General features: G+C 38.3%; 2 long non-coding RNA genes across 4 annotated transcripts; both read right to left on the bottom strand.

Moving 5' to 3' along the window:
* Positions 1–14,910: 14,910 nt before the first annotated feature.
* Positions 14,911–44,382, bottom strand: LOC119231602 (uncharacterized). The gene is made up of 4 exons (XR_005121915.2): positions 44,358–44,382; positions 37,713–37,885; positions 30,153–30,244; positions 14,911–14,946 (listed from the first exon to the last, which is right to left on the bottom strand). It is a non-coding gene; the product is annotated as an uncharacterized LOC119231602 (long non-coding RNA).
* Positions 44,383–64,708: 20,326 nt separating this feature from the next.
* LOC119231584 (uncharacterized) lies at positions 64,709–68,112 on the bottom strand. Of its 3 annotated transcripts, none has more exons than XR_005121913.2 (3): positions 68,081–68,112; positions 66,743–66,873; positions 64,709–65,254 (listed from the first exon to the last, which is right to left on the bottom strand). It is a non-coding gene; the product is annotated as an uncharacterized LOC119231584 (long non-coding RNA). The 3 variants fall into 3 exon arrangements; XR_005121911.2 differs by having other exon boundaries at positions 67,975–68,106; XR_005121912.2 differs by lacking the exon at positions 68,081–68,112 and adding an exon at positions 67,022–67,096.
* Positions 68,113–72,089: the final 3,977 nt, after the last annotated feature.

The raw sequence follows: 72,089 nt of genomic DNA, 5'->3' as shown, positions 1-72,089 counted from the left end.
GCCCAAACCTGGTTTATCAAACCCATGTGATAGTAAAGTGCTGATGGTAAGTTGACAGGCTTTTCATTTCTCACTGTTTCACATTCAGCAATATTCCAAGGTTGTGAAACTAGAACCCCACAGGGCAAGCTGTGGGGGCATGGCTCTCTTTCCCCTATTGCCTAACCAGTGGTGCATGCCAGCTTGGTTTGCCCCATACCACCTCAGCACAGGTCACCTGTGGACAACCCCTCCCCCAGCCCCAGTGCTTCCTGGCTGCAGGCTGGCACAGGCCAATCTGAAAGAGGCAGCAGAGGTGACTGGTGTTTCTCTACCTGTAGCTCCCAGAGCAACCCACTGGTGTTCTGGCAGTGGAGGCAAGCCCCAAGTCCCATGGTTCCTGGCCCAGGGTCACTTAGAGGAATATTGGGCTATGCTGGGGAAGCTCTGGCACTGTGGCTTCCTAGAGCCACAGGCAGAGAGGCCAGCAAGAAGTACCAGGCCAACAAGGTGGGATCCCAGGAGCAGCCTGCCCTGCAGCAGCTGCCATGCAGCAGGAGCAGCCTGCCCTGCAGCAGCTGAGACCCATGTTCTGTCACTGCTACAGGCCCCCTGAATTATTAGACATAGCCCTGCTGAGGGGAGCCAGGTGCATTGTGCCTCCAGTTCCACTGAGCCTTCTCTGGCCCAAGAAACTTCCCAGTACAGTTTGGGTCTGGGTAGGGGGCTGGGAATCTAGTGCAGGATCATAAATAGACCAATCACGTTCAAGTTGTCTAGCTGTCAGTCAAGGGCTTAAGCCCATTATGGGTGTTGAAAATAGGGGCAAGCAAGCCTCCTGTGGTGGTGCAGACAGTTGAGCACAGCGCTGTGAAACTGTCCACAGTGTCTGCAGCACCGGTTTGATCCCGGCCGGCCGGCGAGGGTCCCACATGGCACTGCAGACCTCTACTGTCTCGCCCGCTGCTCCCCTCAGCAGTGTATTTCCTCAGTCTGCCTGTTCTGTCCCCCGCTCTGTCTGGTGAATTCTCTCACCCTCTTACACATATAGCCTGTACCCTGTTTCTTGTATATAAATAAATAAATCTTAAAAAAAAAAGAAAAGAAAATAGGGGCAAGTCAATCAATGTTGAACCAGCACCCACCAAACAATTAAGACTGAAAACAGTCCAATCAAGCTTGTAGGGTGGGGACCCTGAAGATGACATCAGCAGAGTGAACGGTCAGCTTGATTCATTCAGTAGACAGCCTTTGAAGAAGAAGCATCAAGCAGACAACCTTTGTGGGACACCAAGACCTCCACAGATATCCACATCTCCATAAATCTTTGCAGGGACCCAGCTGTTGATACTGCTCTGGCCTTGCCTCCACCTAAAAATAGTACTGGCCTGGTCTCAATGTCTCTCTAGAAGAGTTGTTTGCTTCTGGTGTGGGCCAATAGCTCACAAAGAGCTCTAAACTCTTGTCTCTGATACCACCGCCTGGTGACTGGTACTAACCAGCACTATTGGCCAATGTAGACCAGAACCACTGACCAGTGGCTGGCACTCTGTGTCCAGTTACCTTTGAGAGCTGTCCACTGCTTCTGATTATCCAAGCACTATCTCCTGGTGCTGTTGAGCATAGCACTGTTCAGTCTGGCATCCAGTCCAGTGCTTTCCAGTCTGGCCTTCAGACTGTTGTACCTGTGCCACCATGAGTTGGATCCTGGCCCACTGCTTACCAGTGTGACACCAATTCCAGGTTCTCATCAAAGAGATAGTGCCATCTTGCATAAATGGTCTTTTGTTCGGATTACCAGTCATTGTGGACACTATCTTGAGTGAAACAGTGGTCCCTTGTGACCTTAGAAACACTTATATTTCTCTCATCTCTTGTTTGTTAAATAAATCCCATTGTAGTTGCAACCTGGATCTGAGTGCTTTTGCAATTGTGAGCACACAGGTGAGAACACATAGAGTAACCTACTCCCCACCTTGGCACTGTCCTTTCCAATGTTTTAATACTTGTTTTAGTTGCAGGCATGATTGAACTTTACCTGCTTGGATGACACAATCCAAGAAGCAATAGATGATTTGAAGGCAGGTCCCCTGCCTTCATGGACCCTGAGGCCCCCTAGAGGAACTCGTTGGAGACACAGCAAAAAGTGACATAACTACAGGTCAAGGGACATAGCAGAGTTTTTTGGATGGTTCCCAGTCTAAAAATGCTGCAAATGACCCATGGGAGGGCTTTTACTGGCATTGATATGGAAAGCATGCAGGAGAGGCCAGTGGTCTGTTCTGGCCTACATTTAGGCATCCAAAGGGTCAGCCAGGTCAGTTTGAACAAAAGGACATGGCATGTTTGAGGTAGTATCTCTCAGTGTGGAGCTCATTTGGCTTAGGCACAGGATCCTGCTCTCACAGCAAAAACTATGGCTCTAGACATCAGTGGTAGAGTGAGGAGTACCCACTTCCCACTCTCTGGTGGGCAGTTGTGACTGTTTATACTCAGGACCTATATTTCCTTTTTATGAAAAGTGGATCAGTATTGTCTACTCTATGACAGTTTTTTAAAGATTAAGTGAAATATGCTGGTGAATTTTGGGGAACTCACTGTGTGCTGAGCCCTCAATAAACATGTTCTAACATCAGGATTATTAATATATAAAATCAATTCCCAATAGAGGCAGACAAACCATGCCACTTTCATCCTGCTACCTTATCAAATATTGGCTCAGATAACAGTGACCATGTTCTGCTCAAAATCACATCCAGCAGGGTGGCGTATTTCATATTGCCAACCCCCAGCTTCACCCCAGCCAAGATGGAAAGTCAGTGTCCTAACATCTGTGGAGACACAGCATCTGAGGAGACACAGATGGCAGGGGCAGGAAAAATGGCCTGGTCTGGCTGATGCAGGAGCAAAGCTGCTGTCAGCCATTTTTAACTTTCTTTTATCCATTTTCTCCATTTATTTTATTCTCCAAGATTATAGCCATTTTTAACTTTCTTTTATCCATTTTCTCCATTTATTTCATTCTCCAAGATTATACCCCATCTCGTGGTTCCCAACCCATGACCACTAGTCCAGGGGCAGAGTGGAGTGAAGAGGTGCATGCAAGGAAAAGACAGGGGTCTTCAAAGAGTCTTTACAAGAAAATTTTGTGAAACGATTGATATTTCCCTATGAAATTTGTATATTGTGCTAATCTATTCCTCATCTGTTTTTTGTTTTGTTTTGTTTTTTAATAGAGGCATGTTTTATTTATTTATTTGTTTGTTTGTTTATACATGCACTGGGTACAGTCAAGCGCGGGAGGGTGAGAGAATACACCAGAGCCAAAGTGGGGAACAGAACAGGCAGACTGATTAAATACACTGCTGAGGGGAGCAGCAGGCGGCAGGAGAGGTCTGCGCGCCATGTGGGACCCTCCTCCCATGGCCGGGGAGCAGCCGGGGATCGAACTGGCACCACAGAGGCCGCAGGCAGCTTCGCAACCCAGCGCTCAACCGCTGCGCCACCAGGGAGGCCCTATTCCTCATCTGTTTTAATATAAAATTATATCTCATTTTCCTTCAAAAAGGAAAATGGGGTGATGCATAGTGTTTTCTCTGTGAATGGCTGTGCCCATCTATAGCTGCAAGTGAAAATGGATGGAGCAAGTTATGGAGAGATGGTTTTACTGTAAAATGCCCCTGTGAGAGGTAAATTGTGCAGTGTACAGTGGCTGTGATCAACACCCCCTTGGGGACTCTTGTTTTCTGAAGTGTGGGTATTGAGGCTGAATATGGATGTTCTATTCCCAAAGTGAGAGCAACCCCAACCAAGTGCCTTTGAAAAGCAACACACATGGTAGACTTGGACTATTGTAGCTCAGAGCAGGGCCTTAGAAGGAGAAGTGCTGTCCACCTGCTGCAGGAGCTCCAGGGAGCCGGAGCTCAATGGCAGCAAAGTCAAGGTATGTTTTTTGCCGTTGCAGCAGTTCCACAATTCCTTGGCTTACACTGCAAGGTTTTTAAACCTGGGAAAGTTTCAATGCCCTTGTCCATAATGTGAGAAATGCAAATCACCTATGGATTTATTCTGAGAAGTCTATAGTTTTTTGTTGTTGTTGTTTGTTTGTTTTTTTTAGTATCTAGTGTGTCATAAGTGCCCACTGAATGCTTTTGTATTTACAATTGCTAAAGAAAACAACTAATCACCAAACAATTAATTTAATTCCTCTGGAAGAAACTAACCAGAATAACTGGAAGACAAGAGGCCAAGAAATAAATTGTACATTGTGAGGAGCTTTGAGTATTTTTCATTTTTGTTTTTGTTTTTATGAAAAAAATAATGTTAAATTTTATAGGATGGGGCAAAATGGAGACATTTTTATGTTGCTTATCATCTGTCATTTGGAATATGTGCTCTGTAAGGTAACCTAGTAAGTTTGGGTAGGTAATTTAATTGGTTATAATTCTGAATGTTCAATGGAATAAGACTATGTATTGTGGACAGAATCAAAGCTGTGAAAAAAGGCTTAGCATAGGTGAATTGTTGATATAATTGATAATTATATCCATATATATTATATATAATCCAGCATATGTAGACAAAGACATACAGCTATAGGTGTGCGTATGTGTGCGCATGTATGTGAACACAGGCAGTGTTAGGAATTAGACAAGCTGCTTGATAGGAAAGTTCAGTAGGAATGGGTCTAAGACTCTGCAAAGACTTCCTACCTCTGAAAGGAAAATGACAACATCCCTGTTTGGTAATAGTCCTTGCACAGTAGACCTCGCACAGTAGACTGAATGTAATACAAAATGTGCGTGCTGCATGACTTTGGATAATCCAAGTGTCTCCTCAACTGGAAGGGCTGAGGGACACTGCCAAGGGTGAAGGATGGAAAATGGGGAAACAGAAGGTAAAGCTCATCATGTCTCTCAGCCTCTCCAACCCAAGCTCACTTCTCCCCCATTGCATATGACAGATAGTTAAAGACAAGTTGAAGGCAGACACAGAGTTCCAGGAGGCCAGGAAGCACCTCATAGACCATCTGTCAGCCTGCAGGGGTACAAGAATTGGGAACTCACACAGCAGGGCTTAGAAGAGTAGTGTACAAACTTCTATAATAGTGTGGGTTCAGTTCCAGCTAGTAATAGCTGAGTATTGTCCCCATTCAATGTATATACTTGGGGTCTATATGTATGGTTAGCATTAGCTCTGAGAGTTCTCAATGTGGCTATCCCTAAAAATTATGTTAACAATTTACTCCATCCTTTTGCTCTAAATGAAGATTTCTTAGCCTAGGTACTACCAACACTGAGGCCCTTCTTTTATTGTGGAGGCTTTTCTGACATTATAGGATTTTGTCAGGAATCATGTGCAGATTAAAATAATACATTGAGGAAATTTCTACCTACAGTAATAATGATGGACAAATATTCTTACCAAAAGCAACTAGAAAAATGCATGATTTAAAAAAATCTGCATGAAAAATTCATGTTGCTAAGGCAGCAAGGACTTCAGGTCTGGATGGTAGCAGAAAAAAAGCATAGGAAGGATGAGATTGGTAGTCTCAAGGACTAAGAAGCTAAGCCCTAGGGCTCCAAAGAGACTTGAATTTAGGGACTCGAGCTTGGGGAACTATACTAAACAGCCAGGTTTTCCACTGAAACCCTTCCTTGCCCCAACAGGGTTACTTCTGGGACCAGAGGGTAAATGTCCTAATGAGCTGAGCCCAGCTCCTTCAATTAGTTTTATCCCTAGATTAAGAGAAAGGAGATATGGTCATATGGTCGCATGTCAGCTATCAAAAAGAAGTAGGAAAGTAACTTCTGGAGGAAGGTAATACCATTAGGAAACTGAAATTTATTTCTACAGATTCCATACAAAATGTCTAATATTCAATCTAAAAAAAATAGTATTCCTGGAAAGAAGTCAGAATAATTAAAAAAACAAAGAGAAAAACAAACCAAATGCCCACAAAAGACTCAAATATTATCATTATAATGCCCTTCAAAACAACTTGCACTCTTGGACAACAAGCAAACTTTTAACAGAGAACTAAAATCTATTAAAAAATAATATCTTGGGCCTCCCCAGTGGCGCATGGGTTGAGCACAGCGCTGTGGAGCTGTCCGCTGCCTCTGCAGTGGGATTCAATTCCTGGCCAGCTGGGGAGAAACCCACATGGCACATCAGACATCTTCTGCCTCACCTGCTGCTCCCCTCAGCAGTATATTTCAGTCAGTTTGCCTGTTCTGTTCCCCACTCTGTCTCTGGTGAATCCTCTCACCCTCTACACATCTGTCCTGTACCCCAGTTCTTGTATGCATAAATAAATAAATATATACAAAAATAAATAAAATAATCAAGAATTAAATAGAGAGTATTTCCACATGTCCTTCAAATACAAAAGTGAATTTACTGAGTAAAAATATTAAGGAAATGTTTCTCTCATGCACTCTTTTTCAGTGAAATGATAATAAAACAAAAATTGGGAGACTGCAGAACCAAGGTTACATGATTCCATCACAAGAAATTAGAGAAGAGAATTCCTAGGCAAACATTGGTGATGGACATAGAGCTCTACCTGCCCATATTGGAGCAAGAGGGGGATGCTCTCCTTGGAGTTTACCAGAAAACTCACCCCAGATGAAGTCAATGTTAGCACAGTTGGAGCAGGAGAAACAGGGAGCAAATGTCACAAGTTTCAGTAAGAGGTATCAAACCATATGAAATGGGAAATACTGTAAGAAAAAAAAGGAAATTTCATTATAATGTATAAACCAGCTTGACATTCAACAATATTTATCTAGTCATAATGTTTTATGATGCAATTTTTATGATTCTGTTTGTTCAGAACACAGTTGTTGAATACCTAAATGAATTTATGAATTAATAAATTATGGACATACAATAAATGTGTGTGAATGGATATACTCTTTGAGTTACACATTTCCAAAACAATGTAATTGCTTTCAGTTGACCACTAACTCAATAATAGTAATTTCTTTTATAAATGCACTGTATAGTTCACAATTCTTATATATTTTTAAAAGATTTAATTATTTATTTATACAAGAACTGGGGTATAGGCCAGAGGTGCGGGAAGGTGATAGAATTCACCAGAGACAGAGAAGGCAGCAGAACAGACAGACCAAAAACATTGCTGAGGGGAGCAGTGGTTGAGACAGGAGAGGTCTGTTGTGCCATGTGGGTATCTTGCTAGACTTCAATTGAACCCGCACTGCAGAGGCTGCAGATAGCTTCACAGTGCTGTGCTTAACCCGCTGTGCCACCAGGGAGGCCCACAATTCTTATATTTTTAACTAAGTTCTTTACTATTCATTACTATTCAAGTCTTGATTGAGGAAATCAGAAAACTTCAGATATGAACAAATTTTGGAAATTTTTTGTGCAAGTCCTTCATTTTCTAGATGAGAAATCAGAAACCAGAAAACAGTGACTTGTTAACATCACCCAGAAACTGTGTGACCAAGGGGTGAGGACTCCAATGTGAGCTACTGGGAAGGTGGACCCTGTGACCCCACACTTACCATACATCTGGAGCTTTTCAATCAGCTTGTCTACATCAATGTGTAACAATGTTGACTGTATTTATAGTTATGCATTAACATTGAAAACAAAAAAATGAAAAAAAAATGGACTTTTGGACAAAATTTTCTAACAAAACTATGTAGTGACTCTTTATATTGCCTATTTCACAGTGCCATTATATAAAAAGGATCACTGCCACAAAGAAGTGAAGAATGCTTTCAATGTTTTCTCAAACCCTCCTTTTAATCCTTTATTATTCAAACCCTTATCTTTCGAAAGACCTTTCACATCAATATCTGTGTCATTCTTCTTTCATTACTGATGTTCTAACTCTGCCTTATTTGTTAATGGTTTTACTTTGGAGAGTTCTTCAAGATTATTTTCATCAAATTAATGAAATGCCATGTCTCTATTTTGTAGCTGGTCTGCATTTACTTGCATTGTACTGACACATACTAATAAAATCATACTTTCCACAAGATATGAAAGCTAATATTGTAGAGTCAACACCAGGACAATGAGAGGGTAACTATGTGGAGGCAAATTTAGGATTTGTCAACTTACTAAATTATATTTAATTATTTAAATTTTTTTCTAACATAACATTATAAGTTGAGAACTTCTGGTAAGGAATTCAAAAATAACTTTTCCCTTGTGCTTTTATTATTTCAGTTCTTATATTCATTTATTTATATGTGATGACATTATCAATTCTGATGTAAGGATACTAGGACCTCATTATAAAACCATGGTATTCACTATTATAAAAGTATTATTTAGGGCCTCCCCTGGTGGCACAGGTGGTTGAGCACAGTGCGGTGAAGCTGTCCTCAGCCTCTGTAGCACCAGTTCCATCCCAGCCAGCTGGCAAGGGTCCCACATGGCACAGCAGAACTCTCCTGTCTTGCCCACTGCTCCCCTCAGCAGTATATTTCATCAGTCTGCCTGTTCTGTTCCCCACTCTGTCTCTGGTGAATCCTCTCACCCTCCCGTGAATCTGTTCTTGTATAAATAAATCTTAAATAATAATAATAATAAATTTTAAAAAGTTTTATTTACCTTTTTTATTGGACATTGGATATCTATGAAACATTGTATTGGATGTTTCATATATATTAGTCATTTGATCTCAACAATGTCTCCAGGACATGTTACTTTTAAATGGCAAAAGGAAGTCAGAGGCCATTATCAGCAAAAGTACTAGCAACTCCCTCTAGAAGATCTAGGTGTCACCTTCTGCCAACCTCAGTACACCACAAACTCTCCCTGAACTTCATGTAAATGCTACAAAACAGACACAATTCACCACATTTTATTCTCTAAGATTAAAAGTTCAAGTGATTTAATGTTTGACTTAAATTTCTGACATGACTACTTTGTAAACAGTCCTTAGGTAACAGTTTCTTACCAAGAAAATCCCTGATTCTTGAGGCGAAAGTAGGCATTCTCCATTCCCTACTCATATACTTTGTAGAATCTCAATTTGACACATGCAATATATAACATGTGATTGTGATTGTGATGGGGTTCTTATCAAAGCATAAACTATTTATATCTATCCCATTATATAGGAAAAGTCTTTTTCGTATATTTAAAAATCAGTCCAGTCATAGCGAGATCTAAACTGAAATTCCCAACCCCCATTTCCTTTCTGTGTTATACTGCCTTATTACAACTTAAAAACATAGTTCACTTCAATATTTTCCTATCTTTTTCTGTCAACTTTATAGTCTAGCAAGACTAACACAAGGAAAAATAGATGAATTAAAAAAAACTCATAATAATGGAAATTAAAACAGTAATTTAAAAAATCTTCCAATAAAAACCCAGTATTTGATGGCTTTACAAATGAATTTTATCTAAATCTTTGGAGAATAATTAACACACACCCTGATCAAATTCTTTCAAAAAATACAAGAAGAACTCTCCCTAATACACTTTATGATGCCGACATTTTCTTAATACTGAAACCAGACAAAGGCAGTACAAGAAAATTATAGACCTTTATCCCTAATGAACACCAATGGAAAAATTCTCTACAAAATACTAGGAAATTGAATTCAACAGTATATCACAAGATTTATAGACCGTGATCAAGTGGGATTTATCCCAGGGATAAAAGGGGGATTAATATATGTAAATCAATTAATGCAATAAATATTAACAAAATAAACATTAAAATCATATATGTAGATATAATGAAAATATTTTATAAGATTCACCAACCATTTAAAAATTCTAAACAAGGTGGGAATAGAAAAAACTTATCTCAATATAATAAAGGTAATATATCATAAATCAATAGTCAATATAATAATTAATGCTGAAAGAGCTTCCTTAAGATGGGAATAAGTCAGGGATGCTTATTGTCACCACTTCTGTTTAACTTAGACGTTTTAGACAGACCTATCAGACAGAATCATGGAAGCAGTCTAAATGGCCCTCAACAGATAAATGGATCAAGAAGATATGGTATAGCCACACCATAGAATATCTAGCCTGCTTCACTACATAAGAGAAGATGAAATGTAATCATTCTCAGCAAAATGGGAAGCATTTGAGAGTACTAGACAAAGCAAGCTAAGTCAGAATAATAATAAACAACTGAACATTTACCTAGCAGACTATTCAACCACATAAATACTTCCAAAAACAGTGGATATCAACAAGCATCTTCAGGGCTCTGAGTAAAAGACAGGGGAGGCAAAGGGCCAAGGTGATATATAGTATGGGGTAGGGAAAAAAATAAAGAGTACTCAAGCATTCTTGTTATATCCAACAAGAAGTTTATAGGAACTTAACACATTTAGCTTAGTGGTGGATTGTCTAACAAGAAAGCATAAAGGCACAGAGACAAGAAAAAGGCATGAAAAGATAAATATAATATTTTTGGGTGGTAATATTTTCCTTAGCATTCTTCATTCTTCTTATCTATATGTGTATGCATTTATGTATGTGTGTATGAATGTATGTTTGTATATATATTTATATATAACCTGTAGGCATAAAATAAAAGAAATATAAGAAAAGAAACAAAGAAATATTCCATTTACACTATAAATAATATTTTTGACACAAATACAGAGCTTGGAAGGATTTGTTCAAAAAAGTAAAATAAATTATCCAAGACTACCCTTGAGTGAACTATAGGCTGGCTTGCAGCTTGGAAATCTACTGAAATTAAGAAAATGATGAATGAAAAAAAGAAAAAATACAACAAGAACAGATAAAATATGAAAAAGTTCCAAAGAGAAACTAAACAGATTAAGAATGCAATAACTGAAATAAAAAAATACAACAGCAGGGCTTACCAGTAGACTCACAAGACTGAGAAATAAATAAATGAGATAGAAGATAAGATAGTGGAAATTATCCTCAAATACCAGCAGAATGAAAAAAGCATTAAGAAAACTGAAGTCCATCTAAGAGACTTATGAGACAGTATCAAAAGGAACAAGATTTTTATCATAAGGATTCCAAAAGAGAAAAAGAGAAAAAGAGGCAGAAATCCTATTTGAGAACACAATAATAGACAATTTTCATCAAACTGGAGAAGGAAATACACACAGATACATGAAGCTCAAAGAGTCCCACACAAAATAAACCCAAACAGATATATAACAAGATAAAGTATAATTAAAATGGCAAAAATTCAAGGTAAAGAAATAATCCTAAAAGTAGTTAGAGAAAATCAAAAGACCACATATAAGAGGAATCCAATAAGATTATAAGCAGATTTCTCAGCGGGTCAGAGGGTATGACATTATATATTCAAAATTCTGCATAAAAAAAGGCCTCACACAAAAAATGAACAATTATGTAAAATATATATAAATTAAAAAATAAAAAAAAGCCTCACACCAAGAAATTCACACTCAGGCTAAAACAAAATTGGAGGAGTGATAGTTTTACAGATAAATAACAGTTGAAATAATTAATTCTCCTCTAAGAATTGGCCTTGTAAGAAATAGTAAAACAAAAGGAAATCTCACTTAGAAATATTTATGTTGGGTTAACTCAGAATAAAATTTGATAGAATTAACCCAGAATAAATTTAAGAAGATTATAAATATACAATCCTATATATAAACCACATGATAACATAAAAAACCAAGTATTTAGAGAAAATAAATATGGAATGCAAACACTACACAAAAGGAAGTTTTCAAAATATCATGTAAGAGAACAAAAGAAGTACAAATGGACAGGGACAAACAGCAAAAATAGCCAGACAATAAATAGCAAAATGGCAACTAATATTTATATTTCAATAATCTCTATAAATGTTAATGCTTAAAATCATCAATTAAAAGGCGCAGAGTGGTTTGTTGATTAAAAAAAAAAATCCAACCTTTTCTTGTCTCCAAGAGTTCCATATGTACTCCGAAGGTAAATGCTGATTCAAATTAAAGATTGGATAGCAATCCTACAAGGAAAGGGAACACTTAAAAAGGCAGACATCCATAGTAATATTGGATAAAATATAACTGCAGCAAAAAAAAAAAAAGTAACTAGAGACAGTGATGGACATTACATAATGATAAATGCATAAATCTATCAGGGAAACATAACATTCCTCAATATATATGCACCAAACAAAAGAGCACTGAAATATATATAAGGCAATGACCAAAATAACTTAAAAGAAAGACTGACTGCAACATAACAGTAGTGGGGACTTCAACACCCTTCTCATCATTGGACCATTAAACCAGACTGAAAAATCAACAAAGAAACAACTGTAAATGAGAAATTAGGGCAGATGCATTTAATAGGCATGTAAGGTGCACCCCCCAAAAAGCTTAATACATATTCCAAATATACATGGAATATACTTGATAATGGACCTCATGATGGACCTCAAAAAAACTGTCAATAGGGCCTCCCTGGTGGCGCAGTGGTTGAGCGCTGGGTTGCGAAGCTGCCCACAGCCTCTGCAGCACCAGTTCAATCCCCGGCTGCTCCCTGGCCACCAGAGGAGGTTCCACATGGCATGCAGACCTCTCCTGCCACCCGCTGCTCCCCTCAGCAGTGTACTTCGGTCTTTTCTGCCTGCTCTGCTCCCCGCTCTGGCTCTGGTGAATTCCCTCACCCTCCTGCGCTTCTGACTGTACCCAGGGCTTGTATAAATAAATAAATAAATTTTTTAAAAAATCTTAAAAAAAAAACCTGTCAATAAATTCATAAAGATCAAAATTATTTCAAGTATCATTTCTGACTATAATGGTATGAAACTAGAAATCAACCACAGAAAGAAAACAGGAAAAAGTTTAGATATGTGGAGATCAAGCGCTGAATGACTATTTGGTTGTAAAGGAAATCAAAAGATAAATTAAAATATTACTTCGAAACAAATTAAAATGAAGACACAAGCTATCTAAACCTATGGAAATCAAAAAGAAAGTTCTAAGAGTTATGTTTATAGCAATGCAGGCCCACATCAAGAAACAAGGGTGTGGAGAAAAGGGAGCCCTTATACAACATTTGTGGGTGACTGGACTGATCAAGGCTCTATGGAAAACTGTATGGAAATTTCTCAAATTTTTAAAAATAGAACTACTTTAAAACCCAATAATCCCTGTCATAAATCTACCATAAGTATACAAAAAAAAAACAAAACATGAATTTGAGGGGATATATGCACTGCTATGTTCATTGTGGCACTATTTACAATAGCCAAGCTATGGAAACAAGCTATGTGTCCAAGGAAAGATGAGTGAATTAGGAAGATGTGGTATATGGATACACAATGAGGTATTATTCAACTATATGAAAAGATGAAATCTTGCCATTTGCAATAACATGGATTGAACTGGTGGATGTTATGTTAAGTGACATAAGTCAGAAGAAGAAAGACAAATACAAGTTGATTTCACTTATAAGTAGACTGGAGAACAAAGCAAAGAAATAGAAAAACTACAACCAAACAAACCCTAGAAATCTGACTGTAGAATTGAAAGTGCCACAGGGGAAAGGTAAGAGTTGGGGATGAAAGGAGAGAAGGGGCCCAATGGACTATGGTGAGGGATTTTGTGTGTCTTGTTGTAACATACATCTGAAGAGGTATAAATATGTACCCCCAAATCATATACAATATTTTCAACCATTGTTACCTTAATAACAGTATTAATAAAAAATTAAAACCAAGAAGTTAAACTCAATCCACAAGCAAACAAATTAAAGATTATCAGTATAATAGCTAGCATTTACAAAGCTGTGGTCATGAGAATGAGCATCCTGTCCCAAACCAGGAGCAGACTATTATTTCCTCATTTCACTGAGAAGTTCAGTGGCCAGTCCAAAACCACCTAAAAGTGAAGGTCATGGCTGGAAATCAAACCCAGATGAGTTTCTGCTACGAAACACCTTGACCTACTCTTATAGTGAATAAGAAATAAGCCAAAAAAAGTAAAAGTGCAGGCAAATTTTCTGATGCTCTCAGATTTTAGGTAAGATTATAGTTACACAAATTCCCCCAGTTATCATGTGACCTATTTTGATTAAAGTTTTATAGTAAATAATTGTCACATTCTGAAGTAGTTGGGCCATTTTAAACCATAGCCCATATCTTCTGAAATACATTAATTTGTCAATAGATAGTATTATGGAATGAAAATTGATGTAGGAGACTCACGATTTAAAAGCAGGCATGTCACATAAAGAAGCATTATATAGAATTATAGTTGTATTGGGCCTCCCCGGTGGCGCAGCGGTTGAGCGCTGGGTTGCGAAGCTGCCCGCAGCCTCTGCAGCGCCGGTTCGATCCCCGGCTGCTCCCGGCCACTGGAGGAGGGTCCCACATGGCGCGCAGACCTCTCCTGCCGCCCGCTGCTCCCCTCAGCAGTGTACTTCGGTCCTTCTGCCTGCTCTGCTCCCCACTCTGGCTCTGGTGAATTCTCTCGCCCTCCCGCGTTTCTGACTGTACCCAGTGCATGTATAAACAAAACGAACAAACAAATAAATAAATAAATAAAACATGCCTCTATAAAAAAAAAAAAAAAGAATTATAGTTGTATTATGTAATTACATAAATACATACAATATGATAAAGCATTTCACACCTATATATAATATAGAATTTAAAACACAGTTAAAAATTAATAAATTGTTAATCATCCTTACAACAGTCACATCTTCCATGGATAAAACATTTAATAATTTACACAAAGTTTCCACACATACCCAATTTTACATAAATGTTACTAGTCAGCTGGGAAGACCATACCCCTGACACTATGTAGACTCTTATAAAGGGGATTTCTAACTCACCCAAGGAGAGGATCCTCCATCCTTTGGTGGAAAGGAAACCTCACTCACCTGTAACTGGTTGATCATCTGGCCATTTCCACTGTTTTGAAAAATACTGGACATTTTCAGCAGTATTTCTGATGAACTCTTCAGTTTGTCCATGAAATGAAAGGTATAATCAGCCTGCAAAGTAAAGCATGCTTGAATATGTCTCTAGTTATGAGACTTAACTCTTCAGCACCACTCACTTGCAAGGTGGTTAGCATTGTAAGTGATTGACTATCAGAGGAAAGACCTGCCGTTTCCACCTCCTGGCTTATAAACTCCTCTTCAGAAAAAGTGACCCATTCCAATGACCTCATACCGGAAGTGAGTCTCTGAGATACTCATCCAGACTCTTTCTACAGATGCAACCCACCTGTCCCTTTTGTGTAGCTCATTGTCAAGAATATTCAATATCCCCAATATATAGTGAGTAGATAAAACAATGAATATATGCATTCCCTCCTCAAAAGTATGTTATCAACTAATATCTATATATTTGTTTAGTAATGCCCAACACTACTGATGCTAGAGTAAAGGTGGTTGTGATATTTGCAAAAGAATTTAATACCATCATAAAGATATTCATGGTCACAGACCCACAACAATTACACATACATATCTCTCTTAGGATAAGTCCTTTAAATATAAAGCTATATACATGAAGATATATATTGCAATATTAATTTTTTTTTTTATTGAAAGTAGTTTGAATGCCACAGAGTTAAGGTCAGGATGATTTGGGAGTCTAACCATTTCTTCTGTGGTCAGTAGGAGTGTCTCATATTGGCACAGGAAACACCAAGTTAGGAGTTACAAGAAACAGAAAAGAGACCACTCTTGAGACCATGCATGCTCCTCAGCAGAGGACAGAACAAGATGGGAGTTCTTCCTCAGAGCAAAGTGGAAGCATCACTGCCTCCTGCCCTCACTGACCCTGCGTCTCTCTCCACCCTATTTGGCCAACAGATATCTGACATCGAAAAGTAAAGCAAGTCTAAACTTCTCCCTCTTCATTTGTATGAACGAGAAAGATTTGTGCTGGCATAATTTCTGTGTTACCTGACTGTTGGGCAGATAACATTTAAGGATGAGCAAATGTGGGGAAATAGGAATGGTTGTTAAAGATACCTCTAGTCAAAAGATGAGACCAGTCTGAATCAGAATATCTGAAATTTATTTAATGAAGAAAGGAGAAAACGTAAAAAATATCTGCTTTGTATTTTCAGGAAAAGTTAGGAAAGCAGAGCAAGTGGTACAAAGGAAGGAAGGATCTGACATAAGGAGATGCTACCTGCAGACAAGGCTTCTGGATTCCAAAGAGCAATGGGACAAAGAGGGGCGTGGTTTTAAATGATAATGGAATAAATTACTGTGGAAACAGATCTGTGATGACCTCTCAGCACACTGAGGGGGACCCCTCAGCACACTGAGGAGGACCATGAGGTCAAGGGGAAAAAAAGAAAAGTTCTAGGATAGATGCAAGAGCTCTAACCCCAGTAAGATTCATATCCTAGATGACAGAAAGGCCAAATAAGGAGTCAGTAGTCAGAAAAGGAAGAAAATAAATCACTGCTGACAAATATCCCTAAGCCTGAAAACTTAAAGATCATTTCCTATAATAGTGAAAATTATTAGCGACATTAGTGACTAGTGTCTCTTCTTCAAATGTCAATAATGATTCTTCAAAGAAGACTTATGAAAATTATCATATTTAAATTATAATAAAAATGGTAATAGAAAAAGTATAATTAAAATTATAAACACCATTTGCTTGTTATTATGATGGTGAATGTTAATGAAATAATAATCTATAATATTGCAGATACAATTGGGGCCTTCCTGGTGGCACAAGGGGTTAAGCACAGCACTGTGAAGCTGTCTGCAGCCTCTGCAGCACAACTTCGATCCCAGCAGGCTAGGGAGCTACCCACATGCACAGCGGAGCTCTCCTGTCTTGCCCGCTGCTCCCCTCAGCAGTGTACTTCAGTCTATCTGCCTGTTCTGTTCCTGGTTCTGTATCTGGTGAATCTTCTCACCTCCCACACCTCTGGCCTGTACCCCAGTTCTTGTATGCATAAATAAATAAATCTTTAAAAAAATATTGTAGACTCAATCAGAGACGAAGGGTATGGGAGAGAAGAGAAAGGGAAAGCACACAAAGGTTCTGTCTCATACGAAAAAACTGACTCTCAGCATCAGTTGGAAAGAGAACAACATGACATCTGGAAAACATAAGGGAAGAAACAAAGCAGGCAAATAGACATAGAAAACAAATTCCTGCAGCAGAGAGGAAAAATTAACCACAAAAACAAGTATAAATTTCAAAACTGTAAGAGATGTTGACAAAAGGAACACTAAAGTTACCAGCTATGACAATGAATTTGAATAGCTTAAAACATCCTAATTCAAAGGCTAAGATTTTCAGACCCATAGAGTTGAGTTAATCAGTAAATATGTATTGAGGATATATGAATTAGGTATAGGTGAAGATGCTAAAAACATAGCTATGAACAAAATAAAATGCTTTAGTTAATTAGGATGATGTTGTAGTGCAGAGACAGTTATCAAAGCCAACTGTATTTTTAAGTTAAATCAGAAATAAAAATATTTAAAAATCAAACAAAAAAGAAAAACTGGAAATGTTAATAGCAAAGAAAATCAAATTCATGGCAACAAATAAAAATGGAACAGATTGGTTTAAGAAAAATTCACAGCTTGCAATGATTAATATTTATGCACCCAATAATATATCATTAAAAGAGATGAAGTAAACAACTAGAAATAAGAAAAAAAATAGTGATCATTGAGAAGTAAGAGAAAGGAAAACACCACACTGAGCCTTTGCTCAGACAGTAAGTATCAGACAGTAAGTACTTGAAAAAGTAAGTAAAAAAGTAAGTACTTTCAATCAGACAGTAAGTACTTGAAAAAGTAAGTCATGAACAAGACCCCATTGTTTGGGGCTTAAAACAAGACTAATTGCAATAAAGTAAAAATCAAAATCAACAAGCAACTAGAGACTAGAGACACACTACAGTGGGGGTTGAGGGGAGGAGAAGAGGGATTTGGGTCAGAAAAATGGGGTGGGAATTGTATGGGGAATATAACCAAAATGAAAAAGCATGTATTATGCAAAAATGGAAAATGATGTAAAAATTATGCAAAAATGGAAAATGATGTAAGAATTATATAAAATAAAATAATTCATAAAAATAAATAAAAATAAAAATAAAACCTGGTTCTTTTGCTTATTTGCTGCATGATCATAGCCAAGTTACTTAAACACTCAATTTCAGGCTCAAAGAAAAATGAGGGACAGATTAATTGTAAGTATTAAAGTAAATTAATACTCTGATACCTTGGCATCAGGTCTGGCAAGTGGAAAATGCTCACTAAATGCTTCCTCTTACAGACATGACAAGATTGGATGGTTTATTAATGCCACTAATTTGGGAGATATACAAAACATCTTAAATCTAAAAATAGAAAACACATTCTAAATAGATTATGAGTGAATTAAAATATCTTCATTTGTATTTATCAGTCACATGTGTGATAAATTAAGATATTCAAATATAAAATAAGTGTTAAAATTAAGTGTTAAAGTATATTATATACACATAAATACATAAATTATATAAATAATAAAAATATTACTTATATGTAAATAAAATATATTTAAAATAATTAGGCATAGATGCTCATTTTTAAAATGCTCAAAAGTTTATTAAAAATAGTAGTATGCCAAAGTACAAATGCATTGCCAATAAAATCTTAATATACAAGTAATTTAGATGCGTATTATGAAAACAGAAATTCTTAGCAAAAGTCTGTCTGAACAGTTAAAATTAACAAATGAAAACTTTCAAATATCATAAAAAATTTCAAATAGAGGACATTGCTTATGAAATGATAATATAGTAAGTTATAATGAAGACATTGTACATAAAATAATATATATCCAGACTTCAGTCTCAAATGTTTATTATTAAGTTACAAGGTAAACTTAATTAATTACACATTTGCTGAATATATGAATAAAATTATAATACAGCAGATGTAAGGAAAGCAGGAAGAAAAATAAATGAATAAATAAATAAATAAATAAATGGAGGGGAAGAAAATAAATACATGAAATATTTCCCTAAATAAATAGCGAAATATACAAATTTCTACAAAGTAAAATTTTAATTATTTAATATATTAAAATGTCATGATGTATCTAAATTAAAATTTGATGTTAATTTACATATTCAAATAAATTAAAACATCAATAACTAATTAATAAATTAAATAATTTAATAACACTAGAAAACAGGCTACCAAATGTGAAAAATCCATGTAACATACACAGAGGAATGCTTTTAAGCAAAGGAATGCCATCTCTGTGATATTAGAGTTTTGACCGTCAGTGAAACATATGTTTTCAAAAATTTTACAAATTATCTATAATCTATATGAACCCTCACACAGGGATGTTATCAGTGTCCAAAGAAGAAGGTCAGCAGCACTGACAACTGGCAATGTGCCTCCCGGACACCCCGGGGGTGACTGCCAGTGCATTTTCATGAAAAGAGCCAGAACTTATTAAAGAAGTGATCGATCAGGTCAGAGGTGGTAAACAGACAAGTCCTTGGAGCAACTCATCCTGCCAAACAGCAGGGCAGCTGTCAAAAATAACTAGAGTTACATCAAAAGAGGGCTTCTCCAAACAAGATATGGCAAGCTCATTTCTCCCTCTTTTTCCCTGCTAAGTACCACAAGATACCCTGAAGGCCACACAAGGCCACTGAGGAGAACTCTCAGAGGTGAAGGAAGAAAGCAAAATAGTTGGACATTATTACTAAAAGAACACAAATCCAACAGAGAAGGTGATCCAGACCCTGCAGTCCCCAACTAGCAATTTAGCAAAGCAAGATAGCAGAGGTAGTTGCATCCCTCACTGGATAGACCAGGACTCCTGCCACCAACAAGTGAGATCAATTTGTCACCAGCTGACAAAAAGCAGCCAGGGGAAATTACTTTCCTCCTCTAGGGAGGATGGGGGAATGCAGAGAACCAGCACAGGGGTTCTTGCCACACAGGTGCCAAGCACAGACACTGAGCAACTAGGAGACCATGGCCAGGGGATTCCTGCTCTTTCCCTATAATGAGTCACCTAGCCTGGCCATACACCCTGACCCCAAAGCAAGGCCTGACCTCCACGTCTCCTCCTTCTCTGATGGCCAAGACTCCTGTCTCCATGTGAAGGTGCCTGGAAGGTAGGCCTGGAGAAACTCCTCCACTACTCTGGCCTATCAGATACCAGCAGGACCCTCAGGCACCAAATAAACCAGGCACACCAAAAGACAACCATAAAAGCTGTGACCAAATAAAAGGATCATTAGCAACCAAGTCATGCATGTTGACTGTATGCACAGTAAACATTTTTAGAGAGGAACATACTATAAAAATAAAAGTCCCCACAATACAACTGAAATCACCCACTACAAAAAACCAGAGAAATAAGATAAACATTTAATCGTGCCAATGTTTAGCTAAATCAAATTTGTAATGCTTTGGAAAGTGTTTGGTTAAATCATCACAAAAATGCTTCAACAAGCAATTATGAATTTTCTTGAAACAAATTAAATAGAAAAAATCTCAACAAAGAAAATAAATTATTAAACAGATAGATTATACAGAAACTTAGATAGAAAAACACAATAACTTTTTCTTTTTTTTTTCTTTTTGCTGTGGAAGGTGATAGACATGTTAACCTGACTAGGGCAATCATTTTGCAAAAAATATGTAATGTCAGATCAACTCACTATATGCTTTAAGTAGATTCAGTTGTGTGTGTTTATTATTTCACAATAAAGCTGAAAAAATATAAATATAAAAAATAGAATAAGTACAAGATTTGATCAAATGAAATCTAAGATGGAAATCAATTTGTAAAATAGATAATATACAGCTATTCCGATGAACTACTCCATTTACATCAGCATGGTTCTCTTTACATGTCAGGTACACATACATGTATATAAAATGCACACTCTTCCACACTGACAGAGAGAGGGAGAGGAAAAAGAGAGAGAATCTGAATTTTTCCAAAGAAGAAGAAAGACTACCAAAAAAAATAGATCTTGGGCCTCCCCAGTGGTTCAGCGGTTAAGCGCTGGGCTGCAAAGCTGCCCACAGCCTCTGCAGCACCTGTTCCATCCCCGCCCACTGGGCGAGGGTCCTACTGGCACGCAGACCTCTCCTTTCGCCTGCTGCTCCCCACAGCAGTGTATTTCTTCGACAGTCTGCCTGTTCTGTTCTGGGTCTGGTGAATTCTCTCACCCCCCCCGCGCTTCTAACTGTACCCAGTACTTTCATAAATAAATAAATAAATAAATCTTTTAAAATAAATTAAAAAAAAAGATCGTTTTTATGTCACTTTTGTTCTCTATGCAACTATCCACAAGCAAAAGTTCCAGACTTTATACAAAGAAAGTTTGTTTCATGTTATGGGCCATTATTTATTTTTGTAATTATGTGTGAAAGCAGTAATAATATAGACACGGTTTCCTTTAGATCATAAGAAGCCACTTGTTTTTGTGAGCTATCTCACAATGATTAGTACCAGCAAATATAAAATTAGGAATGATAACGAAGCTAAATAATTACTAGCATTAACTAATCCACTTACAAAAAAAAAAAGTTTGGTTTAGTTATCTTCTAAACTCTTTAATAATTGGTTAGCTCATCCAATGCTCAGTTATACTATACTGTAATTATTATTATCCTCATATTGTAGAAGGGAGAAGGAAAGCAAATACAAGGTATGTAACTTTCCCATGCTTTTGGGTATTTTATTTTGTGAAATTGTTTGCTGTGTAAGTGTTCAGTATTTGTCTTTGACATTCTGACTTGCTTTACTACACATAATTCCCTTGAATTCCTTTCATTTTGCCATAAATGGCAACATTTTGTCTTTCCTTATGATTAAGTAGTATTCCACTATGTGGATATACCACAATTTCCTTTTTTTTTTTAAAGATTTATTTATTTATGCAAGAACCTGGGTACAGGCCAGATGCACAGGAGGATGAGAGGATTCACCAGAGACATAGCAGGGAACAGAACAGGCAGACTGACGAAATACACTGCCGAGGGGAGCAGCGGGCGAGACAGAGAGATTTGCCATGCCATGTTGGATTCTCACCAACCAGTCGGGATCAAATCCATGCTGCAGAGGCTGCGGACAGCTTCACAGTGTGGCGATCAACCGCCTGCACCACAAGGGAGGCCCTATACCACAATTTCTTAATCCAGTCCTCTAGCCAATGGGCACTTAGGTTGATTTTAGTTCTAGTTCATGTAAATAATGCTACAAAAAAATAGATCATATAATTTTGAGTCTTGATGGTTCCCATGTTCTTTGCATGAATGCCTATGAGGAATCCTTATTGCTGGGTCATATGGTATTTTCACTTTTAGTTTTTTAAGATAAATTCAGATCATTTTCAAAAATTGCAGCACCAGTTTACATTCCCACAATGGCAAATATTTTAAAACTTGCTGGATGGTCTCAAGTAGAAGAGATGAGTGAATTTGAAAACTATGATGTCTAACATGTATAGCGTCATATCCAGAGCCATATATAACAAGAGCAATGTATGGAGATACACTTGAAAGTGCTATGAATGAGCTGTGTTTTAGGACGGGATCCTAAAAAAAAAGATATTCATGTAATCCACAGAAAGTCAAGAAAGAGAAACAATGGGTTTCATAACCAAAAATTGGGAATATGTGTGAGTGATTAATCAAATTGGGGTCCATATGTACCATGGAATGTTTCTTAGTAATAAAAGTAAAAGAAGGGCCTCCCTAGTGGTGCAAGGGGTTAAGCACCACACTATGAAACAATCCGCAGCCTCCAGAGCACCCGGCCGGCCAGGGAAAAACCCACATGGCAAATCAGACCTCTCCTCTCTTGCCCGCTGCTTCCCTCAGCAGTGTATTTCGGTCAGTCTGTCTGTTCTGTTCCCCACTCTGTCTCTGGTGATTCCTCTCACCCCTTGCATCTCTGGCTTGTACCCCAGTTCTTGTATGGAAAAATAAATCTTTAAAAAACAAAAGTGAAAGAATTAGTGATATAGTCACAATATATATATAGATCTCAAGGAAATTATTAAATGAAAATATATAATATCAAAAAGTGACATATTGTACCATTCAACTTATATAACAATCCTGAAATGACAACAAAGAGATGCACAGAACAGATCAGCAGTGGCCAGGGCTCAGCAGTGGGGCAGGAAGGCATAGGAACAGGAGGAAACCCTGGGTTGGCTGTAAAAGGATTACAGAGACCTGTGCTGAGGGACTGTTCTTTGTCCTATGTCAATGCACAACCCTGTATGGTGATGAAAACACACAGAACTAAGCACACATGCAAATACAAGTGGGGAAATGAGTAAGGTCAGTGAAATACAGGGAGGTCAGAATCCTGGCAGTGACATTGTACTGAATTTTGTGAGAAGTTATCCTTGGAGGACACCGGGTAAAGGGCACACCGAATTCTGCGATTTCTCACAAATGCAGGTGAATCTACAATAGTCCCAAAATTAAAAATCAATTTTTTAAAAGATAGAGAAGGCAAATCAAAGAGGTGCCCACTGACAACAGGACAATTTGAACATCTCAAAGAATAAACAATGCAATGAACTAAAATACATGAAATAGATTTAAATCCATGAGTTCATAACAATCTATTTTTTTAAAGGGCACCTTCAGAAGATTATAGCAAGATGCCAATGCTCAGTGCTCAGAGCTCCACCCCAAAGTACACCATGATTCTCAGAAATCCCATGATTAAAGTCCTGTCTTCACTTTTATCCCATTGAAAGACATCACTTGGGTTTTAGTTTCACCTGTATCCTATCCACTAACTGCTGAATTTAGAAACGTGCCCTAAACCTTTGTTACTTGCAGTTATTTTTATTTTAAAATAAGATAAAGAGACAAATGTGACAGAGTCATAATATGATATATTAGCTATGGACCTTTTTTTTTTTTTTCTGCTACATTCATTATTTCCTTATATATATCATCCTCTTCCCTCCCCTGCATTCAGAACTTTCACTACAGTTTCTAAGGTGAATGAGGCTGAAGAATTTGAAGATTTGGAAAGTGTTGATATTTGTAATAAAGAAAATAATGATTTTTTTTTCTCTTTTAGCCAAAATCAAGATGTACTAACACCGGGGAGAGAACACAACTTCCCACAAGTCATTTCACACTGAGGGGGTCCTATCTCTCCATCTGCACAGGATGGAGGAATAGAGGAAGGTCATTCTGTGATTCCAGAAACAAAGGGGGCCAGTATCTGAGCTTTCCAAAACAGAGGGCATAGCTGGCAGTGCATCTAAGCAGAAGGATGTGCCAGCATCCTTAGGTTATAAGGTTCACACCTATGTTCTGTGTCTTCTCAGGGTGATACCCAAATAAATCCAGTATAACTAAGGCAAGACTTCCTAGGTAGGATTCCACCATACATGCATCTTTTGCTGCTGTGCCAAATTCCAAGTGTTCAAAAAAGTTTAAGAAACAATCTTCATCTTTTATATTCTGTTTTTAGGAACCCAATTCCAACCCAGAAGAAACATTTCTAGCTTCTTGAAATTCCCATTTATAAGAACAGGATCACATTTCTGTCATCTGATTTTCTTTACTCAGACCCACATATTTCCGCAACTCAAAAAAAATAAATTTTAGTGATCGGTCAATATCTGTCTCATTAGTAAACCGACTACTTCTCATTTTATGAATGTGCCAAAATTTATTTAGTGACTGTAAACTTTTTGCCCAACCCTTGTGATTACAAACTGTGATGAAGTAACTATCTTTGTTTTTAACTGTGAATACATGTTTTATAGCATTGGCAGGCATTTCTAACACAGCCTCATAGATTTTATACCAATACAGTTTGACCAGCAATGTCTAGAGCATGTCTTTCCTAAAACCCTCATCAAGCAGGATATATTTTCAATTATTTGGCCTATGTCACTCCCATTTTATGTATTTAAATTTCCCTTACTAAATTTAAGCAATTTTTCACATGTTTAAGAACTGTTTTGTTCCCCCACCCCTTTGTGAACTATATGCATATATTTTTTGTTTATTTTCCAATGGATTACTTTAGTGATTAATTCATTAAAAGTTTGACAACCAGCCTCATTCCCAAGAGGACAGGGAGTTCAGGGTGGATCCAGGGTGGGAAAGCCTGGTGTGCTGGGCCTATAGCTGTGTCCCTCTCCACACAACACCTCTCTGCGTGGGCAGTGCTTCTCAGAGTCAAAACAGTGTTGACACCTCCTTTATGTGCTCTCTTTCAATGCAGGTTGAATGACCTAAAGGGACCAAGATAAGTTTTGAATCAAAGGACATGTGTTTATGTCTCAACTTGGCTGAGGATTGACCAGAGGCCTTGAACAAATTGTCTAAGCTCTCTATGCCTTATTTATAAAGTGGACATAGTGGTAATACTGGTCTCCTTTAGTGGTTGAACATGCTTGTGTCCTTTTCTTTGCCCTCTATCTTGTGTTGATAGGCTAAATAACCTGTGGCATTGGATTTTACAGAAAGAATGATGTAAGCATGAAACATTCAAATCTATGAAACATCATTGCCTGTCTTTAGGGGATGGCTGTTGTCTCATTTCACAGGAAGAGTATATTTATAGACCTATTGATATTGCTTTCTTAGGGAATTGCTGTTTTACAGGGGATTATATCAAACAAGTCTATTCACAAATGTAATTACTTCTCTGGGTAACTTTGCAGGATTTCTTTTTTTTTTAATGAATTTTATTTTTATATTCCCCATACAATTGCAACCCCCTTATTTTGACACCAATCCCTCCACTCCCTGCCCCCCATCCCCCATAGAGTGTCTCTGGTTCATAGTTTTTGTTGAATTTGATTTTCACTTTCTTATAGTTATTCGTTTTCCTGGTCCCTTATTTAAGTTTTCTAGATTACTGCTATGAGTGAGACCATCTGGTATTTTTCTTTTTCTAACTGGCTTATTTCACTGAGCATGATCCCTTCCAGCGCCATCCATGTTGCTGCAAATTGCATGCGTTTATCTTTTTTGAATGCTGAGTAATATTCCATGGTGTATATGTACCACATCTTCTCAATCCACTCATCTATTCTTGGGCATTTGGGTTGTTTCCAAAGCTTAGCTATTGTAAACAGTGCTGTTACAAACATAGAGGTGCAGGTGCTCATTGGAATTGAAGTTTCTGTGTCCTTTGGGTAAATACCTAGGAGTGGAATTGTTGGATCATATGGAAGCTCTATGTTTAGTAGGTCTAGAAATCTCCACACAGCTCTCCATGGTGGTTGAACCAGTTTGCGCTCCCACCAACAGTGCAGGAGAGTTCCTTTTTCTCCACATTCTCGCCAATATTTGTTGTTGCTAGTTTTTTTTAATATGTGCCATTCTCACTGGTGTAAGATGGTATCTCATGGTAGTTTTGATTTGTATTTCCCTGATTACAAGTTATGTTGAACATTTTTATATATGCCTGTTGGCCATTTGCATTTCCTCTTCAGAGAATTTTCTTTTTAGCACCTCTGCACATTTTTTGACAGGATTATTTTCTTCGTTGTTGTTGAGTCTCATCAGCTCTTTGAAGATTTTTGTGATCAGTCCTTTATCATTAGTGTTGTGTGCAAAAATGTTCTCCCAGTTGGTGGGATTTCTCTTTGTTTTTGTGATTGTCTCTTAAATTTGATGTAGTCCCAGCTGTTTATCTTTGCCTTCACTATCACTGCTTTGGGTGATGTGTCTGTAAAGATGTCTTTGATGTGCATATCACGTAGTGTTTCGCCTATATTTCCTTCTATGTATTTTATGGTTTCAGGTCTTACGCGTAGCGATCCAGTTTTCCCAGCACCATTTATTGAACAAACTTTCTTTGCTCCAATGCATAGTCTTTGCTCCATTGTCAAAGATTAGTTGACCATAAATCTGTGGGTTTATTTCTGGATTTTCTATTTGATTCCATTGGTCTGTGTGTCTTTTCTTGTTCCAATACCATGCAGTTTTGATGATTATGGCTTTGTAGTAAAGTTTGAAGTCTGGGAGTGTGATGCCTCCATTCCCTTCTTTTTTTTTTAGGAGAACTTTGGCTATTCAGGGTTTTTTGTGATTCCATATGAATTTCATCAATAATTGTTCTATTTCTTTGAAGAATGACATTGAAATTTTGATTGGAATAGCATTGATTCTGTATACTGCATTTGGTAGGATGGCCATTTTAATAATGTTTATTCTTCCAATCCATGAGCAGGGGATGTCTTTCCATTTCTTTGTGTCTTCTTCTATTTCTTTTAACAGTGTTTTATAGTTTTCTTTGTATAGGTCCTTTACCTCTTTTGTTAGATTTATTCACAAGTATTTGATTTTTTTTGTTTGTTTAGATAAAAAAAGGGATTTTTTTTTTTTTATTTCTTCTTCAGTTTATTGTTTGTATATAGGAAGGCTACTGACTTTTGCGTGTTGATTTTGTATCCTGCCACTTTACTGAACTGATTGATTAGTTGAACTAGTTTTTCTGTGGAGTTTTTGGGGTTCCCTGTGTATATTATCATATCATCTGCAAATAGTGATAGTTTGACTTCTTCTTTTCCTATTTGGATTCCTTGTATGTCTTTCTCTTATCTTATTGCTCTGGCTAGGACTTCCAGTATTATATTGAAAAGCAGTGGTGAGAGTAGACAGTTGTCTTGTTCCAGATCTTAATGGAAATGCTTTCAGCTTTTTACCATTGAGAATGATACTGGCTGTTGGCTTGTCATATATGGCCTTTATGATGTTGAGGTATGTTCCTTGTATCCCAAGAATTTCAAGGGCTTTTATCATGAATGGGTGTTGCACTTTGTCGAAAGCGTTCTCAGCATCTATTGATATTATCATATGGTTTTTATATTTCTTTTTGTTGATGTGTTGGATAACGTTGATTGATTTTTGGATGTTGAACCATCCTTGTGTCCCTGGAATGAATCCTACTTGGTCGTGGTGAATTATCTTATGGATACATTGTTGGATTCTGGTAGCTAAAATTTTATTGAGGATTTTTGCATCAGTGTTCATTAGGGAGAGTGGCCTGTAGTTTTCCTTTTTTGTGTTGTCCTTGTTCGGTTTTGGTATTAGTGTAATGTTGGCTTCATAGAACGTGTTTGGTATTGTCCCTTCCTTCTCAATTTTTTGGAAGAGTTTGTGAAGGATAGGCACTAGTTCATTTCTGAATGTTTGGTATAATTCATTTGTAAATCCATCAGGTCCTGGGCTTTTGTTTTTGGGGAGGTTTTTGATTACCATTTCAATTTTGCTGCTTGTAATTGGTCTGTTTAGGTGTTCTATTTCTTCTTTATCTAGCTTTGGGTGATTGTAGAGTTGTAGGAATTTGTCCATCTCCTCTAGATTGTTGAACTTGTTTCCATATAACTGTTCATAGTAGTTACTGATTATTCTTTTGATTTCTGCTGTGTCCGTTGTGATTTCTCCTCTTTCATTTATGATCCTGTTTATTTGTGCTTTCTCCCTTTTTTCCTTTGCGAGCCTGGCTAGGGCTTTGTCTATTTTATTGATTTTTTTGAAGAACCAGCTCTTGGTTTCATTGATCTTTTGGATTGTTTTTTAGGTTTCAATTTCATTTATTTCTGCTCTGGTTTTTACTATTTCTTGTCTTCTACTGGTTTTGGGTTTTTTTGTTGTTGTTGTTCTTTTTCTAGATCTTTGAGCTTCAAGATTTTGTTGTTTCTTTGAGTTCTTTCTTGTTTCTTGATGTGAGCCTCTATTGCTATATATTTTCCTCTTATTACTGTTTTTGCTGCATCCCATATATTTAGGAAATTGGTGTTCTCCTTGTCATTCAATGCAAAGAATATTTTAATCTCTTCTTTGATCTCCTCATTAGTCCAGTGGTCTTCCAGTAGTGTGGTTTTCAATCTCCATGAGTTAGGAGAGTTCCTTGCCTTCTTTTTATTGTTTATTTCTAGTTTGATGCCTTCATGGTCAGAAAAGATGGTTGGTATGATTTCGTTCTTGGTGTATCTGTTGATGTTTGTATTGTGTCCCAGTATGTGATCGATCCTGGAGAATGAATCATGTGAGCTTGAGAAAAATGTGTACTCCGTTTTTTTTGTGGGGGGTTTAGTGTTCTATAGATGTCTTCTAAGACCATGCACTCTAGATCCTTATTTAGAGCTTTAGTGTCTTTACTTATATTTTGTCTTGTTGATCTATCCATTGTTGATAGTGGTGTGTTGAAATCTCCCACTATGTATGTGTTTTCTCTGATGTCTGTTTTCAGAGATGACAATAGTTGTCTGATATATTTTGGTGCTCCTTCGTATGGTGAATATATGTGCACCTGGTCAGCCCCAGCGGTGTGTTCCCGCTCCCCCTCTGGGCTGGGACTGCAGGCCAGAAGGGTTCTGGCGTGGGCGAACTTCCCAGCTCACCTCTGGCTCTTCTGGGAGCCTTCTGCTGGTTTCAGGCAGTCTTTACTGAAGAAATGTCCCTGTTCTAAAATGGCGATGTGGGATGCACTCCCTATGCACCCGGTCTCAACTTTGCAGGATTTCAATGAAATGTTCCAAGTCAGACATTCTTGCCCATCTGAAAGCCTTGTTCCAGGCTGGCTACTGAAGACTTAACTCTCAGATCACTGATTAGATGTTTACAGGCAGAAAGCAGATTGCCTTGCCTTCCTCTCTCTCCACAGGACTCCCTGAGGACACTGTATAACTGCCTGGGGGTCTTGCCAGTCACTTCACACACTGCTCTGTACAGATAAACAGCCTACAGCTATTTTTTTTTTAAAGGTTTAATCTTTCATTTATTTATTTTTTTCAAAGATTTATTTATTTATTTATACAAGCACTGGGTACAGTCAGAAGCACGGGAGGGTGAGAGAATTCACCAGAGCCAGAGCAGGGAGCAGAGCAGGCAGAAGGCCCGAAGTACACTACTGAGAGGAGCAGCGGGTGGCAGGAGAGGTCTGCATGCCATGTCGGACACTCCTCCGGTGGCCGGGCAGCGGCCTGGGAGCAGCCGGGGATCGCACACGTGCTGCAGAGGCTGTAGGCAACTTCTCAACCCAGCGGTCACCCGCTGTGCCACTGGGGAGGCCTAGCCTACAGCTATTTTAGACTCTAGTCTGGGCAGCTTCTATTTGTCTGACACTTTTCATTTTTGATAAGTATCACAGAGTCAAGTATTTTCATTTCTATTTATATTACTTTATCACCAGGCTTTATTCCCCTTAATTACAAAAATAGCAGTAGGTATGTGTTCACCTTTCACCTGTGTGATTTCATTCTCATCCTTCCAAAAGTGCTGCTTTGAAAGTAGTCAGTTTTGAAGATAGACAAAATCCACACATTTCCACCTAAAGACATAAAAAAGTGGTTTTTTTAATTAGGTATCCAACCTCCCAGAACAACTATAATAACAGAAGCTATACTATACAGTACTAGAAACTTATGCTTCCACTGGTCAGCTAATAAGTTTGGAAATGTAAATCTTCACAAATTTCAATTATTTTAATCTGAGAAATTGGTCCAGTATTTCTACCCCTCTGGTTCTTGTAAGAAGTAAATAAGAGGATTGGAAAATATCCATGATTATTCTTCAAAGCTTGTAGAATTAAGTGATCAATAAACAGTGATTGAAACTGCATCTGAGACAGTGAAATTGTTGATGTGTATGCCAGGATTAAAAACAAATATAACTCTCTTCATCTTCTTTCTGATTTACTTCGCTGAGCATGATCCCTGGGAGTGAAGTCTAACCTTTCATCTGTTTTTACTTTTATAACTTCTCTGAAAGCCTCCCATGGTGTTTTCATATTATTTATCAATTTTTGCACCAGCTGATAATCAAAACCAACCACAGTCATGATTTACAACCTAAAAAGAGCATCCTGGTATACTGAAATTTCTAATGATGACATGGAAGTATACTTTCATAAACATTGATTATAATAGTCTCAGAGTATGAATTGAGTACTCCCTAAAACTGTTAGTCATCATTTTTGGGGAGTGTCCTTAGGAGTTCTCTGTCCATCACTAGTGTCTATACTTCCCTGGAGGGAATAGAGATTGTCAGTGGGATGGTCATCCCCACCAAGAAGTGCACCAGTCTAGATAAAGGAAGGACATCGTAAGGTCACCCAAATTGTTGCATGTACCCCCATGAAGAACAGTCACCCAAATTAGTATAAATCATGGATATTTCTTTTTCTTTTTAATAAATTTTATTTTTATATTCCCCATACAATTGCAACCCCCTTATTTTGACCCCAATTCTCCCCTCCCCACCCCCTACCCCCCATAGAGTGTCTCTAGTTCATAGTTTTTTGTTGATTTTGATTTTTACTTTTTTATAGTTATTCATTTTCCTGGTCCCTTATTTAAGTTTTCTAGATTCCTGCTATGAGTGAGACCATCTGGTATATTTCTTTTTCTTTCTGGCTTATTTCGCTGAGCATGATCCCTTCTAGCACCATCCATGTTGCGAAAATTGCATGTGTTTATCTTTTTTGAATGCTGAGTAATATTCCAAATCATGGATATTTCTTAAGTCTTTCATTTTACTAGCAAAGGAAAATATCGCATTAAAGTGAGAGTGATAAGTCAAAGATTAAATGGATCGTTAGCCTTCCCAATTTCCCAGTCATGCAAAAATGATCATTCTTACCACAATCATGTTTCTTTGTAACACCCTTAGTGGGGTGTCAGGGGGAGCCACATGAAATTACCAATTTTATGTACTTTTTTATATAAATGACAATTTCATATGGTTCTGTCTAATAGGAAGCAATAGAGGGAAGAAGAATAAATAATATGTAATTTATAACACTGGTCACTCCATCCTAATAGATGATTTTGCTTCATACAATACATGTTGCAAAACTTCTAGGGACTTCCAAGCTATGTGGGATTGTCACCAGAAGTCTAATAACTAGAGTCAGTTTTCATAAAACTATATGACCATGGCTAACAACTAGGATAATTCATTTCAACTGCAATGCTATGACACTAGCTTTATAAGCACAAAGCTAGACCACCTACATACAAAGTCACTGGTCACATAAAATAAGTAAAAATCGTCCAGTTCAGGTCTCTATCCATAAAACCTAAAAAGGGCCTAAGCCAGAATTAATGAGATCTTTGGTTATTCTTCTAAACTTTTCACTATTCTCAGTACATGGTGTTCCTCCCCTCCCACACCTGCGTCCTGGCTGATCTTCCTCCCTCCTTCACCTTTTTGGAGTTCTACCCACACGTCCCTCCAAATGCTTTGCTAAATCATTATTTACAGGAATACTAGTTGCTTGCCTCTCTGTGCCCTGCCACAATGAACAAATATCTCATAACATATCTAATTTTTTCTTCTGATGTTTGTCTTCCCCATTGCAGGGTGAGTGCTTCAAAAGCAGAAACTGCCTTACTAATAGTTAAATCATAAAATATAGAATAGTATGTGATACTCTAGTAATAGACATTATTAACAATATCAGTGTATAAAATTTATAATATAATCAAAAACATATATGATATAGTCAAAAAAATAAATTCATAACCTGTTTAAAAATTTGAATTTAAAATAAAGCTATGTATGCTGGTAGAAAACTAGACTTTCGATGGCAATCATAATGTCACATATATAGATGTTGAAGTATAATGTTATGTACTTGAAGCCCTTACAATGTTTTAAACCAGGTTATTGCAGGGTATTTTTTTAAAAAGATTTATTTATCCATGCATACAAGAACCAGCGCACAGGCCAGATGTGCAGGAGGATTCACCAGAGACAGAGGATTCACCAGGAGAGGATTCACCAGAGAAAGAATGGAGAACAGAAGAGGCAGACTGACTGAAATACACTGCGAGGGGAGCAGCAGGGCGAGACAGCAGAGGTCTGCTTCACCATGTGGGATTCTCGCCTGCCAGCCGGGATCAAACCAGCACTGCAGAGGCTGCGGACATCTTCACAGTGCTGTGTTCAACTGCCTGCGCCACCAGGGGAGGCCCTACTGCAGGACAATTTTTAAATTAAAATTAAAAATTGATATAAAGTCATTTTCTATAAAAAGTCTAAAATATCCATGCCCCTTAAAAGCTTAAGGTACCATGGGAGTCTGCATAATTGTCTTTGGCTCCAGGCCTGGTGTAAGTGCCAATTGGAAACACAATCCTGGAATGGCAGCTGGAAGCTGAGCTCACACCCAGAGACACACTATGGGTTTGGGGGGAGCAGGGGAGAGGAAGGCTAAGCAAAATAAGGGGGGTGCAATTTTATGGGGAAGATAACCAAAATGAAAATGCATACATTGTGCAAAAATGAAAAATGATGTAAGAATTATATAAAATAAAATATTAAAAAAAAAAGGTGTGTTAGGGCCTCCCCTGGTGGCATAGGCAGATGAGCGCCCCACTGTGAAGGTGTCCGCAGCCCTGGAGCACCAGTTCAATCCTTGTAGGCTGGTAGGGGGCCCATATGGCGTGTCAGATCTCTCCTGTCTTGCCCACTGCTCCCCTCAGTGTATTTTGTCAGTCTGCCTGTTCTGTTCCCCACTCTGTCTCTGGTGAATCCTCTTGCCCTCACGCACATCAGGCCTATACCCCAGTTCTTATATAAATAAATAAATAAATAAACAAACAAATAAATAAATAAATAAATAAATAAATAAATCTTTTAAAAAATGTATTTTTTTTTTCCTGGGGTCTTGTTTTCTTGTCTGAAGGTGACTTATCAGGCTAAGCACCTTTAGGGAACTTCACAGGGGACATGAAAATGATCAGATGCTACAGTCAAAGAGGAAATACCAAGATCTAGTGATGAATAAAACCCTAAGCTTTAAATAGTGCTAACTTTAAATCTAAAAAAAGTCAGTTAAGAGCAGCATGGGTTATGCAAGCAGTTATTTCTGATTCCCCCCCACCACGCCATGCTTGCTGTGAGGTGTGGCAGCAATTCACCCCTAGAGACCTTTATTCCTTGCTCTGTGACTTAGCTCAGGCCTGCGTGTGCCTTAGCTTGTTCTGAATACATTCAATAACTGCTGGCTTTAATCTTAAAAATGTCTTTTTGTAGGGGTATTTGCCAAAGGTTTGGATTCTCACAATAAAATGACATTAATCTAGATAGAATATTCCCCCTTCCCTTTGGGGATACATTCCAGGTGGGTGCCTGAAACCTGACAGTACTGGACGCTATGTGTACTGATTTTTCCTGTTCCTGTCCTGTGTATAAACCTGTAATAAAGCTTAATGTACAAGTTAGGCACAGTAAGAGATTCATAACAATAACTAGTAATAAAATAGAACAGATAGGGCCTCCCCCGTGGTGCAGCGGTTGAGCGCTGGGTTGCGAAGCTGCCCGCAGCCTCTGCAGCACCGGTTCGATCCCTGGCCCCCGGGCGAGGATCCCACATGGCGCGCAGATCTCTCCTGCCACCCACTGCTCCCCTCAGCAGTGTACTTGGGTCCTTCTGCCTGCTCTGCTCCCTGCTCTGGCTCTGGTGAATTCACTCACCCTCCCGCACTTCTGAGTGCACCCAGTGCTTGTATAAATAAATAAATAAATCTTTAAAAAAAATAAAATAGAACAGATAGAAAGTTATTTAAGTATGGTCTCTCTTTTACAAAATATCTTATTGTAGGTAATACTTTTGAACTTTGGTTGACCATAGGTGACTGGAACCCAAGGGAAAGGGAGGGCTGTACTGTGAGGAGTTTCTAGATTCCTGCTATGAGTGAGACCATCCGATATTTTTCTTTTTCTTTCTGATTTACTTCGCTGAGCATGATCCCTGCTAGCTCCATCCATGTTGCTGCAAACTGCATTTGTTTATCTTTTTTGATTGTTGAGCAATATTCCATTGTGTATATGTACCACATCTTCTTGATCCAGTCATCTATTTTTGGGCATTTGGGTTGTTTCCAAAGCTTAGCTATTGCAACAGTGCTGCTATAAACATAGGGGTGCAGGTGCTCTTTGGAATTGCTGTTTCTGTGTCAATTGGGTAAATACCTAGGAGTGTAATTGCTGGATCATATGGAAGCTCTATCTTTACTAGGTCAAGAAATCTCCTAACACACATTTTTAAGTACACTATCAATTAATAATAAGTCCTTCATAAATAGGTTTCAAAGTGCAAACAATATAAGAGAAAACAAGTAGTACCACACAATATCTAAATTTCTCCTGGAGAAACTGGCCTTGTCATCTACACTAAATGTCCATGGGTTGAATCAAATAATGCCAAGTGGTCAATACCAGATCCCAGCTGCATACTCACCGGGTCTCATTTACCTAAATTACCACTGCATCAAGCAAAGCAGATTAGCAACTGTTCTTCACATTATGTTCTTTTCTAATTGTACTCACTGCATTAGTTACCCCAAATAATATCTCAAGACCCCCAAATGTTCTCTAAGATAATGACTAAGCAAATAAAATTTAACAACAATAACAGGGAAAAACCCACACCAAAGTGAGTTGTAGTTAATGTAAGAGCATTTTATGTAATTCCATCTACATGATAATTACACAGAACAATTTTAACAAGTTTTCTTTCCAATCTAGTTCTTGTATGGTTTATAAAATCCTCACTTATTCAATAAGGATGACCTTATTGATTTCTCGGGTGTTTTGTGTATACAAGATTTTTCCATGTAACACAGGTTTTAGGAAGCACCAGTTGGAAACTGTAGAATTTCCTGATAAAGCTTCATGCAAAGGGTGCTGTTGCAATTAAAAAAAAAAAAAAGTGTTACTCATGGTACAGGATGCCCAGTTTAATAGGGATATTCATTTCTTTATCCTCACTTTTCAATAAATAATCTGTAAGTATTTTTCATGACACAATTCTGAATTTAGACAGTAAATTCAGGATAAATTTTCCTTCTAATTGTCTTTAGTTGTTCTATTTCATAGAAAATTTTAAAGTACAGTGTTCACATCAATAACTTGGGACCAAAAAAAAATCACCTTCACATTTTCAAATTAAGTTACCACTTAGAGCACTAAATCATTTCAAAGTCACCTGAAGAAAATAGTAATAAGAAAGAAACATTATAGAAAAATTTCAGCAGTCACAATATTAAGACCAGTGTTAAGTTTTTCTTATGAAATTAGCTTTATCAATTGGTTCTATCATGTTATCTGAGAAATGACAACACTAATATTTTCTATGAATAATGGGGCAATTATTTGAAATAAAAATGTATGGAAAGATAAAGAAAGACTGTCCCTCAATGTTAGCTAAATGATTGGATCGATGGATGGATGGATGGATGGATAAATGATTGTATGATTAGACTTGGTCAACAAATGAATAATCCTCAAGAAATCTAAATACAAATAAAAACACACACAAAATGAGGATTAGGAAAGCAGAAAGCAAAAATCATTAAATATTAATAGCCATAATATATGTTTATAATACCAAAGTGTATTTTATTGTGTCTGTCAACTATCCAATTATTTACAGGCTGATGAACATACTGAAACACTGTGTCTAAGGATTTTCCTATCTGCCTCCTTAGCCTACACCTCCAGCTCCACATACACACTCTCTCTCCTTTTCTCCAGCACCAGCAATATTGCTGTCCATCACAGACACAATGTATACATAGATGCACTTGAGTGTGGTACGAAGAATTCTAAAATGGCTCTTGGCATTCAGACCTCGTCTGGAATATATATGATGGATATCTTGCCCATGATCAGGTTACCTAGCCACGGTGAGGAATTTTGAAGATGTAACTAAAATTCCTAGTCAACTGATGCTCTACTAATCGAAAGGGAGATTTTGCTGGCTGAGCTATCAGGTAAATCCTCAAAAAGAGACTGGAAGCCTCAAAGTGGAAAAAAAGAGAGTGCATGCATGTGGAGCTGGAGGTATGGGCTAAGAGGGCAGAGAGACATCCCTGATGGACTTAGAGATACAACATCCATGGATTCTAAAACTGCAAGAAAAGAATCCTACCAACAGCCACCTCAGATGAAACCCCAGCCCCAATCCTAGCATAACTGTGCTGTAGCCTTGTGAATGCCCAAATCCTGACCTACAGAAACAATGGGATTATATGTGTACATGGTCCTAAACCAGTAAGTGCATGGTGATTTGCTGTGCAGCATAGAAAACTGACACACTAGGAAATAATGATATCACTGGGAGAAAGCATTTAACATGCATCAAACCCCTGATTCTAAACAACTTTATGAGGTGGGTATTATTTCCATGTTTAGATGAAACAAACATGACTCAAAGAGAAAGGTTATGTGACCAACATGTACAACTTGTGGTAGGGCTGATGACTCTAAACCTATTTTGTTCAATCTGCCTTTCTAACTAAGATGTGTCCATTTGAAATGGAAATTTTTCAAATCCACAGACCATTTATCAACAATAACAGGGATATTGTCCTTTACTTCTTAGCTTTCTAGCGGGCAAATTTGTAGGAAATCACATAGAGTTCTTGTTATATGATACATCCATTTTATAAGGATGAACACGGTATTCGTTTTCTGCTAACCTAGATTATTCACCACTAGTGGCTGGGCAGAGTTTCCAAAGGGACCAGTGATTCACCTATATGAGACCTTTCAAACCCAGTTCCTTGGAGTCACAGGTGAAAGGATCAGCCTTGCTCAAGGGTGGAAGGAGTTTACATGGAACATTTGGCAGCCTTACAAAAATGAAGAACAATAGTAAGAAGGCTAAAGTAGAAAATTCTTTGCCAGGTATGTACCCACTTTACAGACAGAATGTTTACTTTAAGTGAGCTTTAATAACCAAATTGAAAACTAATCTGAATAAAGAAGGATTACTTATCAGTTCTCACTTTAATCTTCAGTTGAATTTTTCTTTGTCATCTTCCAAGGGTTCATTAACTCTTGGCAAGTCGATAAATGTTTTTGCATTGCTAAGAAAAGATGTTTGATCCTTACAAATCATCTTCATCACAGACTGGAATGAAGTGAAGACTGAACTTCTGGTCTGATCATCTTTTGAAACCTGGAGACAAGAAAAAAAAATGAACTGCAATTAAACAGTGACCAAGAGTAACTCTCTCACAAATTTCTGTAAGCACAGTCCTTTCTTGATTGAATATACAAGATGCTCAACATGTCAAGATTTGGAATCTCTGCTTCACTCTTTTGTGTCTTTGAAATACTTTTTAAAACACTCTAATGTTTTGCTTTAGCCTACATCCTAGTAAAAGAAATACAACATAAACTCCATGTACACACACACACACACACACACACACCCTGGAAAATTCTTGTTTTTTTCTTTTTCCAGTAATAATATCTAAGTCCATAAACTATCACCAATTCAGCCAAATGAATGGTTTTAATATGTGTCTCTACTGCCAAATTGTCCAGATATTTAACAACTATCCAAATTACCCAGCTGTTGAGCATAGTGTGGTCCTGCCCCGGCAGCAGCTCTGAAGACACTGCCCTCCATCCCTCACCACAGAACTCTGTCTCTGGGTACTCCCACATAACTCCTCTTCCCAATCAGTCCATCTCAGGAAGAAAGCATTCAAGCAAAATCTAATATCACAAACTAATATCATTCAGCAAATGGTCTGTAATTTAATCCAATTATTTATATATGTAAATAAAAATGTTAAGGTTTTTGAAAGCAATTTACTTTCTTTTTTTAACATCTCTCCCTTTTTTTACATTTTTAGACAATATTTGCTTCCCTCCACCCCCTCAGATTGAGTCCCCCTAGAATTTCCTTCCCCAACGCACCCATGCACCATCACCACAGTCCCCTGTGCTCCTCCCTTCCTCCCTCTCACCCCTCTCCCTCCTCCTTTCCTGCAGTATGTCTCTGGTTTATAATTGTCTGTTTTTGCTTTGTTGTGGTTTGTACTGTAATTATTATTTTTTTACACTGATGTCTTATTTGGTTCCCCTATATTCCTGTTATAAGTGAAAACATCCGATATTTTTCTTTTTCCTTCTGGCTTATTTCACTGAGCATAATTCCTTCTAGCTCCATCCACATCACTGTGAATGGCATGAGTTTATCTTTTTTGATTGCTGAATAATATTCCATTGTGTATTTATATCACATCTTCTTGCTTGATGCCTTTATGATCGGAGGAGATAGTTGGAATAATTTTGATTTTCATGTATCTATTGATGTTTGTCTTGTGGCCCAGTATGTGATCAATTCTGGGGAATGATCCAAGCACACTGGAGAAAAAATGTGTACTCGGATTTTTTTGTGTGCAGTGTCCTATAGATATCTGTTAAGTCCAGGGCTGTAGTGTCTTTGTTTATTTTTTGTCTCATTGATCTGTCAATTGGTGAGATTGGGATGTTGAAGTCTCCCACTATATATGTATTTTATTTAATATCTGTTTTCAGAGCTGGTAATAATTTTCTAATACATCTTGGTGCCCCTTCATTTGGTGAGTATATGTTGATGAGTGTTATATCTTCCTGATGTATTGTCCTCTTGATCATAAAGTAGTGTCCATCTATGTCTCTTTTTATCTTTTTTAATTTGAAGTCTATTTCATCTGATATAAGTATGGCTGCTCCTGCCTTCTTTTCTGGTCCATTTGCTTGTAGGATTGTTTTCCAAACTTTTACTTTCAGTCTATGCTTATCTTTTGTGGTTAAATGTGTTTCCTGGATACAGTGGAAGGTAGGGTTGTTTTGTTTTTTTTTTTTTTTTTTTTTTTTTTTTGTAATGCATCCTACTGTGTCTTTTTATTGATGAGTTTAATCCATTTACATTTAGAGTTAATATTGATATGTTGGCATCTGTGTCATTTTGTTTGTCTTTTTTGTGATTTTATTCCTTGCTTTATTCTTTTTTTGGTCATTCCTCTGTTGGTTTTGGCTTTAGGACTTCTTGTAGAATTTTTTGGAGTGGGGGTTTAGTTGTAATGAATTTCTGAAGTTTCTGTTTGTCTGGGAAAGTCCATATTTTTTTTCTTCGTAGAGGAAGGAGAGCTTTGTAGGTAAAGTATTCTTGGTTGGCATTTGCTGTCTTGAAGTTTGCTGTTTCTTCCCCTTTGCCAATTTCATTATTTTTTCCTTGCCTTGGATTCTTTCCAGCTTTACATTATGGTAATTGGGAGTTCTTCTCGCTTCTTGTATGTCTATATTCATCTCCTTTTTCACTTGGGAAGTTTTCTTCAATTTTCTCCTTGAATAATTGCTCATTTCCTTTGTCTCTCTCCTCACCTTCTGGAATGCCTATAACTCTTACATTTCCTCTCTTCATGGAGTTTGATAATTGTCTAAGAGTTTCCTCATACTGCTTCATTTGCACTTCTCTCTCCTTTTCTCTTTTAGCTTTTTTTATTTCTGTATCTTCGATAGTACTGATCCATTCTTCCATTTCATCGATTCTGTTTTCATTGCTTTTCCCAGAGTTCTTTATCTCCTCTAGTAATGTTTTAATCTCCTGCGTTTCTTTTCTTTCCTTTCTTAAAGTCTCAATTTCATTCTTCAGTTCAGTGAGTATTTGTCTCAAATCATTTTTTTTTCCTTTTCATTTTCTTTCTGCTTTTTAATCATGATGATTATTAATTCTCTATCTGATAGACCGAGAAGTTCTTCCATGTCATCGTTGAGCTATGGTGACTATATTTCTTTTTGTGGTGTGTCCCCCTGCAGGCTTGCTTGGTTATTTATATTTTTTCTTCTCCCTGTTGTGTGCTTTCTAATTAGTTCTATGCACTGGGATGTTGTGCCACTGGTGTTGGCAGGCATCTCTCTGGAGTGCTTCTTTAGGGATGTCAGAAACTGTTTACCAGACTGAGAGAGACCAGCACTGGTAGGACAAAACTCCACCAGGGTGTTGATGCTGTGTTGCTGGGCACTGTCCCTTACAGTTTGCTCCCTCTGTATTTACACAGTTCCAACAGGGAATCAGCTAGTTGGTGATTTTGTTCTGGTCACAAGGTGACGCAAGAGACACCTTCTTGCTGACCTGTGCTTTTTCCCAGTGGTTCTCTGAGTAGTGGAGTGGGGTGGAGGGGAGCACCTCAACACAGAGGCTCTTTTCAAGCTGGGTGCTGTGTTTGTCCCGTGTTCACCCGGTGCTGTGCCCACAGCTGTATGGATCCCGCACCCTGAATTCTGTACTCTAGGTCTCATTTCCAGGGCTGCCAGATCCAAAATGCTGGCTGTCACCCTGTGCAGTGCCTGCTGCTATGGCGTGTCCCATGCCCCAGATTCTGAGCCTGGCTCTCAGTTCTAGGTTGGGGTCTTGCTCCATGCCTTATTTCCCTCCTTACACCTGTTTGCATGGCCCACCCTCTCTCAGAGTCTGAGGGTGTATTTGGGATCCCTGGTTTCCAACCATAGGGTGTTGGTGATATTTTCTCTGGGCTAGGTGGCGCCAGAGATCTTTCCTAGTGTCCTTCCAGAACTGTTTTTTTTTTTTTTTTCCCCTGTGGGCCGCAGGGAACAGAGTGGGAGTGGCGTGGAGCATTTCAATGGCGTGGTGCTATGTCTGCCCTGTGCCCCACAGTTGTGGATATCCCGCACAAAGCCCTCAGATCCAGGACTCGGGCTGTAGCCCAGTTCAGTATCCGCAGAAATGGTGTCTTTTGCATCCTGCTCCCTTGTCTGGGCGCCTGGTTTCTGATTACTCAGTGAGGGACTTTCACCTCAATGAGGGCTCCCGCGCGTCTCTCCGAAAGCCTAGGTTGCAGGCGTGGGGGACCTGGGCAGCTGCGATCTGTGTGTGCTTTTCAAGGGTGCCATTTTTCCGCACAAGCTTACAGGCTGGCCTTGGGATATTTGTAGGTCTCTGGGAGTCTTTGTTTTTCTCTAATGGTGCCTGGAGCTGTTTGATCACCTCTGTGGCGATTCCTGCACAATTCCAGTTTACAGGGTGTTGTGGCTGAAATAGTTCCTTTCCACTCACAGTCCCACTTGATGTGTAGTTTGTTCTTATTTGGTTGTTTTAGGTTTTGTTTTTGTTTTCTCCTCCTTTCTGTTGGTCAGAGAGTGCCGACTTTGTGGGTGGGGGAGGGTAGCAGGGTTCTGAGCTTTCCTCCCTTCTAGTCCTCTTTTATGGCAACTTTCTTCTTCAGGCAGTTTGCCAGAGTTGCCCGTTTATCTTCCATGTCCCAATTCTCACAGGTACCTGCCGCTTTTCCTCCCTATATACTATTTTTTTTTTTTTTTTTTTTATGGAAGGTCTTATTCACAGTGCTTCCTAGCTGCCATGTTGATCTCTTCCTCTATACCACATGTTCTTGATTTAGTCATCTATATTTGGGCATTTGGGTTGTTTCCAGGTTTTACCTATTGTAAATAGTGCTGCAATAAACATAGGTATACAGGTGTTCTTTTGAATCAATATTTTTGTGTCCTTTGGGTAGATTCCTAGTAGTGGAATTACCAGATCATATGGTAGCTCCATTTTGAGTAGATTGAGGAAACTCCCAACAGCTTTCCACAGTGGTTGGACCAGTTTGCACTCCCACCAGCAATGTAGGAGAGTTCCTTTTTCACCACATCCTTGCCAGCATTTGTTGTTGCTTGTTTTTTTGATATGTGTCATTCTTACTGGTGTAAGGTGATATCTCAGCATAGTAGTTTTGATTTGCATTTCCCTGATGATAAGGGATGTTGAACATTTTTTCATATGCCTGTTGGCCATTTGCATTTCCTCTTTGGAGAAATGTCTTTTGAGTTCTTCTGCCCATTCCTTGATTGGATTGTTTATTTTATTTTTGTTGAGCTCTGTGAGTTCTTTGTAAATCCTTGTGATCAGTCCCTTATCAGTTGAATGGAGTGCAAAGATTTTTTTTCCTAATCAGTGGGGTGTCTCTCTGTTTTGGTTAATGTCTCTTTGGCTGTACAGAAGCTTTTCAGTTTGATGTAATCCCAGGTGTTTTTCTTTGCCTTCTCTATCACTGCTTTGGGTGATGAGTCTTAAAGATGTTTTTGAGATGTATGTCTTATAGTGTTTTACCTATATTTTATTCTATATATTTTATGGTTTCAGGTCTTATGTCCAGTTCTTTTATCCATTTTGAGTTGATTTTTGTGCATGGTGAGAGGTAATGGTCTAGTTTCATATTTTTGCATGTAGAGGTCCAGTTTTCCCAGCACCAATTATTAAGCTAAACACACCCTTAGAATCTCATTTGTGCTAATAATTGATTTAGTGATTTCTTTATGAAAACCACAAACTACTCACGCATGGATAGGAAGTAGGTCAGCACAGTCTCTTTCATCTGATTTGAGGGATATACCATACTTTATGTAATTCTTTTGCCTCCAGGGCCATTAAAAGGTATCCCCATTCCTCTATATTTTTGTGTAATGCAAAATTTGGAGGTTAGAAGAAAAATAAAGAAAAAAGAGCAAATGCAAAGATAGCAAGTCTAAATATTTCCCCAGGGCCCAAGATCAAACACACACCCGTTGAAATTCGGGCATATCGAACAAAGCAGGGATTTTAAGTGCCCATAGAAATCTGGAAGGCATTCAAGGATATGGCTGGCTTTGGCGAGCAGTTGACTTAGGCTAGAGATGAGGTCCAGCTGGGATCTGAGCGTGCCACTGACTTCCAAAGGTATTAGAATCTCAAAGGGAAAGCACAATAGTAAATAAGCAACACTGTATTTTTTACTTTCACAAGCATCTTTTTTTTTTAAAGATTTATTTATTTATGCATACAAGAGCTGGGGTATAGGCCACAGGTGTGGGGGGTGAAAAGTTTCACCAGAGAAAGAATGGGGACTTAACAGGCAGATTGACTGAAGTACACTGCTGAGGGGAGCAATGGGCTAGTCAGGAGAGGTTTGCTGCTCCATGTGGGCTGTTCCCTGGCCGACTGGTGATCTAATTCATGCTACAGAGGTTACAGACAGCTTCATAGTTTGCATCTTAACTGGTTGCACCACCAGAGAGGCCCTTACAAGCATCTTTTAAGCAGTGAAAACTTGACTGCTATGAGTGAGACCATCCGGTATTTTTCTTTTTCTTTCTGGCTTATTTCACTGAGCATGATCCCTTCCAGCGCCATCCATGTTGCTGCAAATTGCGTGTGTTTATCTATTTTGAATGCTGAGTAATATTCCATGGTGTATATGTACCACATCTTCTTGATCCAGTCATCTATTTTTGGGCATTTGGGTTGGAACAGATAGTACTGTTAAAACTAAACCAGGAGCAAACGTGATTTACTGTTAAAAATTCAATCATTTTCAAAGTAGTTCTTATCCAAAGTAGAAACTTAAGAAAATTGTTTGAAGAAAACAATTTTTGTGTGAAATAATTTACATTTACATACTGATCCCCTATATTCATACCATGCACATGTCATTCCACCTTCCTGACTCTGAAATATGTGTTGGTGTGCATTTTGTGGATGCGATACTGAGGTTCAGAGAGATTTAAGGTATCTACCTGAAGACTCACAGTGAGAAAAGATCAGGGTAAAGAGTTTAACCCAGGCATTAGAAATATCAAAGTCCTTTGAAACTTACTTGTGCTGTCAGGGCTTGACACGTTCTGCATTTTCCTGTTATTTGCATATTATCTATTCTAGAATATCAATTCCATGAAGACAAGGGTTAATTTTTTCTTTCTTTCTTTTTTTTGTTCTTTCTTTCTTTCTTTCTTTCTTTCTTTCTTTCATTCATTCATTCTTTCTTTCTTTCTTTCTTCCTTGGTAATTTATATAGCTACAGGGATTAGAGGAACATCTGGCAATATTAGTTGTTCAGTAAGTGCTGGATGAAGAAGCAAAGACAATCTCTTTCATCCAAAGTGAGAAATCATAGCAAATCTTCCTCCTCGTTCATTTGTACACTGAATTTTCAGTTTTTCAACTTACACCATGGCCCCAACTGTCACTGCTTCTTGTTCTTTCTCATTAGAGTTCCACAGCTATCCCTTAGTTCTTGCTCTAGCTGACCTGCCATCCCAAGATCACAGCTCCATCCTTCACAGACACACTCCACTAATATTGATGTGGTTCCTCACTAAGAAAATAGAGAAAATGCAGACAGGAGAAATGAGTGTAGGCTTTTGTCATTTGTTTGGCTTGCCTTTCTAATTGTTGTTGCACTTTTGAAGTGCCACACAGCAACTTCAACTTATGGTGGGAAGGACTGGAATTTAGTCACTACACTGACAGACAGATGAATGCACCCCATTAAAGTAGCAAACTGTGTTTTGCAAAAAGGCTTCACAAATTCACTGTTGGGCCTCCCTGGTGGCGCAGGCAGTTGAGCGCAGCGCTGTGAAGCTGTCTGCTGCCTCTGCAGTGCCAGTTCGAGCAGACCTTTCCTGTCTCGCCTGCTGCTCCGCTCAGTAGTATATTTCGTCGGTCGGCCTGCTCTGTTCCCTGCTCTGTCTCTGGTGAATCCTCTCACCCTCCCATGCATCTGGCCTGTCTTAAAAAAAAAATCTTAAAAAAAAAAAAAAATTCACTGTCAAGTGCAACAGAAGGTGCATGGACATGGAGTGACCTGAGCTGTGCTGGAATGCTGGCATCTATGTCCATCATTTTAGACTGCTCTGCCTGCCACCTCTGAGTAATATCACACATTAACAGCTTCCTTGGCATCATGCATATAAAAGTCTCCTAATAACTAGGGGCTGCTATTATTAATGGTAACACATTGTGTCTGGGAGATGGAATCAAGCCCATTATCTTATCCCTATGACCTTTATCAAAGTAATGACTTGAGCCCTTAGAATATTAATTTCAAACCAGTGTTTGTGTATATAATAGAGTGGCCACTAAAATACTTACTCCCCACAATGGCTTTTTACCTATTTTACAGTGGACATGTGGAAAGTGGAAAAAGGGGTCAAGGTGAGCAAATACAGACTAGCTATTCTGCATGGTAGCCTGGAGTATTGATTCTACCAGACAGAGGTGGCCTGGAAAATTAAGTGGACATTTAGGAAATGTCTACCATCTTGCTAATGGTTCAAAATGTTGTGGGCCTCCCTGGTGGCACAGGCAGTTGAGCTCAGTGCTATGAAGCTGTCCACAGCCTCCACAATGCCTGTTGGATCCCTGCCAGCCATGGAGCAACCCACATGGCACAGCAGACCTCTCCTGTCTCACCCGCTGCTCCCCTCAGCAGTGTATTTCATTCAGTCTGCCTGCTCTGTTCCCCGCTGTCTCTGCTGAGTCCTCTCATCCTCCCGCACATCTGCCCCAGTTCTTATATAAATAAATAAATAAATCTTTAAAAAAAAAAAAGTACTTGTTGTGAAAAGTTAATATTTGTTCTAGGTATCTGTGTGTAATTCAACATGAATACATTGTATTCTTAGAGTAACAGAAAGAAGATAAACCACAAAAGAAATTGGGTTATAGTGGCAAATATACCCTTTCCTGAATCTTAATCCTGTTCTCCAGGGGTTAGAGTGACTAAAGCAAACTCGCCCATATTTGTAACACCTGTGATAGTTCAGTTTCTCTCAGATGTTGTCAAATCTACACCTAGATAGAAATTTGGAAGACGACCAGCCTGTATGGGTAAGAGATGAAATATCTGGAATTGCCAGATTCAAACAGTGGAGGTCAAAATACAAGGATCTGAAAGATTCAAGACCAAGGACAAGACTGGGAACTGGCCTGTGGCCTCATGGCACAGGTCATCTATATAGCACTAAGTCAGTCTGCCCTTGGGTAGCTGTACTCATTGTCTTCTTTCAACTCTTTCCCATATATATTATGACATTTAGATTTCTCCAGCCCACCCCACTCTCATTCTACTATATGTGGGTATTTGTGGGAGGGGTATTTGTGGGTATTCTGGGGAGGGGTAACAGCAGCTTCTGACTTGGGCAGGAGAAGTAGCAGCTTGGAGTGCATGGCAGAACTCAGACTCTTCAATTACACTCTAGGAAGGTGGTCCTTATGGAGGGCACTGGGTTGAGTGGTGTTTTTCCCTGTTGGTCCTTCTGCCCTGTAGACTGTCAGTACTATTATGCCAAAAGCCCTGATGATCCCAATTCCAAGGACCCCTGAAAGGCCTCGTGAGTAGCACATGATTCTGCACCTCTACCTGGAGTCAGGGAGTGTTTATTGTATTGGTGTCATGTACCACAATAAGAGGATCTGAGGTGCATCTTCATCTAGACATGGTTTTTCATCAGTAAAAAAAAAATGCTCTAGCAAAAGTTTCAAATGATAATTTTAGCAATAAAGTAATTTTTAATTAAGGTACTTTTTTTAGATAATGTTACTCAACAATTAATAGGCTACAACATGGTAAACATAATGTTATAGACAATGTAAAACAAAAAAAAAATTTGCAGTTCACTTTATTGCAATAGTTGCTTTATTGTTGGTGATCGGAAGGGAACCCCATTATCTACAAGATGTGCCTATACCTATCTACAAAGGAAGCGGTCACTCTGTGATGTCACACTGCCTGAGTTGACCACCCCCAGTTCTCATCACTTTTACTTCATAAATGACATTCCTCAGGTTCAGATTTCAACTCATAGACAATATCAGAGAATATACTTTGGATCCAGGCAGGCCACACAGTCCCAAGATTTTTCATCCTCAGGAAACTCCAGTGGGAGATAAAGAATGTCCCGATCACGTCTTCCAGACAAATCTATGGTGAGGACACTTGAGAGAACCTGTTTCAAAATGCAAGGATTGGCATTGAACATCCCTGGCACATGCATCCCTGGCAGAGCTCCCTCAATAATGTCCTAAGCCTTTCCTGCTGACACATGGAACCCAAACCTCCATTCTAGTTCAAACATTCTGGATGACAATACGACAATGTTCCTAAAATGTGACTCAATTTTCTGACTTTCAAGCAATCTGCTCTTGCTGATGAAGCAGGGACAGTAGGGCAGGACCAACAGTCCAGCACGCAGCCACATGTGCTCCGGTGCTTGCACCAATAGACCGCAAGTCATTCTTCTGACATGGTCTAAGCCTGTTATTTAAGCTTATCATCTTCACTTTACACTGTTATCAGCATGAGACTGTTTTCCGCTCCCTTTCTATATTGAAGACCAGATTTCAAGTCCTCACAATTTTGGAAAAGAAGAAGCAAATCAATGCATAAGAGAGACTGAGGAAAATTTGTTTTAGTGTCTATTATATTGGTGTCATGTACCACAATAAGAGGATCTGAGGTGCATCTTCATCTAGACATGGTTTTTCATCAGTAACATTAATATTATGCCTAGTCATAAAGCTAAAAGAACAACAATTGGACTCCCTGCTTATGTTTATGATCTTGATGGGAATGACTGCTGCAAAAACCAGGCCCAGCAAGTCCCTTTGTGAGCAGAAACTCTTGTTCAAAAGAAGGACTCATCACATGCTTGTATAATGCAATAAAATTTCCCAAAAGTCATTAAGAAATAGAGTGGCTAGTCAGGGTAGTCCAGAAAAACAGATCTACTTTGTGTGTATATGTACATATATTTGTGTGTATATGCTTATATATTAATGTATATGTATATGTATGTGTGTCTCTCTATATGTACACATATATGTACACATATGTACACAAACACACACACATACACACACACAAACATATATATATATAGAGAGAGACACAGAGAAAAACAGAGAAAGACAGAGAGACAGAAAGAGAGAGTGAGAGATTCATTTTCAGGACAAATCCCAAATTTTCAGGGCATGTCAGCAAAGCAAGAAGCCTAGAAGGTAGTGAAAATGCAACTCAAAACCAAAGCCATCACAGGCCTCCCTGGTGGTACAGGGGTTAAAGTCTCAGTGCTATAAAGCTATCAACCAACAGCCACTGTGGCATGAGTTCCATCCCCACCAGGGAGCTAATCCACATGGCATGGCACAGCGGACATCTCCTTCCTCACCTGCTGCTTCCCTCAGCAGTGTATTTCAGTAGATCCACCTTTTCTGCTCCCCCCTCTGTCTCTAATGAATCCTTTCCCCCACACACACTTCTGGCCTACAGCCCAATTCTTGTATGCATTAATAAATAAAATAAATCTTTAAAAAAATGTCATCTGGAGGCATAATTCTTTCTTCCTTAAAGGACCTCTGTCTGTTCTCTGAAAGCATCAACTCTCTGGATAAGGCCCACCCACATTGGGGAGAGCAATGTTTTACTTAATATTCACTGATTTATATGCTAATTTCATTTTAAAAATAACTTCATGGTGACATTTAGATTGGTATTTGGTAAAATACCCAAATACCTGGGTATCTTGGTCTAACCAGATTGACATACAAAATTAATCATTGGAAATTTGCCAAAGTATTGAAACTTTTTGTGAGAGAGCTGTTAAGTGTTTTATACCTAATTAACCTAAAATCTCTTTTCAATTTGGAACGTACAGGGTACAAACACAACTGGGGAAAGGTTTCCTTAATCCCATTATTTTCAAAATGCTATTTGAAAGTGGAGAGTGGCTTCCTACAAGAGGAATGGGTTTCATTTTTATTTTATTTTTTTTTGCATAAAAGAACTGGTGTGTAGGTCAGAGGTGTGAGGCAGGTGAAAGGAATCACCAGAAACAGAATGAGGAGCAGAACAGGAAGGTCTACTGAAACACACTGCTGAGAGAGCAGGGGGGAAGCAGAAGAGGTCTGCTGTGCTGTGTGTGCTAGCTCCTTGGTGAGGGATGTAACTCAAACCCTGGTGGTGATAGCACTGAGCCTTAACTTCTAGGGAAGGGAATTCAAAGGAGAAGTGGAATGGGTAGCTTCCAGACAACCACTTTTTACTTTGATTAAGGACCTCCCTCATGGCTCAAGGGGTTGAGCACTGCACTGTGAAGTTATCCGCGGCCTCTGCAGTGCAAGTTCGATCCCTGGCCTGCTGGGAACATCCCACGTGGTGCAGCAGACCTATCCTGTCTCACCCGCTGCTCCCCTCAGCAGCGTATTTCAGTAGATCTGCCTGTTCTGCTCCCTACTTTGTCTCTAGTGAATCCTCTCACCCCCCAAATCCCTGGCCTGTACCCCATCTCTTGAATGCATAAACAAATCTTTAAAAAAAATAAAAAGATAGTCTCTCTTTTGTTAGTTCTATAAAATGGGCTTCTGTAGGAAATGTTCCTTGAAAATGGAACCTATCCAAGGTCACAGCTCCAGAAAAGCATCCTGGGCTTTGCATAAACATCACTACAACCAGCCAATGAGTGCCCCTCTGTGTTTGCTATGGAACCTTGTCAAGGGCATCACCTAGTTATCCTTAGGTGGGGTCACAGCCAATTAATCTCTTAGAATTTAAAGATTTATTTTATTTATTTATTTACACATACAAGAACTGGTATGTAAGCCAGAGGTGCAGAGGGTAAGAGGATTCACCAGAGACAAAATGGGGAACAGAACAGGTGGATCTACTGAAATACACTACTGAGGAGAGCAGCAGGTGAGACAGGAGAGATCTGTTGCACCATACGGGTATCTCCATGACCTGTAATTTTACTCAGGCTGCAGTGGCCGGATAGTGATAGCTTGATAGCATTAAGACTTAACCCCTGTGCCACCAGGGAGGCAAATCTTTTAGAATTTAGACCCAGGGCAAAAATATTTTTATTAAAATTTGTGTGCACCTGTTTTGACTGAATAAGGAAGGTCTTGAACATACCATATGAAAACTCAACAAATCATACACACAATTCCCTAACAGAGTACTTCCAATTTTTCTCTGCAGTTTTGCCAGCTTTGCTTGCCTTTTATTAAAGTCTTGCTAGGCCCATTGTTCCTGTTTGAAAGTCACCCAAAGCAGGTGTAAGCAGATGGGAACAAAAAGAAAATAAAAGGAAAATGTTAACCTGTTGGCAGCTCTTCACCCTAAGGGGAGCCAGAGTCTTCTGAGAATGCCTGGTTACTCTGCACACAGAATTCCAGGATGTTAGAAGTTCTGCAAATGGAACTTCTTCGCAGAATTGACTCCGGTTCTCTGAGGATGTGCTGGTTTGTGCATGTGTTCCCTACTAACCAAGAAAAGCTTGTTTTCAGTAGTAATTTATTAATCTGTATAAGCAAAAACACAACTGCATGCTATTTTCTTGTTCCTTTGTTCATATCTTCAATAAAAGCTTGGGCTGGGAGAGTGAAAGGCAGAGCTGCCCTCCATGGAACTTTCCCCAGCCTCCCCCCATTGCAAATTCATTTAGACTCTGAGTCTTCGTTAATAGCAGAAAACTTCATCAGCTGTCCTGTCTGCAGCATTAACCCCAATGTTTTGTTGGATTTAAACACCCAATGTCTTTCTTTTTCAGTCATCTTTCCACTTGGACTTTGCTTAGGTTGATATAACAAAATTATAAGAAACATTACAGCATGTTGTTTATGCTTTTCCTATGTATCTATGTTAGCTTCAAAAGCTTAAAGGAGCATGAACAGAGGATCCCCACTGCCACAATTTCAGCACATAAACATACATACAAATTTAATATGAAACACATGCCATATACACAAATACAATTAAAAAAACACAAACACCTCCTACATGGACATACACACACAGAGGCATACCACATGCACATACAGACAGAGCACAAACCACATACAAATATACCCTCACAAACGCACACATGCACACACATTCAGACAATTAAATATTTATTTGGTTTCGGAGATTCCCTTTAAAATGATGATGGGTCTCCCCAGTGGCAAAGCGGTTGAGCACTGAGCTGCGAAGCTGCCCACAGCCTCTACAGCACTAGTTTGATCCCCGTCCTCTGGTGATGATCCCATATGGTGCACAGATCTCTCCTGCCGTGCCCACTGCTCCCCTCAGCAGTGTACTTCAGTCCTTCTGCCTGTTCTGCTCCCCACTCTGGCTCTGGTGAATTATCTTACTCTCCTGAGCTTTTGACTGTACCCAGTGCTTGTATAAATAAACAAATAAATCTTTAAAAAATAAAAATAAAATAAAATGAAGATGATCCTGAATCAAACCAAAAGTTTTTGCACATAACACTAATGATAAAGGACTGATCACAAAAATCTGCAAAGAGCTGATGAGACTCAACAAAAACAAAGAAAATAATCCAGTCAAAAAATGGGCAGAGGAGCTAAAAAGAAACTTCTTTGAAGAGGAAATGCAAATGGCCAACAGGCATATAAAAAATGCTCAACATCACTTGTAATCAGGGAAATGCAAATTAAAACTACCATGAGATACCATCTTACACCAGTGAGAATGGCACATATTAAAAAAACTAGCAACAAATGTTGGTGAGGATGTGGAGAAAAAGGAACTCTCCCGCACTGTTGGTGGGAGTGCAAACTGATCCAACCCTATGGAGAGCTGTGTGGAGATTTTTGGACCTACTAAACATAGAGCTTCCATATGATCCAACAATTCCACTCCTAGGTATTTACCCAAAGGGCACAGAAACACCAATTCCAAAGAGCACCTGCACCCCTATGTTTATAGCAGCAATATTTACAATAGCTAAGCTTTGGAAACAGCCCAAATGCCCAAAAATAGATGACTGGATCAAGAAGATGTGGTACATATGCACACTGGAATATTACCCAGCATTGAAAAAAGATAAACACATGCAATTTGCAGCAACTTGGATGGCACTGGAAGGAATCATGCTCAGTGAAATAAGCCAGAAAGAAAAGGAAAAATACCGGATGGTCTCACTCATAGCAGGAATCTAGAAAACCTAAATAAGCGACCAGGAAAAGAATAACTATAAGAAAGTGAAAATCAAAATCAACAAACAACTATGAACCAGAGACACTCTATGGGTGGTGGGGGGCGGGGAGGGGAGGGATTGGGGTCAAAATAAGGGGATTGCAATTGTATGGGGAATATAAAAAATAAAATTTATTTTAAAAAAATTAAACAAAATAGGCAAACCTCCAGCCAAGCTCAAAATAAAAAATGGGAGAAAACACATAAATAGGATTACAAATGAAAAAGGAGATATCAGAACAGACCCCACTGAAATCAAAAGAGTAATGATAAATTGCTATGAACACTTATATCAAATAAAGTCAACAATCTAAAAGAGATGAACAAATTCCTAGAATGATGTAATCATCCAAAGCTAATTAAAGAAGAAATAGAAACATCTAAACAGACCAATTACAAGCAGCAAAATTGAAGCAGTAATCAAAACACTCTCCAAAACAAAAGACCAAGACCAGATGCTTTCACAAATTAATTCTACCCAATGTTCAGAAATGAACTAGTGCCTATCCTACACAAACTCTTTCAAAAACTGAAAAAGAAGGAATACTACCAAATACGTTCTACAAAGTCAACATTATACTAGTACCAACACCAAACAAAGACAACACAAAAAAGAAAATTACAGGCCAATCTCCCTAATGAACACTGATACAAAAATCCTCAACAAAATCCTTGCCAACAGAATCCAACAATGCATCAAAGGGATAATACACCATAATTAAGTGGGATTCTTCACAGGGGCACAAGGATGGTTCAACATATGAAAATTGATCAGTGTAATCCAATACATCAACAAAAAGAAAAATAAAAATCATATGATCATACCAATAGATGCTGAGAAAGCATTTGACAAATCCAACATCCATTTATGAAGAAGGCCCTTGAAATTCTCAGGAGAGAAGGAACATACCTTAACATGATAAAAGCCATATACGACAAACCCTCTGCCAATATTATTCTCAATGGCAAAAAGCAGAAGGCTTTTCCTTAAGATCAGGAACAAGACAAGGATGTCCTCTCTCACCACTGCTCTTCAATATAATACTCGAGGTCCTAGCCAGGGCAATAAGACAAGAGAAATACATATAAGGAATATGAACAGGGAAAGAAGAACTAAAACTATCACTATTTGCAGATGATATGATAATGTACATACAGAACCCTAAAAACTCCACAGAAAAACTACTCAAAATAATCAACCAGTTCAGTAAAGTAGCAGAATACAAAATCAACACACAAAAATCAGTAGCCTTCCTATGCACAAACAATCAATCTGAAGAAGAAGAAATCAAGAAAACTATCCTTTTTTAATTGAAACAAACAAACAAAAATTAATACTTGGGAATAGACCTAACAAAAGAGGTGGACGACCAATACAAAGAAAATTATAAAACACTGTTAAAAGAAATAGAAGAAGACACAAAGAAATGGAAAGACATCCCCTGCTCATGGACTGGAAGAATTAACTTTATTAAAATGGCCATCTTACCAAAAGCAATTTACAGATTCAATACTATTCCAATAAAAATCTCAATGACATTTTTCAAAGAAATAGAACAAATGTTGATGAAATTCATATGGAACCACAAAAAAAGGGCAAACAACCATACCCCTACTGATGAAAACAAAGGAGAATGGACGTATCACACTTGTAAATTTCAAACTATACTACAAAGCCATAATAGTTAAAACAGTACAGTATTGGAACAAACACAGACACATAGACCCATGAAACAGAATGAAAAGCCCAGAAATAAAGCCACACATATATGAACAACTAATCTCTGACAAAGGAGCAAATAATACGCAATGGAACAAGGACAGTTTTTTTTTCAATAAATGGTACTGGGAAAACTGGACCACCACATGCAAAAGAATGAAACTAGACCACTGCTTCTCATCATGCACAAAAATCAACTCAAAATGGATAAAAGAACTGGACATAAGACCTGAAACCATAAAATATATAGAAGAAAATACAGGTAAAACACTACAAGACATACATGTCAGTAACAACTTTAAAGACTCATCACCCTAAGCAAAGAAAGTCAAGGAAAAATAAACACGTGGGATTACATCAAACTGAAAAGCTTCTGTACAGCAAAAGAGACATTAACCAAAACAGAGAGACACCCCACTGATTGGGGAAAAATTTTTGCACTCCATACAACTGATAAGGGACTGAACACAAAGATATACAAAGAACTCACATGACTCAAAAAAATCAAAGTTAACAATCCAGTCAAGAAATGGGCAGAAGAACTTAAAAGACACTTCTCCAAGAGGAAATGAAAATGGCCAACAGGAATATGAAAACATATTCAACATTCCTTATAATCATGGAAATGCAAATTAAAACCACAATGAGATACCACCTTACACCAGTGAGAATGACACATATCAAAAAAAAAAAAAAAGCTAGTAACAACAAATATTGGTGAGGATGTGGTGAAAAAGGAACTTTCCTACACTCCTGGTGGGAGTGCAAACTGGTCCAACTGCTATGGTAAACTGTCTGGAATTTCCTCAGTCTACTAAAAAAGGAGCTACCATATGACTCAGCAATTCCACTTCTAGGGATCTACCCAAATGGATACAAAAACATTGATTCAAAAATAAACACCAGTACCCCTATGTTTATTGCAGCATTACTTGTAACAGATAAAACTTGGAAACAGCTCAAATGCCCAAAAATAGGTTACTGGATCAAGAAGATGTGGTATATATACACAATGGAATATGATTCAGCAATTTAAAAAGATAAACTGATGCCATTTGCAGCAACATGGATGGAGCTAGAAGGAATTATGCTCAGTGAAGTAAGTTAGAAGGAAAATGAAAAATATTGGATGGTTTCACCTTTAGGAGGAATATAGGGGAACTAAATAAGACATCAGGGGAAAAATAATAACAATACAAAACCAACAAAACCAAAACAAACAGATAATTATAAATCAGACATCCTGCAGGAAGGAGGAGGGAGAGAGATTAGAGGAGGGGAGAGAGGAGCACAGGAACTGTGGTGATGGTGCACAGGTGAATTGGTGAAGGAAATTCTATCAGGACTACACCTGGGGGGATATTGTTTAAAAATGAACAATGATGTAAAAATATATATAAATGAATAAACAAGTGAATTAATAATGATGATCCTGGTAGAGTATTGTTTTCAGTAGGAGCTCTTTACTGGGTATCTTTGGAACCCCTAAGAGTACTGCAAGCAACATTTAGAAATGGTCCTGGTTTTGCCCAGCAGAGAATTTTAGACTCAGAGGTGCAGGGAGTCATTGAAGTGGACTGTTATTCTCAGGCTATGACTGGAAAGGACTCTGAAAATGTTGTTGGAGGATAGAATATCAGGAAGAGTGGATATCCCTGAGCAGAGTTTGTAGCAGGCAGGGAAGGGAGGGAGAACAAGGGCAATATCAGCCAGAGATCTCACACATGTCAGAGAGGAATGGGAGCTCTCTGCAGACTCCCCCCATCCCCACTGAGCTCAGGGCTGATAGCACAATAAAGAAGCAGGTTCAAGAGTGAGACGTTCTGGAGGCGAACCTAAAGACAGTACTGGTCCAGTCAGTCAGCAGGAAATTGGAGGGAAGGAATTAGGAAGAATTCAGAGCAAGGCCAACCTAAGCTGTACCCTGATCTCGCTCTACTGTGTCACTTTCAAGAGTCAATGTCTACTAGCTTCAGTTTCTTCTCCTTGCTAGTGAGTAATAATAAGACCCAAAAGACTCATAAGGAAGAATCAAAGGACATCATAGAAAGGCACTCAAGATAGTGTATTTAAGTGCCTAATAGCTACCATTCTCACTGTTTGCAGCTGCCAGTAAAAACACTTTCATTCCAGATTTTGAAATATATGGATTTATTGATTGAACAAAATTAAATTTAAGAAAAATTAAAAATAGTCAATTCCTCTTTGTTTTTATATCCCTAAAGAGAACAGTCTTAGCAGTGGGAAGAGTAAAGCAGCATTGTTTACCCTTGGCTTACATCCACCTGCCTCTTTCCTGGCCTCGACTGGCCCCTGAAAAGGTCGTGATGAGCAGCCTCAACCACTGAGATCAGCATTGGGACCAGGCTGGCTTTGGTTCTTGAGGGAAGGCCACAGCTCTTGCTTATGCCTCTCTGCTCCATTTCCTATCATGGCTCCAGAAAATATAATGGTTCTACTATTTACAGATTTTAAGAACTTCTGGAGTAACTTAAAACAACCTTAGTTTTATTTGTTAAAGTAGATTCTATAAATTACCAACAGATAATATCAATTCCTGGAAGATTCCTGATCATGAGTTATGTGTGAGCCTTTGAAGCAAACAGCAGTTGACAGAAATGGTGTTGATAAAGTCATCATAAACGAGCCATTTCAATTCAAAGTTATTGTCATTTGAAGGCAAAGTTATTAGGCTGGTAAGTAACCAGGACCCAGACAGATTTACTGAGACTGATTAGAAAGCTCAAAGAAATCAATAAATGGTGTGTAGTAGCACCGTACTCTGTCATGATCTTCTTTCTGCAGTAATGACCTGAATGAAAATATGAGAGATACATTCAACCCCTGGCAATTGACAAAGCTGAGAGAGAGATTACATTTTGAAAAGTAGAGGGCCTCTCCTGGTGGCACAGGAGTTTGAGTGCAGCGCTCTGAAGCTGTCCGCAGCCTCTGCAGTGCTGGTTGGATCCCCGCCAGCGGGTGAAGAGTCCCACATGGTGCGGCAGACCTCTCCTGTCTAGCCCGCTGCTCCCCTCAGCAGTGTATTTCGTCAGTCTGCCTGTTCTGTTCCCTGCTCTGTCTCTGGTGAATCCTCTCACTCTCCCATGAATCTGGCCTGTACCCCGGTTCTTGTAGAAATAAATAAATAAGTCTTTAAAAAAGAACAAAGTAGAGTCAGGATTAAAAATTTCTAAGGGCTTCCCCTGGTGGCGCAGGAGGTTGAGCACCGCACTGTGAAGATGTCTGCAGCCTCTGCAGCGCCAGTTCAATCCCCGCCAGCAGGCGAGGGTCCCACATGGTGCAGCAGACCTCTCCTGTCTCAACCATTGCTCCCCTCAGCAGGGTATTTCGTCAGTCTGCCTGTTCTGTTCCCTGCTCTGTCTCTGGTGAATCCTTTCACCCTCTCACATCTGGCCTGTACCCCAGTTCTTGTATAAATGAATAAATAAATCTTTAAAAAAAATCCTAAAAGTTAGAATTATTGGCTCAAACTATTATCAGGCAGACTGACCAAGACCTCCAAATCTGCCTGCTCAAAATATGTTCTGCCATCCACTGTGTAAAGACAAAACATACTATTAGTGTGTAAGACTTTCAATAGACTTTTTTTGTTTCAATAACAAAAGGGATGGTCTTTTTGATTTCTTCTTCTTCAGATTTATTGTTTGTGTATAGGAAGGCTACTGACTTTTGCGTGTTGATTTTGTATCCTGCCACTTTACTGAACTGATTGATGAGTTGAATTAGCTTTTCTGTGGAGTTTTTGGGGTTCTCTATGTATAATATCATATCGTCTGCAAATAGTGATAGTTTGACTTCTTCTTTTCCTATTTGGATTCCTTGGATGTCTTTCTCTTGTCTTATTGCCCTGGCTAGGACTTCCAGTATTATATTGAAAAGCAATGGTGAGAGTGGACATCCTTGTCTTGTTCCAGATCTTAATGGAATTGCTTTCAGCTTTTCACCATTGAGAATGATACTGGCTGTTGGCTTGTCATAGATGGCCTTTATGATGTTGAGGTATGTTCCTTGTATCCCCAGAATTTCAAGGGCTTTTATCATGAATGGGTGTTGCACTTTGTCGAAAGCTTTCTCAGCATCTATTGATATTATCATATGGTTTTTATATTTCTTTTTGTTGATGTGTTGGACCACCACCTCACACCATACACAAAAATCAACTCAAAATGGATTAAAGAACTAGACATAAGACCTGAAACCATAAAATATATAGAAAGAAATATAGGCGAAACACTACGTGATTTGCACATCAAAGACATCTTTACAGACACATCACCCAAAGAAGTGATAGTGAAGGCAAAGATAAACAGCTGGGACTACATCAAATTAAAGAGCTTTTGCACAGCAAAAGAGACAATAACAAAAACAAAGAGAAACCCCACCAACTGGGAGAACATTTTTGCACCCAACACTAATGATAAAGGACTGATCACAAAAATCTGCAAAGAGCTGATGAGACTCAACAACAACAAAGAAAATAATCCAGTCAAAAAATGGGCAGAAGAGCTTAAAAGAAACTTCTCTGAAGAGGAAATGCAAATGGCCAACAGGCATATGAAAAAATGTTCAACATCACTTGTCATCAGGGAAATGCAAATCAAAACTACCATGAGATACCATCTTACACCAGTGAGAATGGCACATATTAAAAAAACTAGCAACAACAAATGTTGGCGAGGGTGTGGAGAAAAAGGAACTCTTCTGCACTGTTGGTGGGAGTGCAAACTGGTCCAACCACTGTGGAAAGCTGTATGGAGATTTCTGGACCTACTAAACATAGAGCTTCCATATGATCCAGCAATTCCACTCCTAGGTATTTACCCAAAGGACACAGAAACATCAATTCCAAAGAACACCTGCACCCCTATGTTTATAGCAGCACTGTTTACAATAGCTAAGCTTTGGAAACAACCCAAATGCCCAAAAATAGATGACTGGATCAAGAAGATGTGGTACATATATACCATGGAATATTACTCAGCATTCAAAAAAGATAAACACATGCAATTTGCAGCAACATGGATGGCGCTGGAAGGGATCATGCTCAGCGAAATAAGCCAAAAAGAAAAAGAAAAATACCGGATGGTCTCACTCATAGCAGGAATCTAGAAAACTTAAATAAGGGACCAGGAAAATGAATAACTATAAGAAAGTGAAAATCAAAATCAACAAAAAACTATGAACCAGAGACACTTTTAGGGGGGCGGGGGTGGGAGGGGAGGGACTGGGGTCAGAATGGGGGGATTGCAATTGTATGGGGAATATAACAATAAAAATTTATTAAAAAAAAAAAAAAAAAAAAAAGACTTTCAATAGAAAAGGACTTTAATACAATTGGTGTGTTATAGAGAGAAGAGAAAGAATATAGTCAAAATAGTTTTCCCAAGAAACATCCAGTCACCCACACACTGTGGGTAAATGTCCAGTCAAACAGGGTTGACCCAAAGCAGGGCCACTGAAGCCCAAAACTTGCACCAAGTCTAATGACACATAGAGAAGTGAATAAGAAGCCAGGTAAATCTGAAAGGAAAAGAGCAAAATCAAAATGCAAGTCAAGATAAAGATTGCCATTGTCAGCCTCTCCAACAGTCTCTCACCAACATCTCTTTCAAGTGTCTCCTTCCATGTCCCCCAAGTCCTGGTAAAAGTCCAAAACAGAGAAGCAAGCACAGATTCTTCACATCTCTCTGCTCTGAGTACCTCCTTAGACTCTTCTTTTCAGTCTTCCTTGCTAAGATTTTTTTACCCAGTCTTTTCTAGCTTCTCCCGCTGTTCAGCTGCACCCTTCCTTGGCTGGGATAGGGAACTAGGAACCTCCCTTTCTATGGTGATTATACTGTCAGAAACTAGCAAGAAGTATTTTTGCAGATATCATTGTAAATTCTGAAGATTAGGCTCTAAATATTTACCTACATGCAAGTAAAAGATGTGTCTTATTGGCTAGCAGCAATTTACTTAGAACAGTTTATTTATTTTTTTTTATTTAAATTTTATTTTTATATTCCCCATACAATTACAACCCCCTTATTTTGACCCCAATCCCTCCTTTCCCCGCCCCCCACCCCCCATAGAGTGTCTCTGGTTCATAGTAGTTTGTTGATTTTGATATTTTCTTTCTTATAGTTATTCTTTTTTCCTGGTCCCTTATTTAAGTTTTCTAGATTCCTGCTATGAGTGAGACCATCTGGTATTTTTCTTTTTCTTTCTGGCTTATTTTGCTGAGCATGATCCCTTCCAGTGCCATCCATGTTGCTGCAAATTGCATGTGTTTATCTTTTTTTGAATGCTGGGTAATATGCCATGGTGTATATGTACCACATCTTCTTATCACAAAAATCTACAAAGAGCTGATGAGACGCAACAAAAACAAAGAAAATAATCCAGTCAAAAAATGGGCAGAAGAACTAAAAAGAAACTTCTCTGAAGAGGAAATGCAAATGGCCAACAGGCATATGAAAAAATGTTCAACATCACTTGTAATCAGGGAAATGCAAATCAAAACTACAATGAGATATCATCTTACACCAGTGAGAATGGCACATATTAACAAAACTAGCAACAGCAAATGTTGGTGAGGTTGTGGAGAAAAAGGAACTCTCCTGCACTGTTGGTGGGAGTGCAAACTGGTCCAACCACTATGGAGAGCTGTGTGGAGATTTCTGGACCTACTAAACATAGAGCTTCTATAAGATCCAGCAATTCCACTCCTATGACACAGAAACATCGATTCCAAAGAGCACCTGCACCCTTATGTTTATAGCAGCACTATTTACAATAGCTAAGCTTTGGAAACAACCCAAATGCCCAAAAATAGATGACTAGAACAGTTCATTTCTAATCAACAGAAGCAGCAGCATTGTGAAATGGGAGAACGGTACAGATGTTGTTGAATGGCCTAGTTTTGAATTCAAACCTGATCCTTAGACAAGAGAGGGTCTTGGAGCCACACTTAGCTATGAATGAAGGGGATGTCTTTGTCAGAGGGAATTAAATGTGGCTAAAGTTGCCCACAGCACAGTCTCCCCTTCTCAGAATTGTAAATGAGCAAGTAAGAAAATGTAGCTTTCATAAATACAAGAAAACACCAGATGATTTAAGTAAGGGAGTGTCTACATTTCACTTCATGTCAGTAAATAGTTGATGAGAACCCATTAGTTTCACTGGGACCATGCAGGCATTATCACTGGGTCCTGGGAGGACAAAAAAGCAAGTAAGGGAAGACCTGATTTTGCAGTTAAGGGGATATGAGATGAGACAGATGAGAAGGTCCAGAGTGTCCAGAGGTAACAGGGTCAAAAAATCTAGACTGTTGGTGTGTCACTGGGTTTGTGGGGATACCAGCCTAGAATAAGCTTCCTCTGTGAAAACAAGACTCCAGCTGGCTAGTGCAGCCTTACAGGTCAAATTCTTGTCCTAATTCCTCTGTGTGGACCCGAAACTTGTAGCTCCACATATGTCATGTAATTTTTTCCCCTCTCTCAGGAAGATGAAAGAAATCAGAATAAATTTTTTGACTGGTGTCTACTCTGAAATGAGTTATACTAAAACCTGCTACATTTCAGAAGGCAAACTTCCTTTTCTGAACAAATGGAATGTGTAATGTTGCATAAATTCCTATAAGGACTCTCACTCTAAAAATTATGCTGGCCAGTTCATGATGCCCACAGAACTGAACTTAGTGAGACACAAATCTGACCAGACTTGTTGGTTGTAATCATTTTTGCCCAGAGGAAATAAGAAAAAGTCTCAGAATCCCTTCCTTTTAACGAGCCTCTAGAATCTATGTGTCTGCTCTTCCATCATTCTACATAAGAAACTCAAGGATGGGAGCAAATCTTCCAAAGATTAAGAAAAGTGCTCATCTTCCAAGGTCACCAAACATACTTAGAGATAGGGACTACCTGGTGGTGCAAGTGGTTAAGCACTGCACTATGAAGCAACCCACAGCCTCTGCAGCATGAGTTCGATAACCTGGAAGGCCAGGGAGCAACCCACATGGCGCAACAGACCTCTCCCAACAGGCCTGCTGCTCCCCTCAGCAGTGTACTTCAGTCAATCTGCCTGTTCTGTTCCCCACTCTGTCTCTGGTGAATCCTCTCAACCCCCACATCTCTGGCCTGTACCACAGCTCTTGTTATGCATAAATAAATAAATATTTTAAAAAAGAAAGAAAGAAAATAGACATTAGACGAAGTAGGCAGATTGAGTGATCACTCTGTCATCTGTTTGGGTCCTGCCTCTGATTTCATTGCTAATTTCAAAATTAAAAAATGACCCATTACAAATCAGAAGTCACAGTAGATCTGGAATCACCAGCATGTTGCTGCAGCAAACAAGCATGGACACTGAGAGGTGGTGAGGGATTCTGCTCAGGAAGGAGGTGGGTCAGATCACTCCGGGGCCTGCATGCCCATGAGTCTATCACTTGGTTTTAATAGGGACATACTGGTGTTAAGGGTGGAGCAGAGGAATGTACCATGTGTGCTCAGAGCAGGTTCCCTGGAGCCAGAATAGAGGGCTGGGAAGGAAATGGCACTGAATCAACTTATCCACCTGCCTTCCCTTTTCCCCCTTTGTCTCTGGGTCTTTGACCAAGGTCCCTAATTCTCTGCCTCTCTCATGTAACTCTTTCCAGTCAGTCATTTCACATCATTGCTCTCTGACCCCTAATATCACATCCCCAAGGACGCCAGGACCACCTGTCCCCACCACCTACACATCACCCCATATTTGTTCTTCATAGAACTTCAGGCATTGATAGCTATTTAATGTGCCATCCCTCCTCTTAAAACATTTCCCTCCTTGGAACACTAAGGGATTGCTAAAAGGAAGACTGTAAGTGAATAAATGGGGGTTCCTAATTTTTTCCAAGATCCTAGTGCCACTGGAAAGTATCCCCATGGACCATCAACAGCTGGACTAAAATTCTGATATGATGCTCAAGGAGAACAATGTGGAATATTTGCTACAAATAATGTATTGTAGCTGTCAACCTGAAAATGTAGAATAAAATAGATCCCCAAAGTGCCATTCCCTTAACCAAAGATGAATTTATAACCTATAGCTTGCAGACATGAGTGGAGTCACGGATATACTTAGTTCTCATGGCCAATAACCATCATTCAATTGAGAACTGAGAATGTAAGCTTTTTAAATATCCCTCCCAATTTCTTAAGTGCCCAACTATTAAGGTAGTCATTATAAGTGACTGGCAAGGAAGTAGCAAAGCAACAGGGATGTAAAAAAGCACCACAGAGACATACACTGGCAAGGCCACCTACATTGCTAGTTAGACTTCCAGAGCACAGTCCTCTGTGACAGGGCATCAGTGCCACCTGGTGGCTACTGGCTTAATCCAGCAGCAACCATAAAAAATAAAATTGTGTCCAAACCCAAGAAGAATCAGAAGACTGAATTTGAAAGGAACCCCAGAAGTTAACTACTTGATCCTTCTCTTAAAATATTGTTAGTAAGCTTCCTAAATTAATTCAGCCACTGCTGCATTTCTACTCAGAATGCAGTCACTAAACATTTCACACTGAAGCTAATCACTGTTTACAGACAAGGACACACAGGAAGCACTCTCCTTCATCCCTGCAGTCCCATATACAAACTGCCTTTGACAGTTTTCCTGTGTGACTAACTATAAATAACTTGGCTACATTTTCATTTGACTTTTGGTCTCCTAGTTTCTATACATTTCCATTGTTTCAAAGGTTTAATTGTTGATGCATACAAGAACTAGGTTTCAGGCCAAAGGTGAGGAGTGAGATGTAGTAAAGATATATTTGCTACCTCTGTGTGTGGGTGTTTCTGGGGGGGTCTACCCAGAGACAGAGTGGGGAGCAGAACAGGCAGATCTACTGAAATACACTGTTTAGGGGAGCAGTGGACAGACTGGAAAGGTCTGTTGCACCATGTGGTAGCTCCCTGGTTGGGGATTGAACTCAGGTCATAATGGTGATAGTGCTGAGATTTAACTCTTAGGCAACTAGGGAAGCCCCCTATATTTCTTTCTTAATGCATATGAGCTCTTCATTATTGATCTACCTCTCAAAACTTGCATTTAGCCCATTAACCAGAATCAACATGAAATTAAATGTCTATTGAGTTCAATTGGCTGACAATAAAAGCACTCTCTTGGAGTCATCTAAACTGTCATACCTTCTGAAATTTCTCTACAAGAAAGTACAACTTCAACTGGAAGTGCTGAAAGGCTTTTTCAGAAAAGTATTACCTGCTCAGGTTCCAGGTGGTGCCTGCTTTGGTCAACAAGAAGAAATTCACTTGTACCATCCTTCACAGACAAACCATACTCCAATACTACTCAGCATGTGTTCTTATTAATATTCTGTTTTAGCTAATCGTGCTTCTCAGTCACCTTGACATGACACAGTCTGTCACCACACACTTTCGCAATAAGCAAAAATAGTATACCTTCCGTTTGCATAGTTATTCTTTATTCAAAAAATTTTAGCTGAAGTTTATGTTTTTCAGATGATTCTGTTTTGTATCCTTTTTTAGAATTTTATAAACCCTATCAAATCAAGCAGGCACCCCCTAAAGTGTCATGCATCAGTTTTGGGAATCACCAATTCCTGATATTTGTGAATAAATATCAACAATTTATTCTCCCTCACCCGGTAAAAACACTATTACAAAATTAAAGACCTTGAGGTTTTGGCATCAAACAACACCCTTGTTCTTTGCATGTTTTCTCACTTCCTTTCTGCCTCTAGTTGTGCCATCCACACAGTGGCCCACTTCCCCAGCCCCCAGAGGGGAGGGCAGAGAGACAAGGACACAGAAACAGCAGCTCGAAGTGGGCTGAGTCTCCTGCCATGAACAAAGCAGAGCTGGTGAGACAGTACCTTTGAATGGGAAATATTTGCTTCTAAAATACTATTGATAGTTTCATTTTAGGTGTGGATAGGAGACTGGAGCTCTTCAGTTAACTTGGTGATGTTCTTGATAAAATCTTTTACTTTTGCATCTGAAAAATAGTCAGAAAAGAGAAAGCATCATTCTAATAAAAGAGTCATTACTACCTGTGAAAACAAAATTTGATATAAAACCTGGCAAGGATTGTTTCCTTCACTTTGTACAACCCATAATAAACACTAAATAAAGCCTCTCTTTCTCCTCCTTTAGAAGGAATAGAAAGTTTCTCTACTAAAATTTAAAAAATAGGTTATGTGGTATTTTCTACTCACATGCTTACTTTCTCTAAGATATATTTTAAGATTTTCTCTAGAAAGAGATGTTTTTGACCACATGTCCAGGAAACACTTCTCTTCATACAGTTATGCATCTCATTGTTTTTAACAAGAGGGGGACTATTTATGGATTTACCAGAATTGTTCAGATTTGGAGTATTATTGCTATGAGAAGTTTTACAAATTTATAGATTAAACAAATAGGAAAACAGATGACTTTTCCAGTGAGCAGGGTCAAAGCAAAAGCCATACCACAGAAGTTTCTCTTCCTTCCTTCTCTTAGTTTTGGGACCCCAAGATTTTCAGGCTTCCCTTTCTAACCCTAATTAAGCTTTAATCATTTATCACATATAGCATAACCTTCCCTTTATATGTTTTATTTTGATAAGAGAAACAATCTATTTTTTAATCAAGCAACCTGGAGGAGCCGCCTATTTACCCTCAGTTACTGTGAAATTGCTCAGAAAAGTCACAATGGGATTCTCTGATAACAAAGTTTTCCCGAGGCTTTGAACCAACTTAAAATGACAGAAAATTAAGCTAAATTAAGCAAGATAAAATATCCAAAACAGTGTTGGAGTGAATGATACTGCTTCAGTTCCCAAGAGATGAGTTCAATAACAAGATCACATTTCCATAAAATCCCTCAGATAATTAGACACACAATGTCTCCTGACAGTGTCTGTATATGAAAATCTATTAATATCATGACTTCAATATTTTCTTTTCAGAGCCCTGCCAGGCTAGATGAGTCAGGGGAATAAGGATGCATAATAAATGATGTCTCATAAATGTGAAAAGAATGAATAGAATAGATCATGGAATGTATGAGAAATTAGTATATCAAGAAGTCAGATCAACATCATTCTTTCTGTAAGCAAGTCTTACAGAATATGAAATGCCTGGTTTTCCAGTGACTCACATTTCAAGAACACAACAAAAATTCATCCATAGTAGGAATTTTGAAAAATATTTATACCATTTACATAACATATTGGATATCATATTGTAATATCATATTTGGAAATTTTGATTTAATATCTTGATCACTAATAAAGCTATCCTTAGGCTAATTCTGCTTTTATACTTTATAATTTAAAATTTTAATGTAATGGAAATATTTGATGTTTAGACTATATCTAGGTTAATATGTATATTAATAGTATGTGGCACATAGTACTGCCTAAATTTCATTATGAACAAATTGGGTGACAGCTTCCTTACAGAGGAAAACACAGAGGCTTGACGGTTAAGATGGAATATACCTGTGTGTGAACTGCAGAGCTGTGTCCAGGGTGGGTTGGCATTCACATTCCTGGACCATGACATTTTCCAACTTTCCTATGAAGTTTTCTAAGGTGCTAGAAAGATTCCTGCTCAGACCTTCACAATTTACCTGATGGGATAAAAAAACATATATTTTCCAATTCCTAGAAAACAGAGCAAAGATATAATTAGAAACACATATGCTTTTTTTTTTTATGAGCTTGAATCTGGTTTCCAGACAAATGCACATTACAAGCATGTATTTTTTTTTTTATTACCTCAGCAAACAGAGCTTTGAAGTTTGGTAATGTACAATCTGATCATTCCTGTGCATTGCAGAGTAGCTTCCCTTATCTGGGAAACAGCAGAGTGGTAATTTACCCCTGGCTCTACCACTGACTGGCCAGGCATTATGACATGTTCTCCAAAGATGGTAGAGACCAACAGTACCTTGTTGGTGCCATGGCTATGGCCTCATAGATTTTACTCCTGGTTGGAAAACTAAGGCTTTTCAAAATTCCCGGACACAAAACAAATGTTGAAAAGAAATTATAAGAGGCTGCTCATATATAAAATGGATTACTGTGGGGTCAACCCTGACTTAAAGGTCTATCAAGTAACCTGGAAGTTTCCAGTCCTTCCATCTGCAGGTGGAGGGGCTCCCAGGACATTGAAGAGCATAACATGAGAAAAAAAGTCCTGGTTGAGGTCCTGACTATAAGATTCTATAGATGTCTTATAGCATCTTATATACACTAACAAGTTTTACAGAAGATCAATCATTTACAAAAATAAAATTAGAGTATTTAAACATTGAAAATAATGCACAACACATATCATATGTAAAATTAAGTGATTGATACAGGTAATCTAAAATTTAAATCAATCCAGGCAAGATGGGACCAGAGTGTACCTCCTCTGTGTTCCCTTGGCTCCAGTGGTGTAGAAAGAGGCTAGTGATGTTCCATAATAAGAAAGCACTACAGAGTGTTCTGGGGGCAGAATCCATAGGAGGGGAGCCCTAACTTGGCCATTAGCCACACTGAAGACCCAACTGCCAGCCAGCTGCACCTGGCAACCAACCCATAACCAGGAGAGGCTGGAAACCAGTCAACAGTGGCAAGAGTAAGTTCAGACTATGTTCAATATGGTCACCAACTGTAGGAACCAAGCCTCCAGTTGCCAACCAAGTGACCCTGATCCTCAGCCTCTAACTCCCACTGCTACCCACCAGCAGTTGAAGCAGATACACCCCCAGAGGTGATTATCACAGTTCAGAGAAACCAGCCACACCCTAGAGGTCAGAGCAGAAACACTCTTCCTTCAGAGGACATTACCAGCTCGTGGGGAACCCAACCCAGCTTCTGGCCATCAGAGTCACAATGCTTTGAACACAGGAGCTGTAGATTTCCTCCTCCAACAGCCATTGTGACATAAGAGCCCTGCATTCATCCTTAGCTACATGATCAAGACTTGAGAAATTCTTAGCTTCCAGCCACTGGTGGTGAAAGCTAATCCCCCTTCTAGCTTACTATTACCTAATACAGGAAGACAGCCACAAGCAACCAGCATGGTAAACTGGATCCCAGCTGATCCTTGCACCAGGTAGGGAAATCCCAAATACCAGATTCCAGCAGCTGGCAACCAATCTCTTGATTTAGATTTGGGATCCTCCCAACTTCCAGCTACTATCTATGGGAGACCAACTGCTGGCCAGAGAATCAAAGACAGGGGCTAGGATCTAATGATTGTGGGTCCTTAAGCAGTGAAACACAGGAATACATGTCTGAGAGACATGTTCTATATGTCCTATAGATAGCAACAGGATTAGTTATCTTTTGAACAGCAGAGACAAACACAGACTTCAACAGGTTGAACGCTGAAGTGTTTCACATAACATCAGAGGCTTTACAAGTCATCATCAACAGCTGTCAGAAATCAAATAATGGGGACAGGAAAAAGCACAGCAGCAACCTACAGCCTCAGTGAGATACTTCACCACACAGAGAGAAAAAATCTCCAGAATTCAACCACAAAAATGTGGAAGAGCTGTTTGGAAGATACAGAATTATCTGTATCAGATACAGAATTCAAAATTACATTAAAAAAAAAGAAATTCAAATAAATGGCAATTTAAAAAATGAATAACAGTTCTGAGAAATAAAATCAACAAACAGAAGATCCAAATTGAGGTTTTTAATAAGAAAACAGTAGAGGTGCAAGATATAAAAAGATTATTAGAGGAAATTTTAAATTCTGTAGAAAACTATAGAAGTAGAATCAGTGACTCAGAGATGTGAATGAACAAAGAATCTGAGCAGAAAAAGAAATAAAAAAACAAAGTAAAATAAAAAAATGAAGAAACACTGATTCTGTGAGGAAAGGCAATATAAGAATAGTGAGTATTCCAGAGGGATATGATAGAGAGAAAGGAACAGTTAATTTATTAAAAAGAAATAGTAAAGGTGAATTTCCTGAACCTGAAGAATGAAATAAATATGCAAAATCGAGGGTCTAAAAGAACACTGTTTTCACCTAATAAAACAAGATCAATGCCAAGATATATATTATCTTGAATTACTATGAAATACCAAGCACACAAGACAAAAGCATTTAATGTAATGAGTTGGAAGAAGCAATTAACATATAAAAGAACCCCAATCAGGCTAACATTTGACTTCTCTGAAGAAACATATAGGCAAGGAGAGAATGGAATAATGTGATCAAAATAATTAAAGATAAAATCTGTCAGCCACAAATACTCTATCCTTCAAGACTCTTCATATCTGAGGGAGAAATAAGACCTCCTTGGACAAACAGAAACTGAGGAATTGCAAACATTAGAGTCCCTTACCATGAAAAATTAAGTAGTCCTTGTATCTAAACCAAAGGGAGGGACATACACAAAGACCTGAACAAATAAATAGGGTCACAAAATTGATGACAAAAAGACAGCATTAGACTTCCCTAAATAATTGCTCCAAATGTAAATGCACTAAATTCACTAATTAAAAGGCTAAGCATATCTAATTGGATTAAGAAACAGAATCTAATTTTCTATTCTCTATAGGAAACACATCTGAGCTCCAAAGATAAACCTGGACACAAAGGTTTTGGGACACAAAGGAAGGCAGGAATAGTCATCCTTATATCAGACAAAACAAATTTCAAGTTAAAAAATAAACAAGACAGTGATTGACACTATATAATTATTAGGGGAATAGTACATCAGAAGACATAACACTCATCAATATTGTCATCAAATGAAGAAGCACTGAAATATATTAGGCAATTACTATGAACTCTGAAGGCAAACATAAAAAAAAAAAAACCACATTTGTGTCTGGGAACTTCAATATAATGCTTTTACTACTGTACATATCAATGACACATAAAATAAATAAGGATACAATAGCTTTAAACAAAAAAAAAAAAACTAGACCACATGGGTCTAATATGTAAAACATATATATGTATAACACATACACACACACAGAGCACAATACCACAAACCTAAAATATATTTGTTTCAAATGCACATGGAACAATCTCCATGTCTGCCCACTGGTCACAAGATAAGTATCAACAAATTCAAGAAGACTGAAATCATACCAAGCATCTTCTCTGACTATAAATGTATCAAACCAGAAATCAACCACAAAAAGAAAGAAGGGAAAATCTACTATGTGGATACTGAAACACACACTACTGAAAGACTACTGGATTACTGAGGAAATCACAGAAATCAAAAATGCCACAACACAAATAACAATGAGGGCACAACTTTCAAGAATATGTGGGACTTGTCAAGAACATCTAATAATAATAATACAGGGCCACATCAGACAATAAGAAAGAGCTCAGACAAAAAACATTCTCTCACCTTAAAAAAAAAAAACAAAAACTAGAAAGAGAAAAACAAAACCAAAGGCCAGTAGAAGAAAGGAAATGATAAATGCTTAAGCAGAACTTAAGGAAAAAAACATTTAAAAGACAATACAAATGATTAATGATACCAAAGATTGGTTCTTAAAAAAATACACAAAATAAATAAATATCTAGCTCAGCTAACTAGAAAATAAGGGAGAAAACTCAAACATATGATCAGAAATGAAGGAAATGTTACAATAGATAATACAGAAATCTAGAGGTTAATAAGAGATTACTATTGAACAGTTATATGTAAACAAGTTCAATAATCTAGATGGCATGGACAAATTTTTAGAATTATGCAATCATCTAACATTTATAGGAAACAAATAGAAAAATTGAATAGACCAATCACAGCAAAGACACTGAAAAGGTAATCAAAAGTCTGCCAAGAAACCAAAGTTCAGGAACAGATGGCTTCACAAGTGACTTCTACCAGTCCTTCAAAGATGAACTAACAACTATCCTGCTCAAACTCTTTCAAAAATATGAGAAAGAAGGAACACACTTTATGAGGCCCACATTATACTAATACCAAAACTAAACTGCAATAACACACACACACACACACACTCACACAACTACAGGCCAATCTCCTTAATGAACACAGATGCAAAAATCTTCATTAAAATATTAACAAAACAAATCTAACAATTTATTGACAGGAATTTGCATCATTATCAAGTGGGATTTATACCAGGGACACCAGGGTGGTTCAATATTCAAAAATCAATCAATGTAATTCAGCACATCAATAAAAAGAAAAATGAAAACCATACATAATTATATCAATAGATGTTGAGAAATCATTTGATAAGATACAATATCCATTTATGATGAAAACTCTGAAAAAAAACTGGGGATAAAAGGAACAGTGCTCAACAAAATAAAGGTCTTATATGACAATTCCACAGCTTATATCAGTTTCAATGGTGAGAAAGTGAAAACTTTTCCACTAAGATTTTGTACAAGACAAAGATGTCCATACTCACCACTACTATTCAAAATAGTACTGGCAGTCCTAGCTAGAACAATACAAAAATAGAAAAATATAAAATGATTCCCAACTGGAGAAGAAAAAGTAAGGCTATCATTACTTGCCAATGACATGATAATGTACATAGAGAACTCTATATAGATTCCACTGTAAATATAGCTGAAACTATAAATCAGTTCAGCAAAGAGGCAGGGTATAAAATCCATACAAAAATCAGCTGCCCTCCTATAAGTAAACTGTAAGAAAGAAGAAATTAAAAAAAAAAAATCTATTCACAATTACACCAAAAAAAAAAAAATACATGAGTATAACAAGCAAAGTAGTTGAAGGACCTATACAGAGAAAACTGTAAGATAGTATTAAAAGAAGACACAAAGAAATGGAAAGACATTCTCTACTCATGTATTAGAAGAATCAAT

The sequence above is a fragment of the Talpa occidentalis genome, unplaced genomic scaffold (genome assembly GCF_014898055.3).
Source record: "Talpa occidentalis isolate TD23 unplaced genomic scaffold, MPIMG_talOcc4v2.1 talOcc4.10, whole genome shotgun sequence".
Classification (NCBI taxonomy): domain Eukaryota; kingdom Metazoa; phylum Chordata; class Mammalia; order Eulipotyphla; family Talpidae; genus Talpa; species Talpa occidentalis.
The sequence above is the reverse complement of the archived record's forward strand: the minus strand, read 5'-3'. Positions and strand labels throughout refer to the sequence as shown.